Below are 72,089 nucleotides of genomic sequence, written 5' to 3'. Positions count from 1 at the left end.
TAGACAATGTACACACTGGCAAAGAAAGACAGAAAACACAAATATTACTTCATAACTAACAAATCTTTAAGTACACATACATGCTTGTTGGATCTGGCAGAGGTTGAGTGTAGGTTCAGTGTGTAAAATTGTATTAACAAGAGATCTCACAAAAAGGAAATGCACTGTTAATAATTAAAAGGTTAAAAACCTGAACCAATGACTCACAGCTCGTGAACTGTAAAGCCACGGCAAGGCACCAACCTCTTTACAGGCCATTTACACACCTTTAATATGTGACACCCACAACATCATTCACACCGCCAGCCACGAGCCCAGCACATTACAACATTCACATCAACAGACAGCGCCAGTCCATTCACAATGCCATGCCAAACGCCAGTCCACGCACACCGCCATCATTTTTTTTTTAACAAGAGAGAAAACACAAACCAATTAGAACTAGATACAAGACTATAACTACAAACACAACAGCGGTAACTAAATACATCATACTAATGCCAACAGTGAAACAGAACTACAAATATAAAATAATACAGGCCAGGCAGTTCACTATTAGACTCACGGTTCCTCCCAAAAACTCTTTTGAATGTGATACAATATGAAACATGTGGGCACACACAGTCCAGGATTAGAAGGACAATCAGCACAGTGCATATGAGTCTCCTTCCGCATACCTCTTCGCAAACGGACTTTACATCTCTTACAGGGATTGTTTTTTGGGGGGCTTGGGAGGAATTCAATCGGGAATGTGTTGATCTTTCAAACTATCTACGTCCTCCACCACTCCAACTCTAGAAACACTTGCCTGTTCCACTACAACATGGCTGCCTATCCTAAAACTGAACAAAAGTCGTCCTTGACGCTGGAGAACACTCCTTAAACACAACAAAAGCATTTAAAATTGTTAAGTTGAAGAGATGGATGGCCAACTTCTTATACCAGAAGTAAGCCTTACGAAGAGCAGTGTAAGGTTCCAACCTCTGATCTACTCTATCTACACCACCCATTTGCTTATTGTAGTGTACAATGTACACAGGTTTGTGCACTTCAGCAACCTGACCCTAAACAGTCTCAGGTGAAGTACTTTCATAATCGATGATAGTCAGCATGTAGACATCCCTCCTGTCCACAGATTTCACAGCTAGCAGTTTATCACTGTGCAAGGCATTGCATTGTTCCCTCTGAAGCTTTCTGCAAACAAGCTCTTTTGGGTAACCTTTATGGTTAGAGTGGATTGGGTCACAAGCAAGAGTGTCCACTTTAAACAGTTCCTCAAACAATTGCTCAGCAGTGTAGACGTTATCTAGGTGCAAATGGTGACCTTTTTAAAAAGTCCTCGACCAAGTTCCCACACAATTTTCTCTGAAACTCCAAAAGTGGAAGGACAACCAAGGGGGTTAATAGTGGAATCCCTACCCCGAAATTATAAACATAACCTCTCCTACTCTCAGACAATATATACATCTTAATTCATAATGTGTCCCCTTGCTAGGAATGTACTGCCTAAAAACCAAACGGCCCTTGAACAGGACCAAAGACTCACCAACAGCTATTTCTTTCCCTGGAGCATAGATCTCTAAAAATCGATCTACAAAGTGATCAAGGACAGGCCAAATTTTAAAAAGATTGTCACAATCAGGGTGATCTTGTCTCAACGCCTAAGCATTATCAACAACATGCTGCATCCAAAGCAAAAGTAAATACCGATCACAATAGATAATTGCAGGACATTTGGCCATTGCCATCAAGGGAATGGTAGACCAATATGAAGACAGGGACGGCTTCCTTCTCAAGTCCATCAAACAGGTTAAACCCAAAAACATCTTCATCTCTCCAGATTTGTGGGAGTCCACCGGGTAGCTCTAGGGCGTGGCCTAAGTCTGGCACTGTTGTCTCTCAAATACTGTTCAGCATACAAATTAGTCTGCTCAACAATCATAGCCAAAAAATCCATCATCCATAAACAACAGAAAAAACTGTGTAGGCATTGGGTGGTGAACTACGCTTCTACCGCAGAGTTTGAAAAGTTTCCCCCACTCCGTAGAGCAAGCTGAGTTTTTTTCCACGTTTGTGCTCCCTAACATCAAGTTGGCGAGCGCAAGCGTGGAAAATTCACCTTCCGCGAGATTTCTCAACGCGGGCGGTCGATTTCTCAATGCGGCAGGTTGCAACCGCTCGCTTTGAGAAAGCTTCTGTTTGTGTTGAAAAAGTTGCTGCTCAAGTAGAAAATCTACTCGAGCCGCAGAAAAGAAGCAGCATCCTTTTGCTCTGTGCATGATGCCATTTTCATTGATTTTCCAGCGCAGGGCAAACACCCGGCGCTGAAAATCAACGCGAACATGAATTCCCTAGAGCACTCTGCCGCTCGCAGAACTCCGCATAGCCCGGCAGATTTATTTGGTCACTTCACGGCGTTCCGTGTAGCAGAACTCGTTGATCTCCGCCCAGGCTTACTCTACATCCTGCATCACTACTAAAGGCAGGCAACACCGGCTGTGCCATGTTTGGAACAACCCAGAGTCCAGCACTTCCAATGGGAAGTATCTAGATGCCTCTCACTGCACTATCAACACATCAGTGTCCCCCTCTAAAACAGTCCCTTCATCCGCACTGAGGGTAGCTTCACCATCAGATGATTCCTCGTGGACAGAAAACTCACTGGCAGAATATTGCACTTCCTCCTGTACCTCAGATGCACTGTCAATCTCATATTCATGGTCCGAGAAAGATTCAAATAGCATACCAGCCACCTGCTCTACAGTAATCCTGCGGCTAGCCATAATCCTTACTAATAAAGCCAACTTGACAAACAAGCCAACAACAAACACTTTGCAAAATAAGTAATGAACAAAATGTGGCTTTATCACAAAGACTATATACTCTAAAACAATACCACTCACTTGCCAGAAACAGCTAGACTCACCACCACTACTCTGCACAAACACAGCAAGGACCAACCATATCCCACTAAAAAAGAAAAGAAAATTGCACACAAGACAGCGCAATACACCTCGTGCACAAATCCCAAAAGAATTTCACACTCAAAACATAAACTAAATATGCTGCTAGTATGACACTACTTACAAAAAATGAATTCATGCATGACAAAAATACTCATTTGGAGTAAATGTAGGAAAGTAGGATCTGCTTCTTATGGTTACCCCTACTTTTTGCTTGATGTTGCATTGTTTTTTACCAGTCTGACTGGGATACTGCTAATCAGGACCCCAGTCTATCTGCTTTATTCTTTAAATTGTTACACATATACTTTGGTACACTCCAGATAGGATACTTATAAGTCCCTAGTATTTGGTACCCATGTACCCAGGGCATAAGTACCTCAGAGGTCTCCAATGGGCTGAAGCATGTATTATGCCACCCATGAGAGGCTATGCAAAATGGAACTACAGGTCTGCTACTGCAACCTGTGTATGATGGTGCTTGTACCACTTACTTTAGATATTGGTTCACTATATCTATAGATCACTACACTTAAAACTTATAAGTCACCCCTATAGCAGGCATTATCAATCCTGAAGGCAGGGTGCTGGGTTTTTAGTGAGAGGGTGCCCCTGCATGAGCAGAGCCTCTCTGCAGCCTTCGGAGACCATTCTTCCGGGTTGTCTGTGACTAAGCCGGACATATAGGTAGAGGTGCATTATAACCTCACGGTAAAATGCTATCTCGAAAACGGCTGCATAGAAACATATCGTGTTTGGTATCAAACACCTTTGAATCATACCTCTACACCGGTGTTCCACCCTTCTGAAGCGAGCTTCGTGGGGTCACTGGTCTATCCTGTGCCATCCTTCTCGAACCCGTCAGCACAAAATGGATGCTGCCGACCAGAGACACATTTCTGCGCTCCTACCTCTGAGCCAAGCTCAAGCAGAGGAAGGCAGCATAATAGGCATCCTGTCACAGGGAATGTGTGACCACCTCCCAGACAGGATTTAGTGTATTAGGGCTGGGTGGGTGCACTCTGAGAGTGCCTGAAAGTCTGCACTTGGGGCACATTTGCTGCCCCAAGTTCTGAGAGCCACTGGCTCCTGCTCTGGCGCAAAACTGGACAAAGGACATGAGTGTAACCACCCCTCTGTCCTGACCCTCCCCTAGGAGGGTCCCCCGAATCTGTCCAATCCCCTCCAGTGGGTACAAAAGGGCTTTCATGGCTGGAAGACTTTAGATTTTACGTGGACAAGAGTCTAGAAGATGAAACTACTGACCTTCGACAGTCTGGACACTCTGGACTTCGCTGGACCTCGACTGGGCTCAACTTTGCCCCCCTTTCCAGCCGAAGCTTTGTCTGTGCCCTTGCTCCATACAGGCCCTGTGCAGGACCTGCGGTGCACTAAGGACAACTGAAGAATCTCCCTTGGAGTGAAGGAGTCACTCCCCTGCCCTAGCAAGCACCTGAACGCAATTGACCGGTGTTCTGCTTCCAAGCTCCTGCGGACTCTGAAGATTTCAGCAACACAGGAGATGGGTGTTTGAAGGTCCCTGAGGTTGATCTGCCCTCTCAGCAAGTTTAAGGCCAGTATCCCTTGTGGGGACTGCATGACCCGAACCCCTGTGCACCGCGTCCATTTGCAGTTGCATGTGTTTGTTGATGATTCCCGAGCTTGTGCATTGGACTCCGTGTAGTCCTGACACTAAGCAGTATTTGCACCAAAGAACTCCGGCCTCCACGCACCGAGTGCTCCGTGGGCTGGTACTTTGCAATCTTGCTTGAGGTCCCCTTGCGACTCCTGGTTATTTAGCCTGTGGCTCCTCCTGAGGGTCATCGTGATTTCTGTTGGGCTTTCCTGGTTGCTCCAGACATGCCCTGACTCCCCATTGTTTGGTGAGTCCCCTGGACCTTGCCGGTCCACACCGTAACCTGCTTGATCTTCTTGCGTGGGTTGCTTTTGCCAAGGCTTGCTGGTGTTCCAGCCGTACACCGACCCCTCAGCACTTGACATCCTTTGTGGGACAGCTCGCATCTGGCTCCTGGTTGCCCTCGACGCATCCTGCTCCTCGTGGCTGCGGAGTCAAGCATCCCTTCTTCGAACCTGAAGCATCCGACATTCGTCTTCATGAGCCCCTGGTCACTCTGAAGTGACCCAGACTCTCTCCCCTCTGCTTTCAGGTTCCTTCCTTCCAGAATCCAGGCTTGGATTCCACCGGATCATTTTCACCTTCACGGCAGCAGTACTTCTTCACAACCCTCCATTGAGCACGACTGCGGTTTCCGATACCATTCCAGACCTATGCACCCGGCGCCTCTGGGATAAGTAACTCAGGTTATCCAGTATTGGGGTATCTTTCATAGATTCACATGCCTGAATCATTCCCCGTCGCCGAGGCGGGAGTCCCCGGTAAATAAAAAAGTAGTGCCAAAATGTTAGTAGTAGTAGGCCCAAAGAAAAGGCCAAAAGCCTATATCTTAGCAGCCTATCTACCTCCTTATGCAAAAGGAACCAAGAATTTGGTAACAACCAATCAGACACCAGCACCCTTCTAGAACCCTCTCAGCAGAGCCAGTTCTCCTCAGATTTTCACCGCACGTCGTGTGGAAGGTAGTCTCCCTGAGTGCCACTCAGTTTTGTTTCAACTTGCTTCAGCATGTCAGACAACAAGGCTTTGTTTAAGTCCTGCAAGACCTGCGCCAAGAAGAAAGTCCATGTTGATGATCAACATGTGGACTGCATCTACTGCCTCTACCCTAAACATGAGGCAAGAGATTGCAAGATGTGCCGCACCTTCCCTACAAAAACTCTTAGGGATAGGGAGGCGAGAGTGCTTTTGTGGCTTAAATCCTCTTCGGCTGAGGAGGATGACAGAGCCTCTACTTCTAGCAAGAGAGCTAGATCGCAGGACAGCTCTTCCAGTGAGGGGAAGAAGCGTCAGAAATCTCATCATTCTACTTCTGAAGCGCACTCTCCTCAGGATTCTGCAGTCAAGGCTACGACACAAACTGTGAGTAAAAGCCTTTCAAAATCTCTGTCTTTCTCTCAATCTTCGGTTTCTGTCACCTCGTCTGCTTCCTCAATGACGGACACCATCACGACGACGGCAATGACCTCTCCTATTCTGTCTACGAGGATTACTATCCTCACAAAAAAGCCCGTCGTCGAGGTGTCGTCGACGAAGTCCTCGTCGACGAAGGCAGCAGTACCGTCGACGACGATTCCGCCACTTAAAAGCCTGTCGACGTCGAGCTCGTCGACGAAGAGCTCGTCGACGAAGATTCCATCGTCAAAGATCCCGTCAACGTCGAGCCCGTCGACGAAGAGCTCGTCGATGAAGATTCCATCGTCGAAGACCCCGTCGACATCGAGCTCGTCGACGAAGACCCCGTCGACGACGGCTCCGTCGACGACGAAGACATCGTCGACGACGAAGACATCGTCGACGACGAAGATCCCGTCGACGATCCCGTCGACGATCCTGTCTACCACAGCCCCGTCGACGACGACCTCGTCGACGATGGACTCTACAAGCCTAATCACATCAAAGGAAATGGCGCCCGCTCATTCCACTCCAATTTCCACCACGACTTTTCAACTAAAGTCTTTTCAGAGGCAGGAATGTAGTGACATATCACCGCTTACTCCCTCGCATCTCCTGGAAACATATGTGCAGTGTGAGGATGAAGATTATGAGGATGACGAGGACGAAGGGCCCTTTGGGATTGCTCGCCATCCTTCGGAACTGCACATCAAATGTCAGGAGGACGATGATGATGAGGAAGAAGATAATTATCAAGGGCATTACTATCAGGAAGACATAGTCGTTCCGCATCATAGACCTTGCTACAAACAACCTCGTCGGAGCGAGATGTCACATCTGCCTCCTACGTTAATTCAAGACCTGCAAGCCATGCTTGCAGATTATAAGCAGCGTTTTCCACCGCAGCCAATCGTTCCACAGGTTCCGCAGACTGCGCCACAGCCGGACCCATTGCCTTTGCCTGAGGATCCAGCCCCAATGCCTCAACTGCCTGATCCTCCACAGGACCCGCGTCAAGGTCAAGATTCAACCTCGGAGGAGGAATTCGAAGAGGGCGAGCTGCCAGACCCAGCAGACCCTTGGGATTCTTATATAATCCCTATGCCTTCGCCACCTACCCCTCTACCATCTGATTCGCCCCCGGAAGATATAGGGGGGTTCAATAACCTTATGCAGCGCGCTGCGACCAGGTTCCACTTGCCGGTAACCATTGAGCAGTCTGACTGTTTTCTGCATGACTTTAAAGAAGAGTCAAGAAAGGTTACGAGAGCTATCCTTATCATTGACTATATTTGGAAGGAAGGAGTTAAAATCATGAAAAACCCAGCATCAGTGCCAGCGGTGCTTCCACGGATTGACAAAAAATACCGTGCTCCAGCCAACAGTCCCTCCTGTCTCATTGGCCAACCGCGTCCAGACTCGGTTATATCTCAGGCAGCCCAACAAAAGTCTAAGAATCCGGCAGCACCGGTCACTACACCACCGGATAGGGAAGGACGCCGACTGGATCTAATTGGGAAAAAAATTTCAACTATAGCAGCTGCTTCCATCAGGGCAGCCAACTCCCTAGCGGTAATAGGGCGTTATGAACGCCAAATGTGGTCAGAAATGGCAAGCTTTATCGACCTCATCCCAGAGGACAACAGACAAGATGCTCGAAAGATTTTGTTGGAGGGTGAGCGTGCAGCCTCAGAGACTATCGACTGCGCTCTGGATATTGTGAATACTATATTTCGCCAGTTGGCTGGGGCTGCGGTTCTCAGGCGCCAGGGTTGGCTTAAGGCTACCACGTTCAGACCAGAAGTCCAGACAAAAATATTGGACATGGCCTATGATGGCGAATCATTGTTTGGAAAACATATAGATGACGCACTCCAAGCAATTAAAACCGATACTGATACTGCAAGATCATTGGGCTCCTTGCAATACAAAAGAGGTACCTTCAGAGGAGCAAGAGGCCGTGGCCGTGGATTTTCATCCAGAGGGAATTATCATACCCAACAGAATAGGTACCAGCCTCAGTATCGACAATCTTATCAGTCTTCCTACAGACAGACCAACACGTCTGGTTTCTCTCGTCAAGGTGGACGAAAAAGATCGCAGAATCAGGGAAGAGACACCTCACGGAAGCAATGATTTCTGCAGGGCGCCTTCCACTCCTATTCCCCTCCCTGTGGGTGCGAAAATTTCAACTTTTGTGAGCAAGTGGCAAGAAATTACGTCGGACCAGTGGGTTCTGGACCTGGTTCACAACGGTCATACCTTAGAGTTTGTCACCAAGCCACCCAACACACCACCCAAGGGACCCCCTCCCCCTCGTCTTCACTTACTATTCAAAGAAGCTTTAATGATGCTCCTCAAGAACGCAATCGAGAAGGTTCCTGCACTTCAAAAGGGGACGGGTTTCTATTCCTGCTTCTTTCTCATCAAGAAGAAATCAGGGGAGTGGCGCCCAATCTTAGACCTTCGCAATCTGAACAGATTCCTCAAGAATCAGGGGTTTCGCATGGTCACTCTGGCAGAAATTCTAGGTTGCCTCAACAAGGGAGATTTTCTAGCTTCTTTAGATATGGAAGACGCTTACTTTCACATCCCAATACATCCGAAGCATCGCAAGTATCTTCGCTTCACAGTGGCTGGCGCCCATTACCAGTTCAAAGTGCTCCCGTTTGGGTTAAAATCTGCCCCAAGGATCTTTACGAAGTGCCTAGCTCCAGTGGCAGCAGTGTTGCGTTCCCAAGGAATCCAAGTCTTCCCGTATTTAGACGACTGGTTAATAAAGGGTCCTTCGGAAAGATCAGTCAAGACTGCCGTGACAACATCTCTTCGTCTGTTCCACTCTCTGGGGCTTACGATCAACAGGAGCAAATCTCAATTACACCCAAGGCAGATCCTTCCTTTTCTAGGAGCTCTGTTAGATACCGTCCGCTGCAAGGCATTCTTATCTCACGAACGGCAGGTTCGTCTGCAAAATTTAGCAATTCGGATTTCCAAAAGAAAGTCAGTTTCTGTCCGGATGTTCGCGTCGCTCCTAGGAATGTGCTCCTCTGCAATACACCTCGTCCCTCTGGCGCGGCTCCGGATGCGACCCTTGCAGGAGGAGTTACACCTTCAGTGGCAGCAGGCGATGGGCTCTTTCGACGACATCATCAGAGTCACTTCAGGCATGAAGAGCGCTCTAAGTTGGTGGTCCCACATTCCCAACTTATCAGAAGGGCTCACTTTCATTCATAAGATTCCAGACTTTGTCCTCACTACCGATGCTTCCATGGAAGGATGGGGAGGTCATCTCCAAGAGTTACAGATACAGGGGAAGTGGTCTCCAGAGTACAAAAACAAACACATCAACAGTCTGGAATTGCGAGCAATTTTCCTGTCTCTGCAAGCTTTCCTTCCAAGGATTGCAGGTTCTTCGGTTCTGATTCGAACCGACAATACCACCAGCATGTTCTACGTGAACAAACAAGGAGGAACAAGATCAGCAACTCTGTCCACGGAAGCTCAGGAGTTGTGGGAATGGGTCACACTCCACAACATAACCCTCAGAGCAGAACATGTCAGAGGTCTCTGCAATACATTAGCGGACACGCTCAGCAGATCCCAATCAGATTGCCACGAATGGGAGCTAGAGCAGGCTCAAGTGCTCAGAGTATTCAGAGCTTGGGGAACACCACAGCTGGATTTGTTCGCCACAAAGGAGAACAAGAAATGCCGCTTCTATGCCAGCAGATACCCTCAACAGGGCTCAAGGGGGAATGCCCTGTCCATGCGAGGGTCAGGGATTTGTGCTTACGCTTTTCCCCCGATACCCCTAATACCGAAGGTCATACGCAAGATGAAGTTGGAGGGCTGTCGTCTCATCATGATTGCACCCAGATGGCCACGCCAATACTGGTTTCAGGAGCTCCTATTGCTATCACAGGACCAGCCGATCCGTCTTCTCCCGACGCCCGCAATGCTGTCAAGGAACAGAGGTCAGGTTCTCCACCCGGACCCTCAGTCCCTACATTTACACGCATGGCTCCTGACTTCTTAGAGTTTAAGGACTTGGATATCCCTCAAGACTGTAGGGATATATTAACGAAATCACGAGCCCACAGCACGATAAAAACTTACCGTCTAAAATGGAAACGGTTTTGCTGTTGGTGTGAAGCAAACCAGGTGCACCCGGTGGATGCTCCTGCAGAACAGATCCTCCCTTATTTGTTACACCTGGCAAGATCTGGACTTTCTTTCCCTTCAGTCAAAGTCCACTTAGCTGCACTTTCCAGATTCAGAAGGGGTGCTCATGGCCCTTCTCTTTGTACATCCTCTTTAATTAAGCAGTTTATGAAAGGACTATTCCGAGAGTTTCCTCCGGTCAGACTTCCGCCACCGGAATGGGAACTCAACACAGTCTTAATGCAATTAATGAAGCATCCATTCGAACCCATTCACAAGGCTGACCTCAAATTCCTTACCTGGAAGGTTGCTTTACTTCTGGCTTTAACATCAGCTCGACGAGTGAGTGAAATTCAGGCGTTTACTGTAAAGGAAACTTTTCTACACTTCACTCAAGACTACGTGCACCTCCGAACTAATCCAACATTTATCCCTAAGGTGCCTTCACAGTTTCATCTTAATGAACCAGTGACGTTAAAAACTTTCTTTCCTAATCCATCTACTCCAGTGGAACGAGCCTTACATTCTCTCGATATCAAGAGATTTCTTAATATCTATCTTCTAAAAACAAAGAACCTTAGAAAGTCCGATCAATTGTTTGTGGCTTATGGCCAGACTACCCTGGGAAAGGTGGTTACAAAGTCCACCATTGCCAGATGGATAGCATCTACAATACTTTTCTGCCATGACAAGGCTCGCAGGCCTTTGTTGAGGAAACCCAAGGCCCATTCCACGAGAACAGTAGCAGCGTCTACAGCATTGTTTGCTGGTGTGACTCTAGAAAATATCTGCCGTGCTGCGACATGGAAAAATGTCCACACTTTTACAAGACATTACTGCCTCCAATCTACACATCGTGATGATGCAGCAGTTGGGCAAGCTGTACTACGACATCTGTTTCTTTGAGATATCTTCAGGTACCCTTTTCATATTTTAATATGTAAGATGTGGATATCTTTGGTATAACAATGCAATGTGTTACAATAATGATTTGCTTTCATTTTCAATGTTATTGCATTACATGCTGTTTCCTCTTTATGGCTTGCATGTTTCGAATTTGAAGATTCTTTCTTATACCTCTTATTAATAAGCTGTGGATGCAACTTGGGAGTATCAGCACTAGTCTCCCACTATCCGCAAACGACTGTATACTTGGTATACTGCTCGCTATTCTGATTCAGGCATGTGAATCTATGAAAGATACCCCAATACTGGATAAGAAAACAAGTTACTTACCTGTAACTACAGTTATCCAGTATTGGTATCTTTCATAGATTCACATGCACCCACCCTCCTCCCCGTAGAGTCAGTTCTACATAATTTGGGACGTTCACTTCCCACTTGTGCTACGAAAATCTGAGGAGAACTGGCTCTGCTGAGAGGGTTCTAGAAGGGTGCTGGTGTCTGATTGGTTGTTACCAAATTCTTGGTTCCTTTTGCATAAGGAGGTAGATAGGCTGCTAAGATATAGGCTTTTGGCCTTTTCTTTGGGCCTACTACTACTACTAACATTTTGGCACTACTTTTTTATTTACCGGGGACTCCCGCCTCGGCGACGGGGAATGATTCAGGCATGTGAATCTATGAAAGATACCAATACTGGATAACTGTAGTTGCAGGTAAGTAACTTGTTTTCTACTGCGGTATCCATGGATGGGGTGGCTCTCCAACCTCTTAAGTTCCGACGGGTTTGCTCGAAGTCCTCCTAGAAGGGTCCTTAAACTTTAAAATTGCAACCACGACTTCCCCATAGAATTGTACGGAGCACGCGGTCATGTTAGCACAGTGCACCTGTCCTACTTGTGGTCCCTATCTACTCACCTGGGGTGGTTCCTTAGGGTCCCACCTATTCTACATGCTCCAGACCTTGTCTTGACTCAAGTCGTGTTTGCTATCCCACTATTTTAGTATATGGTTTGGTCTCCCCTTGGAGCCCACTGTGTATTGTGCTACTTGCAATTGTTCTATTGATCTCGTATTGTGTGCTTTGTGTTCTATCCTCGTGTAGAGGCTATTAGAGAGTGTTATGTTAATAAATACATATTTATATATAACTATTGTGTGGTTCTCCTTTCATTTAGTCAATATAGGAGGTGATATTCTGGTAAAACAAGCTGCTTTACATTCCTTCAAGATTAAGCCTGACGGCTGCTCTCCACAGCTACCACTAGGATAGCTTTCTAAAGGTTATATTTTACCTCATACATTCTTTGGACTGGTGCAAGATGCCCAATTTAATTAGTAGACAGCATATACCAGGCCAACTTCTCACAGCAAACACAACAAAAATGTTTTTCTCACCAAACACATGCAACTACGCAAACTGCACATCAACCACTGCTGAAACCCCAAACAGGAATGAAAGGTTTTGCACTGGAATAAAAAGGAGAAAAAAAACATTACAATTACATATGCAATAATGCATCAGTCCAAACACAATCCATCAGCCAAGCTGGGGGGCAGGTGGGCCTTAAAGCATAAGGCCGAATGGCCAGAATATTCACTTCATAAAGGTGTGCATCCCTTGCCCAAGGGGCCGTTCCCCAACAACATTGAAAAATACCCTGGTGTCTTGTGGCTTTTGCTCTCTTGGGGGAAGATCAGCGTAATAACATTAGGCCAATCTGCAGAATCAGCCAACATAATTGCTCCCCAAAGGGAAGCGACCCTTCCCCAAGGGGAAGCTCCCCACATTGGTGAAATTGATCATAAAAAATCCCTGGTGTCTAGTTGCTTCTGGGCCTAAAAACGTAAGGCCGATATGCCCCCAAGGCGGGCAGAAATAGCCAAATAATCACCCCCATAAAGGGGAGCGACCTTTGCACAAGGGGCCGCTCCCCAACATAAAAAAACATATAATAATCCCTGGTGGCCTAGTGGGTAATAAAAAAATATAACACACTGGTCTGCCCCAAAGGGGCAGAAACAGCCAAAATCCTCAAGGGGCCGCTCCCCGACAATAAGGAAACTGACCAAAAAAAATAACCCTGGTGTCTAGTGGGCATTCGTGCTGCACGATCAAGGCTCCATGTACGATCGTGCAGCAGGAATGCTCCAAAGAGACATCAGACGAAAGAAAAACCCTTTCCTTTCCACCGATGTCTTTTTGATTTGAAAAATACCCCTCCCCAGGGAGAAACTTACCCATCCCCCCCGACGTGCTAGAAGCAAATGGCTTCCAGCGTGTCCGACTACATCTAATGACGTTGGTGTGCGGTGCGCGCTTATGTCATTAGATGACGTGGGAGGGTAGGGGCAGGGCAGCGGAAGGGCTTCTGCTGCCATCCTTTGTGGGGGCAACCAGAAGGGCGGCCCACTGGAGTTCGCCGCGCTAGGCATGCACTCTATGAAGTTCATTGAAGAACATGGATTGACACTTGCACCACCGTTGTTTTGTGTCTCATGGTTGCTGTAAATTACTCTTGACTCTGTAGCGGTTTAGAAGCATCCCATATGTATACCTTCGTGTTTGACAGAGTAAGGCGTGGCACAGGAGATAAGCTGTTAAACTTGCCTACTGGCATGATATTAATAGTCACACCACAGTCTATAATGAAGGTTTTGGGGCAACCGTTCAGCTTTAGTGTACTTCTCGGACACCGTACAAATGAGTAGCACTTTGTTTGGTGATTCTTCTCTGACTTTTGATGTTATTTGCAAGCAGCTAATCCTATATGTGCATGTCGTTTCTTAGTCGACATCATCAGTGCACATCTGTCTTCTTCACCAGAGCTTGATAATGACATTGAAGAGCCTTTATATGATAAACTTGAAGATGAACAACTGTGCTTGGTTTATACTTGCCGCAACTGATGTTGTCTTTTGACCTTGTGGCGCTGCGAGAATGTTTCTGGAACCTTATGGCATCCATTTTCTTATCTCGCTGTGATATACATGCTTTCTTTTTGCACTTTGCCAACAATTATGAAGTGGTTTTCTTTCCCATAGCTTTGCATATTTGTCTGATGGCTGGACATTTACCTTCATGGGGAAATGAAAACCCCATCGGAAGCACAACCTTTTCATCTTCGAAGACGTCGACCTGGGTGCATCTGTTTTGTGCTTCTACTTGCTTTTTATTATCAACGATGATTCATTACGCTCTGTTCCTGCTTCCATATCAGAAGCTTGTCGCTCTGCTTGTTAACATTTTCTCTAGATTGAATGGCTCTCTCAACATGCGTCTCCTGAAGAAGTCTGAATGACAACCAACAATGACTCTGAGGCTCATGGCTTATTCATCGCTAAAGTAACAGAACTTGCAGTGTTTGATGAGTGCATCAAGTCTCTCAATAAACTAATCCATCATGTCACCAGGCTGTTGTCGTGCTTGATTGAATATGTACCTCTCACAATGAATATGTACCTCTCACAATCAGCATTCGGTATCAGATTGAACTTGGCTTCCAACACCTTTTTTATTGTTCGGTGCGACTTTGCATCAGGTTGTGAGAATAGCTTTATCAGTTCACTCTCTCCCTTGCCTGCAAGGTTTTTCAAATATGTAATTATTTTCTTATCATCTTTTTCCCCTAGCACATCTATGAAGTATTCGTGTCTAGATCCATGCAGCCCACCTGGCACTAACGTTCTGTTTTTTAGATGTGCTGAAAGGCAGTGATGGTTTCAAGAACATGGCTGCATTGTATTTCGCACTCTCTTCTGCCACCATCGAGAGCACAAGCTCTTCAGACAGCTTTCGCTGTATATAACGGCTTGTCCAACTTTTGCAAGCACTACTCTTGCATTTGTATTTGGGTTGCCACACCTGATTCGAGGTTGTGTGGTGCTTCAATCTACTGTGCTGATAAGTGTGTTTTTACCTGGTCCTCACTGCCTTTAGTTTTTACTTCGTATGGGTGATGGCTCTGTGTTATGCCGCAGCACAGTATCTCTTCTTTTAGCCTTACCAGCGGATTCTCACAGGCTTTCCGAACGTGCTCCTCTGTCAGGTCTTCAACTTCTTTGATGGCTGTGTATGAGCTGGACCAGGGCTTTGACTCAGCATACGCAACCCACAGAGTGCTTTGCATCGATTCAGGGTGCACGTAGCACGCATGAGCAGTCCGCTTTATCTGTACAAACTCTCAGGGAGAGCAGCCTTGTTTCTTCGGGGCACGTATCTCCTACATGTCACCAGTTGTAGAGTCCTCGCCAGCCTGGGGGCATGCAAATGAAATACGCCACGCAAGGAACTCTGAAACAGATGTCTTTATTCTCCAGCATACGATCACACACTGCCTGCATTGCATCATAACTTTTTATAACCACACCTTAACACCTCCCATCAGATTACGTAATTCCTGTTTGGAGTCTGCCCAGAACCTCAAGGGCCCTGGCGCATATATTATCCAAGACACTACACCATTCATGTACGCACGCACATCCATCCTTCCATTCACGTATGTGCCATTCACACTCCTGCATCCATCCACCCGTGTCTGCATTTGTTCCTTTGAGTTTGTTCTTTTTGACAGTATGGATGCTGCCTGTGTGTATATGTGTGCACCATATGTGTTGTCAGCATGTACCTGTGTGACTACATGTATGATGTTTGTGTATAAATAGGTGTGTTTATGATTTCCTACAGTTGTGTTGGTTTGTCGGTACGATTACTTACATGTGTGCTGTACATAAGCCTATTTGTTGCATGATTAGGCTAAATACAAAAGCCAAACTTATTGTTTTGTTAATGCTTGTAAGTGATTGTGTTACCTGTAAGATAATTAGAAGGAAATGTATACTCAAACTATTTATAGACTCTTGTGATAGAGTTTGTCATACTGCTTTGGATTATTTAGTATGGTGTCATCTGTTAATTAAACAGATTGCCATTGGTCAATTTAAACAGACTTCCTGGACACGGAGCCAGTGTTCTCTGTTGAGGTACACTTTAATTTAACAAGAATGACAAAAGTAATTGCACTTTAAATTATGCAGGCGCATGTGGCTGCCTAGATGAGGACAGATGTAAGAACTGGGTCTATTTTAAGATGAGATCAAAAACAGCATTTTATGATTTAGATTTCATGTGGAGGATGTGTCTGTGTTTTGAGTTGTGCGTCTTTACACTTACCCTGCCTCTTGTGCTGTGTACTGTTATGGTCTGGTTATGGAGCCAAGCAGGACTTCTAGTACTATCACTGCAATGACATCAACGCAACATAACAGGGTGGGAGGTTCTTCTTGTGGTCTTTCCACCTCATGACAAGATGCAAGCCCCCCCTAGAATGGACCCAGCAAGGCTGGGAAGGAATTTAGAGATGGAGACTCAAATCCCTAAAAAAGTAAGCATTCATTTACAAAACATGCCAGGAAATTCACACAAGTCCACTCAAAAATGTAGGTAGTGCACTGGTCACTCAGACACTTTGTGGGGCAGCAGCAAGGGAAGAGGGTGGTGACAGCTCACGATAGATCCGGATAGTTTTCTCATTCTTTGTAAAATAAATCAATGCAATTGAACACACATAACTGTACTGGTTTTTCTACATTGGTAAAAATGTTTAAAGTTTGTATTTAATCCACATTTTGAGACTGACATTCATACTATTAGTGAGTAGATATTATCCCAAGAAAGAGTTCACACAACAGCCTTCTTCAGTGAAACTAAGCTCTATGTACTCTTTGGGAGCTGGGCTAGGGTGACCCTCATTTGTTGAAACGGATCTCAAAGCTAGCGTTTATTGGCAGGCCCTGCACGAGCATTCCCCTGTACCCGACTCGACACAATTTGTGCCTTATGCATGACTCTGCGGCCTATTCACAAACTGCATTTTCTAGTGCTTTAGTAGTACTACATGAGTACTAATAAAGTGCTACGCATTGCTTTTAACAAACCTACCAGCAGTGTAATCTCCACCACCACCTCGCCTATATTTTCTTTGTGGGTAACCTCACACAAGCAAGTTCACGACGTAGTAGTAATTACGGAAGAAGCCAGGTCAGTGGCTGAAGAGTAATGCTTACTAATGAACGGGAAGGTTTAGGGAGGGCTGAGGAGGCGTTTAGAGCAGGGCAGACAACAAGAGTATCCCAATTGCTATTCACAAACTGCACTTCTAAAGATATTGCAGGCAACCAGGAACCCAAAAAAATAGTAAATGACTGAATCTATGAAAGACACCCCAATACTGGAGAAGAACAAAAAGTTATTTACCTGTAAACTATGGTTCTCCAGTATTGTTGTCTTTCATACATTCACATGCGACCCACTCACCTCCCCTCTGTGGCTCTCCTCGTTTACTTGACTATTACGTCACTCTCGTGCTAGAAAATCTGAGGTTCTGAGTCTCTGGGGAGAGGGTTCTAGAGGGTGCTGACGCTTGATTGGCCTATATCTAATGACTTGTACGAGCTAATCAAGTGACAGCTTTTTTCCTATTGATTGCTATGTTACAATACTTCCTTTTTTTAGCTATGCTATTGCTATACTATGTATATATAAATTGCTATTTTATGTACCGTGGGACTTCCACTTCGACACCGGGAAATGATTCAAGCATGTGAATCTATGAAAGACACCAATACTGGAGAACCACAGTTTACAGGTAAGTAACTTTTGTTCGTACAGAAGGACAATCTGGAAAAATAGAGAAGACACACAGACCCCCCCACCCTAACCCTGAGACGGGAAGAAAGAGGAAGAAAAAAAGGAGTGAAGTAGTGCTCTCGCCCCTCCCCACCCTCCACCACTCTCGGAGCACCTGTATGTAGGTGGTGCACTGGCATTGGGAAAGTAACCTTCGAGGTGTTCGATGTTGTGAGACGCAGCAGGTGCAGGTAGGTAGGGCAGGTCAGTTCCCTGAAGTCCTGAGCCAGAAGGACCAGGAAAGGCTGCCATAGTTCGCTGAATCCCGAACCTTTACCAGCCATGGTAAGCGAGATATTTTCCATACCCAATATGTGCCACAAGCGGCGAAGCCACCCTATATGTGTTGGGATACGGGTGGATTTCCAATGTATGAGAATGTTTTGTGTGGCGGTACCGAGTGCAAGCGCGATCTGTTTCCCCATTCTGGATTTCAAGGGTTAGGTGAGCGGATTAGGAATCCCCTAAAGCACATACTCCGGGAGCCAAGGACGCTCCGTATCCAGATACTCGTCAACCTCATCGAGAACCTGAGTCCAATAAGAGGTCAGGTGGTCACACTCCCATAGTAGATGGACAAGCGTTCCCACTTTCCCGCACCCTCTCCAGCAATACGGGCTATGTGTTCTATCGATTTGCTGCAGTCGCTCGGGCGTGTAGTACCAATAATATGCTAGCTTAGTAAAGGTTTCGGTGAGACCTACGTAAGTCGCAGTGTGCCGTGCCCTATAACAAATCCCTTCCCATTCCTTACTAGTAAAATTTCGGCCTATGTCTCTCTCCCATCTGGCTCGACCTGCGTGGAAGGTGTGAGTGTAGCGGGACAGGAGCATTTTGTACAAGTCTGAAATCAGCTTCTTGTCCGATGAGCACGTGATCAACCATCTCTCGTACTGAGTGAGTTGCCTATGGGCCTGCGTTCTATTGTCAGGGTTCGAGGTCCAGTGTCTTAAGTGCAAATAGTGCAAGCACTCAGATTCAGGAAGACCGTAATCGGTGCAAAGCTGTGTGAAGGGCCCTACACCATCCGCATCATAGAGGGTACCCAACGCGCAGCAGCCAGTGGTTCTCCACAGAGGGAAAGATGTCTCTCCCATCCCAGGGCCAAAGTCAGAGTTGCCAAAGAGGGGAGTGAGCGAGGAAGGGAAGGTCGTCAGCCCATGTCGTCTGTTTGTTTGATCCCAAGCCAAAAGAGTAGAACGAGTCACGTGGGAAGTGTACAGGTTGGGGGGACGTTGACGCTTCTGAAGGAAGGGGGTCTTCATCAAAGAGGTACCTGCTATCGCCCAATCTTGGAAAAGCCAGTGTTTTTCTGACTCAGCCTGGCTCCATTCTACTAAATGTCATAGTTGTGCAACTTTAAAATAAAGCGCGAGATCAGGAATCCCCAGGCCCCCTTCATTTGGAGGAAAGAAACTGACCAGCCACTTCATTCTTGGCTTGCGGCCTTGCCAGATAAATTGGGAGAGCTCCAACTGTACCGGCGGAAGCCAACCAGTGGAAGGCTGTTAAGGGAGTGTTTGAAAAAGGTAAAGGAGTTTGGGGAGGATCGTCATTTTGACACCCGCGATGCGCCCCCAACCAAGAGATAAGGTAATGTTTCCAGCGCTGCAGATCTGTACGTATGTGGGAATGCAAGATTTTGCAATTGACTGACCTCATTGCCTGTAAGGTAGGAGCTAGTTTGATTCCCAGATAGGGAACCATGTCAGCAGACCACTGTATGGGATGGTGGGCTTGAAGTTCCGCCAGCAGCTGAGGCAGTAAGGAGAGATTCAGGGCTGTGGACTTTGTGACGTTAACTTTGAACCCAGACGCTCTCTCAAAGGAGTCCAGTTCCTCCAGGAAAGTGCCCAGAGCCCTAGCGGGATCCGACAGGGTGACTAGGACATCATCTGCATGCAAAGTAATAGTATGGATGTCACTACCAAAGCGTACACCCGTGATCCGCGGATGTTCCTGAACGTTTTGCGCCAGAGGCTCCATATATAAGGCAAAGAGCAGGGGCGACAGTGGACACCCGGCGGAGGGGTCACGATAACAATTGAGGATGTGGCTCCTCATCTTCTCTCCGAGGCCGAAACGGATTAGCACCTGTTCTAAATAGGGCCAGTGTACGCGATCGAATGCCTTTTCGGCGTCAATGGCAAGGAGCATGTAGTCTCCTGGGATGGGAGAGGCCTTTTCAATGAGGTGAAGGACCCTCTTTGTATTGTTGCTGGTTTGACGTTGAGGTATAAACCCCGCCTGGTCGGGGTCGATTATACCAGGCATATAGGGAGTCAGGCGAGCCGCCAGGATACTGGTATAAAGCTTCAGGTCAATATTTAAAAGGGAGATGGGTCTGTAAGCTCCGCAGAGTGTCTTATACTTGGCCGCCTTGTGGATGACCACTATAGCCGCCTCTAGCATAGAAGGAGGAATGGCCCCCAAAGCGGAAAAGAAGTTAAAAAGGCGAGTGAGAAGAGGTGTAAGCATGGGACAGAATTGCGTATAGAAATCCGCAGTGTAGCCGTCCGAGCCAGGGGAATTAGCTAATTTCAAACGGGAAATGGCAGAGACAACTCCTTCGGGCAGATCTCCCTCTATATGTGTTCAGCTTGGGCCTGAGACAGGCTGGGAAGAGTAACCTGGCATAAGTAGGCATCTATAGCCTGCAGCTCTAAGTGCTGCTCATCATACAATTGCACATAAAAATCGTGAAACGCCTCAGCCATGTCGAAGTCCTCTGTACATTAACGGCTGTCCTGATCATTGATTTCCTGGACCCCCTCATGCAGGCGAGTTTCCCTCAGTTTATGCGCTAGCAGCCGACCGCACTTGTCCCCAACAACATAAAAAGAGTGGCGCAGGAATAGCACCGCATATTCAGCTTTATCACGGTCTGTGGCAGCCAGCTGCAGCCGAACTGCCTTCAGTTGACGCCAGACATGCGGAGCCCCCGTGAATCAATTCTAGCTCACAAATTCTCTGGGTAAGGTCCTCCCTCTTACGCTTGTGTTCTAAATTTTCCGCGGAGGAGATGGCAATAAATTACCCCCTAACCACTGCATTTAGCAATTCCCACAGAACAGAAATAGGCGTGTCAGCATTATCATTGTGGGAGAGGTAGTCATCAGTTGTGCATTGAATCTGGGCAACGATTTCAGCACGATGCAGGAGTGTATCGCAAAGGCGCCACCGCTGGGTCGGGGGCAGAGTCAGTGTAATCACTACTGGGGTGTGATCTGATAAGGATGTCATTTCCCTTAGAGGTTTAGTGCCTAAGAAATAATGCAGCCTAGCGTAAATCTTGTAAGCGCCCGAGTAGTAGGAATATTCCCTGGATTGCGGGTGATAATATCTCCACAAGTCTATCATGCCAAGGTCTTCTAATCCAGCGAGCCCGGAATGAGAAAGGGCGCCCACTTGGCCAAAGCGCAGCACCGACCTATCCAAATCATTATTAAGGACTAGATTAAGGTCCCCCCAGGAGAAGCTTGCGTTCAGGAGTGGCCGTGGCCTCATTTAAAGCTTCATGTATAAACCGCTCCTGCCCTTCATTAGGGGTATAGATGGTCCCTATTATTAACGTGTGTCCCCCAATCTTGAACTGGTAGGTAAGTAGTCTACCTTTGATTTCAGCCTCCTTCTGTACCACTTTCCCCCGTGAAAGCCTTGGAGAGCAGTATGGCTACGCCTGCAGATTTAGATGGTCCAGAGGAAAGAAATTGTGTTGGGAAGGCGCAAGACCGAAGCCTGTGGCAGTCTTGAACCAACAGATGTGTTTCTTGCAATAAGCATATGTCAGCCCCTGAGCTCTCCAAATAGGCCAAGATCGCGCTGCGCTTTATTAAGTCTCCTCAAATTGAGTGTGAGGACTTTAAAACTATGAGGTGGCATCTACTGCGGGGAAGATCGCGTATGGGAAGGTATACGCAGCTGAGGACAGAACACAATGCTCAGAGCCGGAGGACCAAAGGGAGTGCATTGCCAGCTCAGGAGGCCATTCCCAGAGAAGCAGGGAGACTGATGGAGAGCACAGAAAGAGGAAAGAAGAAAGACAGCCCCTGAAAAAGGAAAAATAAACCCCGGCACAACAGGTGCCAAAACAAGTCCAAAGTCCTGGATATAGTCCGTCTTCCACGGAAGATCAGGTCAGACATTAGTATGGGGATTGTGTGGCCCATTGCATCCCTGTTCCCCACCCCCCACCCCAGAGCAGCCCAAGGTATAGAGGAGATAGGAGACAAGATACAAAGGAACATACATGGCCCAGGCCTGTTCACGAGGACTGTGACTTAGCGAGGGCTTCTGGCAGCCCCTCCAATGCCTCCTGCTGTCCCTTTGTGATCTCGGCAGCGTCAGGGCGCCGCGGACGGTTGGAGCAGCTTCGACGTCTCTGCTGCCTCCATCGCAAATTGCTGGGCCCTCCTTCTCGTGTGTAACTACCATCGTCCTCATCCGGTAATTCAATTCCCAGCAGTCTGCTGGCTTCCGTCAGGGAACGTAGTTGGTAAAGTTTGCCATCATAGCGGAAGATGAGACGGAATGGGTGGCCCCAGGAGTATGCAATGTTGCATTGGCATAGAGCCGTGGTGACGGCACGGAAAGACTTGCGTTTTTGGAGTGTGAGGGCGGCAAGGTCCTGATATAGGACTGGTGCTTGGTCCCTGAATGTGATCGGGTGCTGTGACTTGGCCTTGCGGAGTATTTCCTCTTTGGTGCGGAAATCGTGGACACAGACTAAGATGTCCACTGGTGGAGCATTAGCGAGACAGGGAGGACCCACAAGGTGTGCCCTATAGGTCTTGATCTCAGTGTCCAAGGGGTTACCCAGGATGTGATTGAAAAGTTACTGCACAAATGTGAATATGTTGCCAGCTTCTTCATTGGGTCGCACTCCCCGGATCAGTATGTTGTGACGTCTGGAGCGGTTCTCCAGATCCTCTGGGTGAGTCTGAAGATCCACCTGCTGATCGTGTATGTGGATAATTTCCTGCTGTAAGAAAGAGACCTCATCATTCCATGCATCACTTTTGTCCTCCAAAGCTACCACGCGTTCCCCTATGCCATCCATGTCTTTGCGAACGACTTTAAGTTCCGCAGTGAGGTCTCGCATCACAGTATGTAAGTCATCACAGAGGGCTGAGAACAAAGATTCCAGGAAGGCCCGCGTTACTGGTTTCTCCTTAGGGCCCCCCAATGATGTCGAAGAGGGGTCACACTGTTTTGCAGGGTCCGATGTCGCCCCCCCTGTGGGTGCGCGAAGAGCTCTTGAAGAGACTTGCTTTTCTTCCCCCGCGTGGAGGATATGGTGCTGGCCAAGGCGGGAAGATGCTGGAAGTCTGGAGTAAGTTGTGTGTCCCTTTGCTGTTCCGCCCAGGCACCTTGAGAGAAGCGCTTGTGTCGCTAGAGAGAGTTCTCATGATGGGGTTGCGCCAGTAGGCGAAGACACCATAGCAGACAGACCTGAAGTGACCACTCGGCCCAGAGCAGCGCAGAAAAGATAGGAAGTGGCCACTCTCGGACCAGGGTCGCCCAGTGTCAGCCAAAGTAGGGGGCCACTCAAGCCCCAGCGCAATGGGAACACTAGGATGGGCCAGCCGGGCAACCCACCGCAGGGCTCAATCTGTAGAATGAGCAAATTGCCAAGCCTCCCCTCCTGCCCAGGGTTGCTGCCACCGATCTCGACTAGGTCCTGCTGTGCCCCGAGCAAGGGTAGGACGATTGTTAGTTGACTGTCTACACCTCGAACCGGAGCAATGACGTGCTCTGGCCATCCCTGTCAGCCTTAGACGTTGTGACTAGGGGTCTACAGAACTCCACAGTACAAGTCTACTAGGGCATTCCTACAGCATCTGGTAATTTATGTCACTGAATTTGAATAACAGACTGTAGTGCACTACTACACTTTTCTTTTTCGGTCCTGATGAAGTGCCATTTGACCCATTAGGGGCAGACCGAGCATGAAACATGTTGACCATCCACACTTAGATAGCCCTTGAGGAATATTATTTCTACACAGGTGCACACGCACAGTTTTTAATCAGGTTAGAGCTACCTAATACATTAAAATTTGATCTAGTAGGACTGCTCCAGACCTATTTTATTTATTTCACTCCCTTGTGCACTACCCAGTCCTCACACCCGCATGCACCGAACGGCTTCTTCTTCAAAAGATCCCTGACAAAGAGCCCTGGTTCCGGGAGCCCATCAGGCATTGCAGCGCCGGCCTGATGAGGGGCAAATGCCAAATGATGAAGCATGACACCTCTCGGGGTGTGTGAGGACATCAGGAAGAAAGACCTGTCTTTCCCCCACGTCCAGACGGGAACTGCACACTCCCTTTAGACTCCTGCTGTGCAAGGTCACCTCACCGCCAGTGGGGCTCGGAGTCCGGCACATTCCCACCCCGTCCCCGAAGTCAGTGTCACGTCCACGGGCGCTAGTCCCCCTCGTGCAAGATGTTGCAGTGTCCAACCAGAAGAAGTTGAGCGGAGGGCCACTAGCCCATCCCAGGCTCCACCCGGGCCTGGCTGGGCCGCCTCTGTGGTGGGACGGGCCCCGCCCTCTGCGGCTGCCTCTACCGGCAGCTGCACTCGTACCCCTCCAATCCAGCCGCGGCTTCAGGGTTCGTCCGGACGGCCTCCCCCAGATACATGGGGCACCAGTCAACAGTCCACCACCAGGTGATTTAAGTAGGCAGCAAGCCCCACCAGCTGCAAGGGAAGGCCCCACAAGGCTCACTGCACAGGGTTGTCACAGGCGTCCGCAGCAGCAGTCACGGAGCTCTCAGGCCCCTGTGCGGGCCCCACAATGCTCCAGGCAAACAGGCCCCCGGGGCAGGCCTCCTTAGCTACATGCGGGTGTACAGAAGAGAGCGGCACCGGGTCGTGACCCACCTGGTGCGGCTGCCAGGAGGTGGGGGAACCACAGCGAGGCGGCTGCGCGGCCCTCAAGCACGGCCACCACCGATCGTGTTCCCTTGCACCAGTTGCTACAGTAGAGATGTGGCGATGTAATTGCCCCCCATCGAGGATGCGTGTCAGGGCAGCCAACCAGGCCCCTCCAGCCTCCGGCTCCCAGCACCGCCGCACAGGTCCGGTGTAGGCCTCAACTCCAGGCCTCGGCCGCAGGCCCGCCCCTCGCTGTGTGCGGCGTCTTACGGTCCTCGCCGCTGCCCTCGGAGCTTTCACGGGCAGGTCGCCGGCCTCCAGTGATCAGTGTGCAGCCCCAGACCGGATTTTAGCCCAATGTAGGCTGAGGAAGGCCGGGGCCTAGCTTTTCCTCGGACGGCTGGAGGGAAAGACAGGAAGACACGTCTCATCTCGCCGCCATCTTGGCCACGGCCCTAATTTTTCAATTTAAAAAAGGTTGGTAAAATAATTTTATGGTTAAATAATAAATATTTTTATTTCTGTATTTGTTTAACATTACATTATATATATTTTTTAAACTATTGGCTTCGTCATCGATGGTGACGGCTACAACTGCATCCATGGATCTGGTACCATTGAAGGCTTCAAGCTCTTTGCTTCAACGGTGACATTCCTCTTTGGATACCCTACTGCCAATTCAAACTCCTTCTCAACCTCCAGCTGAATTATTTTCTTCTGACGATGAGGAATCGGAGGATGACGACAGATTTCGGGCTGCTCGCAGTCCCTTCTGAACTTCTTATAAAATGTCAGGACTCTGATGATGATGATGATGACTTACAAGAAGAGGATTTTTCTACTTGTAACACACAGCCTGCGCCCGAACTTCCTATGGCATAGATACCTTTAACTCTTATTTCCAACCTCCAGTTCATGTTGGATGATTACTACCGCCGTTTTCCACGTTCAGTGCAGGCTTCTCCAACGCTGCAAGCGCCTCTACAACCTCTTCCTACTAGAGAATCAGTTGCCACACCTTCTACGTCGGCGACCAGAAATCAACATCACGATGGTCCTCAAGTCATAGAGGAGGACAATGACGATGATAATGATGATGAAGGTGACAGGGAAGAAGGTGAGCTGGATGACAGATCCCTTCTTTCTGAATGGGACAACTATCAGATTCAAACACCATCTCCCACTGCTCCAGCTCCTCTGGATTCTCCACCAGTCGTCATAGGTGGTTTTCATTTACAAATGGAAAGAGCGGCAAAAAGATTCCACCTTCCTATGACCACCAGAGAGGAAGATTGTTTCCTATATGATTTTAAAGATCAGCCTCAAAAACAAGTTCGTTCTATTCCATTCATTGATTTTATTTGGCAAGAAGGCCTCAAGCTCATGCAAAATCCAAATTCAATTCCGGCTGTTCTACCGAGGCTGGATAAGAAATACAAAGCCCCTGCAAATTCACCTGCTTGTCTCATTTCACAACCAAAGCCTGATTCCATTATTACTCAGGCAGCACAGCGTCGGGCCAGAAATCCATCATCTCTATTATCTGCACCGCCAGACCGAGAGGGTAGACGCCTTGATGGTATTGGCAAGAAGTTTTCCACTATGGCGGCAACTACAGTTCGTGCGGCCAATTCTCTAGCTATCTTGGGCCGTTACGACTGCCAAATGTGGTCTGACATATCATCACTTGTAGATTTAATACCAGAGGCGTCTAAAGCAGAGGCATTAAAAATTCTTCAAGAAGGAGAAAGAATTTCTTCAGAAATTATTGATTGTGCTGTTGATGTGTCTTCCACTGGTTTCCGTCTTTTGGCTGGTGCAGCAGTCCTCAGGCGACAGGGCTGGTTAAAGGCCACGTCTTTCCGTCAAGAGGTACAGACAAAAATATTGGACATGCCTTACGACGGTGAATCATTGTTTGGCCAACATATTGACGATGCCCTTCAAACAATAAAAAAGAACACCGACACTGCCCGTGCTCTCTGAACTCTACAGTTTAAAAAGCAGCCTGTTCGAGGCACAAGAGGACGTGGCTCCTCTTCTTACTTTCGAGGAAACTCCAATCAATATAGACAAGGACAACAATGCTACTCCTCCCAGAATCAGCAATCGTATAGACAACAGCATTCTTCGTCCTACAGACATTACAGAGGTAAATCCACTCACAGAGGAAAGGATTCCTCCAAAAAACAATGATTTTCACCATTCACCGTCCCAGATTCCTCCCGCTTTTTCAAGGGTTGGAGGTCGAATCTCCCACTTCTACTCCAAATGGTCACTGATTACTACCGATCAATGGGTTCTGGATATTGTGCTCAGGGGACACACTCATGGAATTTGTAAAGATTCCTCTCAGTTCTCCACCAAAAGGTCCCCCTCCTGCTCACCTAAAGGAACTTTTAAATCAACTCACAATTTTATTAAGAAAAGGCGCGATCGAAGTGGTACCAAAACTACAGAAGGGCAGATAATTTTATTCAAGGTTCTTCCTCATACAGAAAAAGTCGGGAAAATGGCGCCCCATCCAGGACTTACGTGCCCTCAACAAATACATCAAAAAACAAACTTTTCGCATGTTGTCCCTTCAGGAGGTACTTCCTTTTCTATCCCAAGGAGAGTATATGACAACTTTGGATCTTCAAGATGCTTATTTTCATCTTCCCATTCTGCCGAGGCACAGAAAATTTCTCCGATACAGAGTGGCCGGAAAAGACTTTCAATTCAAAGTTCTTCCATTCGACCTTCGTTCCGCTCCCCGAGTGTTTACAAACGTCCTTGCACCGGTGGCAGCTTACCTTCGCCTACATGGAGTGCACGTTTTTCCATACTTAGACGACTGCCTGCTGAAGGCACGGTCGAATTTCGAACAGAGGTCCCTCTTTCAATCCCTGGGCCTTACATTCAACATGGACAAGTCTCAATTTCTCCCTGCTCAAAACAGACTGTTCTTGGGAGCCATCCCAGACACCAAGCAAGCAAAAGCTTTTGTGGCGCAGGAAAGACGTCTATGACTTCGCAATCTAGCAGCCTCCATCTGTCTGAAAGAGTCCGTTTCTGTCCGACAGTTGAAATCTTTCCTAGGGATGTTGTCCTCCTGCATTCCTCTAGTCCCTCACTGCCGCCTAAAAATGAGACCTATCCAGGAGGAATTGGACAGGCAATGGGCTCAAGTCTCAGGATCCTTCAACGATATAGTGAGGTCACATCTCGAATGAAAAGAGCTCTATTGTGGTGGACTCTCGAGGAAAATGTCTCTTCAGGTCGTCCATTCCTGATGGAGACTCCAAATTTCACTCTCACGACAGATGCATCTCTCGAGGGTTGGGGCGCGCACTTGCAGGGACAGGAAAGTGGAACATTCAACAAAAGAGCTGGCACATCAACCTACTGGAGTTACTGGCCATTTTTCTGGCTCTGAAAGCTTTTCGCAGCATCATACGAGGAGCCTCGGTGTTGAGCTGGACGGACAACACAACGTGCATGCACTACATCAACCAACAAGGGGGCACAAGGTCCATCTTGCTGTCCCTTCAGGCTCAACAAATTTGAGATTGGGCGATTCAACATCACATCAGTGCATGTTCCGGCAACGTCAAACAATCTTGCGGATTCCCTGAGCAGGTCATCCACGACCAATCACGAGTGGGAATTACATCAACCCACTCTGGATCACATTTTTAGGTTATGGGGTCCCCCGAATCTGGATCTGTTCGCAACACATCTGAACTGCAAATGCCTGTTCTACGCAAGTTGGCTTCCCCAACCAAAGTCATGCGGGAATGCTTTTTTGATGAACTGGTCGAAAATATATGTCTACGCTTTTCCACCGATACCTCTAGTCCCCAAAGTTCTGCGAAAAATGAGGAAGGAACCCTGTCACATTATTCTAATAGCCCCCCGGTGGCCTCGACAAATCTGGTTTACGGAACTCCTTCTCCTGTCACAGTGCAACCCGATCATTCTTCGCCCTCTTCCGAAACTTCTGACCATGGAACAAAGCCAAATTTGTCATCCCGATCCAGCATCTCTACGTTTAGCAGCTTGGAACCTGAGCACTATGAATTTGTAAATTTGGACATTCCTTTAGACTGTAGAGAGGTCTTGGCTAAGGCTAGAGCAGCTTCAACTGTGAAAACATATAAACTCAACTGGAAAAGATTCTGTCTATGGTGCAATGAAGCTCAAGTACATCCTATTCATTCCAAGCCAGAACAACTCTTGCCTTTCTTTTTACACCTGGCAAAATCAGGCCTCTCGTACTCTACCCTTAAAGTTTTTATAGCAGCAATCTCACGGTTTCGTCAAGATGGCTCCAACTCTCTTTACTCTTCAAGAGTAATTCAATAATTTTTCAGGGATCTTTTTCGAATGTTTCCACCAATTTGGCAACCACCTCCTCCTTGGCATTTGAACATTGTATTAGCACAGCTCATGAAACCCCCGTTTGAGCCAATCCATAACGTCGATCTCAAATACATTACTTGGAAGGCTTCTCTACTTCTGGCTCTCACTTCCTGTAGCCGAGTCAGTGACTTGCAGGTGTTTACTACTAAACCGCCTTTTCTTCAATTTACCAAGGACTCTGTCTTGCTCCGCACCAATCTGGCCTTTATCCCCAAGTTGCCATCAGATTTCCGCCTCAATGAACCAGTTGTTTTAAAAACGTTTTTCCCTAATCCTCAAACTCCTGCAGAGAAGACACTTCATTCTTTAGATGTCAAGAGATGTCTCAAATTTTACCTTAAATAAACGGCTACAATTCGTAAGAATGACCAACTTTTTGTGGCCTACGGACGGATGCGAAAGGGACATCCGGTCACCAAACAAACAATTGCACGCTGGAGATCTACTGCAATTGCCTTTTGCCATCAACAAGCTGGAAAACCACTTACGGCAATTGTTCGAGCACATTCTACCAGAAAGGTTTCCTCTTCCACTGCGCTATTTGCTGGGGTGCCTCTTCAACACATCTGCAGAGCTGCAACATGGTCCAGCAGACACAACTTTACAAGACGTTACTGTCTGGATGCTGCTGACAACACGGACACAGCAGTGGGACAAGCAGTCCTTCGTAATCTTTTTAAGTAAGGTGAGCCTCTGATGCTTCCCTCCTCCTATATACAAGGTACTATTATTGTATATATATATATATATATATATATATATATATATATATATATATATATATATATATATATATATATATACATATATCCCGCTCACTCTCTGTCTTGCTTCTCTTGCACTCACGATCGGGTGCTTTCATGCGCGGTGACGGACACCGCGCTGGATTTTCGTCCACAGACCTGATGAACTCCTGAGGCGGAAGCCGGGAGGTATTGTTTTAAAAATCTGTAGTCATTTCTTTGTTTTACTTCGTCTGCTTTTAGCATTGTGCTCATTACGCTTGCACCAGTTAGACTCACCTCACCTCAACGCTAATCCTCTGTTACCGCTGCAGTCCGGATCCACATCGCTCCCTACTAGTGCGGTGTAGGAGGAATCTGCATTTGGGACTTGGCAGACATCATGGGAGGGGGGCGTGGACAGCGCTCTAGTCGCTGCAAACCCGGGGATATAAAATACATGCCAGCGCGAGCGCGCAGCACCTGATGAACTCCTGAGGCGGAAGCCGGGAGGTATTGTTTTAAAAATCTGTAGTCATTTCTTTGTTTTACTTCGCCTGCTTTTAGCATTGTGCTCATTACGCTTGCACCAGTTAGACTCACCTCACCTCAACGCTAATCCTCTGTTACCGCTGCAGTCCGGATCCACATCGCTCCCTACTAGTGCGGTGTAGGAGGACTCTGCATTTGGGACTTGGCAGACATCTTGGGAGGGGGGCGTGGACAGCGCTCTAGTCGCTGCAAACCCGGGGATATAAAATACATGCCAGCGCGAGCGCGCAGCACCTGATGAACTCCTGAGGCGGAAGCCGGGAGGTATTGTTTTAAAAATCTGTAGTCATTTGTTTGTTTTACTTCGCCTGCTTTTAGCATTGTGCTCATTACGCTTGCACCAGTTAGACTCACCTCACCTCAACGCTAATCCTCTGTTACCGCTGCAGTCCGGATCCACATCGCTCCCTACTAGTGCGGTGTAGGAGGACTCTGCATTTGGGACTTGGCAGACATCTTGGGAGGGGGGCGTGGACAGCGCTCTAGTCGCTGCAAACCCGGGGATATAGAATACATGCCAGCGCGAGCGCGCAGCACCTGATGAACTCCTGAGGCGGAGGCCGTGAGCTTTTGTTTTAAAAATCTGTAGTCATTTGTTTGTTTTACTTCGCCTGCTTTTAGCATTGTGCTCATTACGCTTGCACCAGTTAGACTCACCTCACCTCAACGCTAATCCTCTGTTACCGCTGCAGCCCGGATCCACATCGCTCCCTACTAGTGCGGTGTAGGAGGACTCTGCATTTGGGACTTGGCAGACATCTTGGGTGGGGGGCGTGGACAGCGCTCTAGTCGCTGCAAACCCGGGGATATAAAACACATTCCAGCGCGAGCGCGCAGCGGGCGAGCGCAGCGGGCGTGCCGCCAGCGCGACGAAGGCGCGTTAAAGGCAAGCCCGTCTGCGCCCGTCCGCGACTCTTCGGGACCGGGGGCCATAATCCCTGTATCTTTGCCTCAGCATATAAGATATTACAGTTCCGACTACCTACTCAGTATGCGCTCCACCAGGGAAATGGATTGTCTGCACTTATTCCATGCGCTGGATTTGCCTGTGGTCTGCCCTTCGTGCAAACACAAGCTCAATACTTCCCAGTAATATGACAATAAACAGGTTTATAACATACTGCTTTTAAATTGTAGATCCCTACCCAAGCACAGGACGGAAGTCGCTCTCATGTTGGAGGAGCGTAGGCCAGATGTGGTCTTCCTAACAGAAACTTGGCTGACGCCAGACTCCGATCCTGATATTGTATCAGCTTTGCTCCCGGGCTTCCAAATTATGCGGAAGGACCGGGCTGTTGGGAGAGGAGGTGGCCTGGCAATAGTTTTTAAAGAACAGCTCCTTTGTCGATGCACTTCCGATTCAATTCCGGACTGCGAAAATCTCGCATTTAGCATCGAATTCTCCTCTAATAATTGCTTCTCAGGCACCCTGATATATCCACCTCCGGGCCCCCCTAAGCAGTTTCACAAGACTCTTCCTTCGACCTTGGCCGAATCAGTTACAACGCTCTCGAACTACACACTGCTAGGTGATCTTAATCTCCATTTTGATGCCGCCTGTGACCATACCCCCACTGAGCTAGTGAATGATTTAGCGGCTTTACAATTGGAGCAGCTGGTCGATTCAGCTACCCATATCAAGGGCCATCTTTTTGGACCCCGTGTTTAGCAATTGTCCTGAGCTTAAAGCCAGGTGACCTATTTGTCTTCCGTGGACTGACCGTTCTCTCGTTCCCCTTACATGGTCTATTCGCAAGGCACCTCACTCAACCCCAATTGTAAAGAACGCCAGAAATTGGGCTAGACTCCCGGTGGAGTCTTGGTCCAACAGCCTCATCACCTCCCATCCTCCAACCAACGCGGATCCCAGTGCCGCTAATCAGGACTATGTAGAGTGGATCTCGAACTCTCTAGAGGCCACACTCCCCTACCGTAAAATTACCATGAAGCGTCCACAAAAAACTGCCCCCTGGTTTTCTAAGGAACTCAGGGAAAAAAAACGGCTTTGCAGGAAATTAGAAAGACGGTGGCGCTTAGACTTCTCCTTGGACGATAAAATCCTTTACCGAAAGGCGATTAGAGCCTACAAAGATGAGGTAAAAGTTGCCCAGGCAACTTACTTTTCTACACAAATCATGAGGGCAAAATCAAAACCCAAAGAAATTTTCCAAATATTAAAAAGCCTCACCAAACCGCCACCACCCTCTACGCTCCCATGTAAAACGTTAACTCACTGCAACGACCTGGCAGAATTTTTCCATACAAAAGTTCTCCAAATCTACTCTTCTTTTTCGGTCATAGAATCTCACCCCACTACTCATACATGGCTCCCCGTCAACCCGCGTCTATCTTGGCACACTTTCCCTTGTTGGATCAGGACTCCCTGGAATCTCTAGCGCGGCAAGTATAATCAGGGTCACCATGTGACCCAGCCCCCCCAGAGGCAATGATTTCGGTAATCCAGGTGGTCCTCCCCACTATCAGGAACCTCCTCAACGCCTCTATTACTTCTGGTATAGTTCCGCTTCCCTGGAAGCAGGCCATGGTGCGTGCTTTACTGAAGAAACCCAACCTTGATCCGGGCAACTTTAGTAACTACCGCCCCATTTCCCTGCTCCCCTGGGTGAGCAAAATTCTATAGAAGCACATCTACACACATCTGACGGACTTTTTGGAGAACAACCAGTTGCTGGATGATTCCCAAACGGGTTTTCGACCTAGACATGGGACAGAGACTGCCCTACTAGCGGTCACCGAGGAAACCAGAAGGATCTTGGATCGAGGCGGATCAGTGGCAGTGGTCCTCCTCGATTTGAGCGCAGCCTTTGACACGGTTAGCCACGACGTGCTGCTGTGTCGCCTTTCTGAAGTTGGAATCTCAGGCAGGGCACTACTCTGGCTCAAATCCTTTCTGAGCAACAGGTCCTTTCAGATTTTTGAGGGAAACACAATCTCCTCTAGAAAACCCCTGAGTTGTGGGGTCCCGCAGGGCTCTTCGTTAAGCCCTGCGCTATTTAACATCTACATGAGACCACTGGCTGAGGTTGTTCGTCCGTTTGGCATTAAGATCATTTCTTATGCGGAAGACACTCAGCTGGTGGTCTCCTTGGCACAGGAGGCCGGTTGATCGGCTCAAATGGGACTAAGGCAATGTTTGGAGAAGTGAAAGGCTGGATGACGAGATCCTCCCTTAAACTTAATGGGGATAAAACTGAGCTGATGATCCTGGGCTCCGCTGCTCCAACGTTTTTTGACTCCCTCTGGCCTCCATGCCTAGGCACGCCACCTGCACCTAAGGACAACATAAAAAGCCTGGGAGTATGGCTGGACAAAGCCTTAACCTTTGACACCCAGGCCATCAGGTTGTCTGCGACCTGTTTTGGCCTCCTCAGGATGCTGAGAAAAGTGCTCCCACTCCTACCCATGGAGGCCAGGCAAGTTGCTGTTCTAAGCCTGATCCAGTCTCGACTGGACTTTAGCAACTCCCTGTATCTCGGTGCTCCTGACTACACACTTCGTAAGTTGCAGATTGTCCAAAACTGCGCTGCTCGCACATTGCTCCAGCTGCCACGGAGGCTATCAGCTGAACCTGGGCTGGGGAGCCTGCACTGGCTGCCGGTCCGGCAAAGAATCATCTTTAAGGCTATGTGTGTCTCCCATCAAGCCTTCAGGCACAAAGGACCGGCAATCAGCCGTGAACTAATTACACAGCACCACCCTAGAAAACACCTTCGCTCCGGCCATGCTTTCATAGCAACTGTTCCCAGAATCAGGAGAGCGAGAGCTGGTGGCAGGATGTTCTCCTACAACGCCGCCAAGCTGTGGAACCTCCTCCCTCTTCATCTTAGATCTAACCCTAACCTGCTTTCCTTTCGCAAGCACCTAAAGACCTTCCTTTTTAATTCCCATAATTAACCCCCGGCTGACTGCCTCTGACAAACGACCATACTTCTCAGGTAGCGCTTGGACGCCTCAGGGCAGCAATTCGCGCTTTATAAATCTACGTTTCATTTCACAGCTCACGGTATTCAAAATACCAGCACTCGTAATCAGAAAAAATGTATACACAATTAGACGCGTTTCGGCTTGCCGCCTTTGTCAATAGAGGCCGGCGCCGACAAGCCACAGATTTAAATACAGCGATAATAGTTGACATAAACAGAGGACACCTCAACTTACTTCAGTCAGAGTGTCGGCCATTGCTAAATAGGTAACTTAGTATTGGTTACATTCAAAATTATTCAAACTCAAATAAACTGTCTTATTTAGAGTCCTACATCATAAACTTTCATGGCATACATTATTGTTTGCCCTGAATGAGCTTAAATAAAACTTTAATTAATACATGAGTTTTATACCTTTTCTTATATGCCAATAAGACTGGAGGTACTGGACATTAAATCAATCTCGCCCTAGATGGGCTTGTCCTCTTTCTACAGCCTCTAAAATGCAGGGTGTGTTGCCTCCCTCATATTTGAGTACCTCAATAGCTTCCCCATCATTTAATTGTCACAATACCGCACAAATTTATAGAATCACATTAATACAGAGAACATTATAAATGCACAGCCATTTCTTCCCCACTGTTGAGACCACCTGGCCTCTTGGTCTGATTGTCAATGATATATCGTGACTTCAGTCTGCGTAACTGTAATTGCCTGTTGCCCCCTCTAACATTCATGGGCACTTGGTCCATACAGAAGAAACTCAAAAGATCTCTATTACTTTGATGGAACACCTCAAAATGCCTCGCCACCGGATAGGTGGAATCCTTATTCTGTATGGCTCTGAGGTGTTCCAAAATTCTGATCTTGGTGAGATGGATAGCACTTCCAATGTAGCGCAACCCACACGGACACACCAGACAGTACACCGTGTGGGTGGTGTTACAGTTCATCAAGCTATTTATCTTTCTGGGTTCTCTCATTCCCGGTACTTTGTATTCCAGTACTTTCTTACTATTTCTGCAAGCCCTATCTGCCATCCATATCCCATAAGTTTGCCAAACGGTGAGACTTTACTGTCATTTTCACAATGGCTCTGAACCAATGTAGTTCGTAGGGATTTAGCTCTTCTAAACGTAAGTAATGGTGCCTTTAGCAGGTCCTTCCCTATCACTGGGTCGGATCTTAAAATTTGCCAATTTTTTGCAAAGATTTGCCTGATTGCTGCCGCATCCCCTGAATAGTCTGTGATCATCCTTAGACTATTAGTTTTGGTGTCTTTTATCATTTCTTTCTCTTGCATACTCACTGTACTGTCAACTAGCAAGTCTTTTCTGGATTTCTTTTCTGCTTTTGACATGGCTTCCTCTAAAGTCTCCATACGATAGCCTCTCACTTTGAATCTGCTCATACTCTCCTTAGCTGCTATTTTATAGTCATAGGGGCGTGTACAATTTCTTTTAATTCTTAGTAGTTTGCCATACGGGATGCTAGTTATTGTTTTTACCGGATGGCAACTGCCTGCATGTAATACGGAGTTCCCTGCAGTCGGTTTCCTGTGCAACACCGTGCACAGCCTTCCGCCCGCAGGGAACACCTTGAGATCCAAAAACAGCCTCCATGCTCACCTCACCTGTGAACTTAAGATTGAGATCGTTCATATTCAAAACCTCAATGTATTCTTTAGCTGATTGTTCTGTGCCTCTATAGATGATAAATAGATCATCTATATATCTATTCCAGCTTAGAACCCTATGGGTCCACTGTGTATTGCCCACTGCTGCCCAGGCCACCTGCTCCTCCCACCAGACCATGAAAAGATTTGCGTAACTGGGGGCGAAGCAGGTGCCCATCGCAGTACCGCATATCTGTTTAAAAAGTTGGTCCTGGAAGAGGAAAATGTTATTCCACAGACAAAATTCCACAAATTCTATGATCATGTTATTGTGTCCAGCTAGATTCATACGTTTCCTTCCTAGAAACCATCTCACTGCCTCTAGTCCTTGGAGATGGTCAATACTCGTATAGAGGCTTGAGATGTCAAGTGTTATCATGACCATGCCATCATCCCAGATCAAATTTTCAATCTTAGTTAAAAAAATGTTAGTGTCTCTTGTATATGAGGCAAGTTCTTTGACAAAATCAAACATAAAATAATCCACGAACCTTGTCATATGTTCCGTCAGGCTCCCTATCGACGAGACAATTGGACGGCCTGGTGGACACATCACATTTTTATGCAGTTTAGGAAGATGGTAGAAGGTAGGTACCCGGGGGTGTTTACATAGCAAATTCTTCCTTGTTCAACATCCTGACACTTTCCTCAAACACCCTCCTTGTCACTCGTATATAGCTTGTCCCATCATTCAGTTGTGCCATAGCTTCTTTGATATAATAATCTTTAGTCATTAGAACCACATTCCCGCCCTTGTCGGACAGTTTGCAAACAATAGTTTCATCTTGTTATAAGTCTGCAATCGCTTTCCTATGTAGTCCTGTGATGTTTCCCCCGCCTTTCCTTCTACTATTCAAATTGCGGAGTTTGAGAAGATCTCTCGTTATCACATCTGTAAATACGTCAATCGAGTCAGCTGGCATAAGCGGGCAGAATCTAGATTTCGGCTTGAAGGGACTCCCTGGATTAATTTGCACTCCTCCTGTCTGATTCATGTTTCTCATAGATGATGAGATCAAAGATACAGGGTTTCCTTCATTCGCCAAATCCTCTAGAACTGCTAAAGTTTACACGTCACTTGCTGTCAAATTATCTTCTCTATGTATGTCATGCTTGACTTGTTTCAGAGCGACACGTTCTTTGCCTTTGAAAAACTTTAACAGTTTCACTTTTCTACAGAATTTAAATAAGTCGATTCTTGTTTGTGTATATTCCGATGTTTTCGTTGGGCAGAAGCTTAAGCCTAGTTGTAGTACTTCCTCTTCTGCCTTGTTCAATTTTCTTGATGTTAGATTAACGACTGTAAGTATTTCTGTATTTACCTCTTGTTCCACTGTTTTCTGCTCCGAGTCACCCTCGGCGAGGCGTTGTTGCTGCTTGTGCCACCCGCCTCTCCTCGTCCGACATTTACTTTCTTTTGTCTTGATTGTGACCTATCGGGTGGTTTCCCTCTTACTCCTTTGCCCCACGTTTCCTTGATAACTTGGAACTCCTCCAAAAAAGGGGCCGGTGCGGGGGCAGCAATTTGTGTCAGTTTTGAAACTCTGTTTTCTCCTTCGTCCTCGCTTTGATCAATATCGGTGACTTCTGCCTCGGAAGTTTCTCTGTGCTCCACAATAAGTTTACTTTTATCGCTTAGAAGCTGTTTCCTAGATTGATCATATCTTTTCGCAAATGTTAAAATGCGACCTTGTGAATAGTCTCTCTCGTCCCTTTCAAACTTATCTTGTTTGCGTTGTTTGATCTTTTGTTCGTAAATTTTCAAGCGTTTTTTCATTTCTTCACGCAATTCATCCTGTTTGTTTTTGTCATTGTTTTCGGTAATTCGCTTCTCCAATCCATCAACTTCCAACAATATTTGTTCTCTGTCACACCATGCAAATTTAATGAGAATGACTAGCATCCCCTTTGAGGATGTCGCCGTGTGTTCCGCCCATTCCTCAAGTAGTCGTGGATTGGGATTCTCATACGCGGGGACCGTATAGATTCTTAGTCCCCGCGGTATCCTTCCAACCTCAATGTAATTTTGGAGGGAGGTTGCCTCCCACCATTTGCGGATTTCACGTTCGTACAATCTCTCTAATTGGAAGAATTGGTCTTTAAGCAGATTGCTGCCACCGGCTGATGCGCGGTTATCTCCGCTATGTTTTCCGTTATTTTGTGAATCCTTGCTCTTTTTAAAGATCTCTGTGGCTGCCTCGCATCGTGCCTCTTCATCAAACATTTTATTTTCAAGCGTGTTGCTTCTTACGCGTGCATAGCGCGTTCCTTCGATCTGTCAAGAGCTTCATTCAAAGACGCTCAGCCGAGCGTTACTTTGTATCGATTTCACCACGCGCTTTGCTTTTAACTCACTTTTGAAGCACCCGCTGCTCCCTGGTGATACAATGTTGCATTGGCTTCTCTTCTCGACGGTGAAGGGAAATGAACACCCCGCTCACTCTCTGTCTTGTTTCCCTTGCACTCACGATCGGGTGCTTTCATGCGCGGTGACGGACACCGCGCTGGATTTTCGTCCACAGCTCACGGTATTCAAAATACCAGCACTCGCAGGAACGTATTAATTCCAAAGTTTAATCGGAAAAAATGTATACATGTTTATATTTATATACCTATAGTCTTTTCGAACTGGGTATTGTGGTTGCATTGATTCTTATGTACCTTGTATTGTTCTGATACCACTGCTCACTACTCTTATTCAAGCATGTGAATCTATGAAAGACACCCCAATACTGGAGAAGAACAAACGTTACTTACCTGTAAACTGTGGTTCTCCAGTGTTGGTGTCTTTCATAGATTCACATGAGACCCACCCTCCTCCCCTCAGAGGCTCTCTTTTTTACTTGGCTCTATATTACTCTTGTGCTACGAAAATCTGAGGGCCTGAGCCTCTGAGGAGAACATTCACAGAGGGTGCAGACGCCTGATTGGCTGGAATTTGAACTAAAACATATTGACAGTAATATGTTATAGAAGTGACAAGTTGTCTATCTATAAAAACTCTATGGTTTTACTTTCTTATATGTATATATTGGTGTAGGAGAGTAGGGTCTGCTATCCTATGGTCACCCCAAATTTTTGCTTTTTGCTTCACTGGTTTTTGACATATTGAGGCTGTGGGCCTGCCAATCAGACCCCCAGCCTGCTGTTCTCTCTACTAAATTACAACTATGCACCCTAGGTGCATAACCAATTGGAAGTGGATCACCCTGTCAGCCCCTGTACCAGTGTACACTAGGTACCCAGGGCATTGGTGTACCCAAGGCCTGCCAGGGGCTGAAGCATGTATTATGCCACCCCAGGCTTGGCCTAACAATCTGACACAACTGGCTGATCACTCAGCTGGGGTAAGTTGGTGTAATCACCTCTTACTTAGGTGTAGTATACCTATACCTAACCTTAAATGGGACACCTGGTAACCTATAAGTCACTCCTATGGCAGGCCTTAACAATCCTGAAGGCAGAGTGCTTGGTTCCATGTGAGATGGTGCTCCGGCATGAGCTGAGCCTGTCTGCAGTGGTCGGAACAACTTCCTTCTACTGTTTCCAGATATCGTCATACCATATACTCTTAAGTGCATTATGGACCTCGCGGTTAAATGCTAACTTTGGTTTGGCTTTATCAAAACATGTCGAGTAAGGTGTCATACGAATTGGAATACTAACCCCTCGCCAATTCTGGCGACGGGGTTAGCATTCCACCCTTCTAGAGGGACACGACATGTACAGTGCCTGAAACCCGGGTAAAATCAGACATAGCCTCAGCTCCACAAAATGGACGCTGCCACCACAGACACAAGTCTGCCCTCCTGCTGCTGGGAGTCCTTCCAGCTTGGGAGGTGTGGACAAAGGGTTTCCTGCCAGGGGAGGTGCGTGCACCACCCCAGACAGGATTTTGTGTATTGGTCAGGTAGGGCTTGAAAGAAACCAGACATGCCTGTGGCTCACAAGGAGCCTCGGCGCATATGCCAGTTCAAACCGGTCCTGGGGCACACCAGTCCCGGGCCTGGGGCGAGCTGGACAAAGGATTGGGGGTGTAACCACCCCCCTTCCTGGTCCCACCCTTAGGGAGGGACCTAGCAGGTAGTCCGGCCCCTAGAATCCGCTTAAAGGTAGGAGCTGTGTCCTAAGACTTCAGACATCCTGGAATCAACTTGAAACTAAGAAGAAGACGGGAACTTCGACATTCTGCTGCACAGAAGACTGAAGAAAATCTCCCCTGTGGTCAGGGAGTGACCACCTTGCTAACGCAAGCACCATCCAGCGAATCACCGTCTGCTTTGCCGCCGCCTCCCGCCGGAGCCCGAGCCCAGAGACTGACAAGACCTGGACCTCCAGACCTCTCACCGCCCGATCCACAGTCCCTGAAAAGAGGAGACCCGTGGAGGCACCGAGACACGTGGAGCCAGCCATCTTGGAACGACTACGACAAGCTGACAAGTGCAACAACCGAGGCTCCCTCCAAGTTGTGCTTTGGGATCTGAGAAGCCCAACCCCCGAGCAGCATCTGCACCAAAGGTGAGCCCTCCAGCATCTCCACGATCTGCGTGGGGCCCTTCTGCATCTTGCCACTCGACGCGCCTAACCGGTTGCTGGCCCGCTGGCTAGTGGCCATCTTGGCGACGAACTCTACAAAATACACTGCTGGTCTGGTTGCTCCAGACTGGCCCTTGCTCCCCTCCAAAGGAGCAATCCCTCTGACCTTGCTGGTCAGAACCAACAGCTGATTTCCGAATCCTCCTTCAATTGCTTTTGCCAAGGCTTGTTTACTTCGATCAAGTCGCCGACACTGCCGACAGCGAGAGCCTGCGTGGGACAGCTCGTGAGCCGACTCCTGGACGTCGTCAACCTTCAGGGACCACGTGGCTGTGGAGACAAGCTACCCCTCATCACCTGTTTGCACCCGACATCGCCTGGTACCCACCTGGTGCCACGCTGGTCACTGGCTAGTGACTGTGAACACTGTCCCCTCTGCTTACAGGTCTTCAACATCTCCGATCCACTCTTGGATCCACTGCATCTCTCCCGGACCGACCGCCTGCAGCATCTTTGTCTTCAAGCTCCACGGAACAGATAGAAGAAACCCGACGCACTTCGAGGCCTATGCACCCGCTTCCTGTGGGTGAGGTAAAGCTGGCACACCTGTGCCCAAGTGTAGTATTACATCTCTAGTGCCTGTGTTCCAAATCTTGAGTTCCTAGTCCATCCGGAAGATCCTCTTTGCAGTAACTTTGTACTTTTTACGCACCCATTGAAACCTATGGGAGCACGCGTGTGACTATTTGCTCTGCACACGCCACCCGTGGACCTCCTGGTCACTAACTGACGTTAGCTCCTTGTAGGCCCAGCGATTCTAGAGGCCCTAGGCCTTTTCCCTTTTCTGTTCGTGGTACTTATACCACTATTTTAGTATATGGTTTGAGTGGCCACCAGGGCCTATCCATATAACGTGCAACTTCTGTGTATTCTGTGATAATCTTGTTTGACGATTTGTGCTCCTGTGCTCATAAAGAGACTAGGGGTTACTTTGAGAAATAAATACATATATATTTTGAATATATATCTGTGTGATCTGTGTGGTGTCCTTTCATTGGTATAAAAGGGGGTTGCATTTGGTAAAACAGCTGGCTTAACACGCTTCACGAGTTTAGCCTCAAAGACTGCTTAGCCTACGCTACCACTAGGGCAGCTAGTCCGAAAAGGTTGACTTACAACCACACCATAAGGGTTGCTTGGCATGGTACAAGGTGATCACTTTAACTAGTGAGCATCATACACCAGGCCAACTTCTCACATTGGTGAGCAGCGGTTGGATTTGAGCTTGCTGTGTTTTACCATTGTAATCTCTTGGTTACCAATTGAAAGATCACATAGGTACCTGTAGGTACATATAAAACAAGATTAGATATACATAAGTTCTACTGAACTTAGTTGTTGTAGAGCAAAGGGAGTAGCACACCCTGACTACAACTACTAGATAGGTTTAGTAGGTAAACCCAAGTGTAGGTAGATTGCAACACATCCACCCACACTTAAGAGCAATGGCTGGGGCAGAGGGGTCCACTGTACCCATCTCTGTTGAGAGTGACCCCCAGAGGGCAACATCCAGCTTTGCTACCCTTAATCAGAATGAGCTCAGGCATTTGGCAACTCTTAGAGGCCTTAAACAGCCCAAGAACCCAAACTCTGCTGAGCTCAGAGAGCTCTTACAGAATGATGAGAATCAGAGAGCACTCAAGAAAGCTTCCCAGTTAGCCCCCTTAGGGTCAGGAACAGGAGGCCCCCCTTCTGAAGATACTACAGAGGTACCCAGTTCCAATAGCCATCCCTTAGATGAGAACCATACTACAGGGGAGGAAAGTGGTGAGGATACAGAAAGTAGTGATGATGAAGGGAGAACTAGCCCAGTGCCAAGTATTATACTTGGCCCAGCTAAACTAAGGCTATTGGGGACTGACAATGGGTTCACCCCATTGGATCTCCCCAGTGGACTTAACACAGGGCTTGGGAGGCAAAGGAATCGCTCAGGTGACTCCAATGCTTCTCATGGCTCTAGAGGCTCTCAAGGTCACTCCAGGAAAAGGATGACCACCCCTCAGAGGAGGGAACATGAGGCCAGAATGCAGGAAGCCCAGCTGAGGATCAGGAAGCAGGAGCTAGAAGTAGCCCTGATGGAAGAAAAACTGAACAAGGCTAGGCAACCTAGAGAGAGTGGGTCTATACCCACTGGTGGCAGCATTGTCCCTAAGGACAAAGATAGGGTCTTTGATAATAGGAACCTGTCTAAGGTTGTGCCCCCCTACAAAAGTGGGGATGACATCCACAAATGGATAACTGCTCTTGAGAGAGCCTGCAAAGTACAGCAGGTTCCTGAAGACCAGTGGGCAGCAATCCTCTGGCTCTCCTTTGAAGGAAGAGGCAGAGACAGACTCCTCACTGTTAGAGAAGAGGATGTCAGAAATTACAGAGTCCTGAAGAGTGTTCTAGTTGATGGGTTAGGCTTAACCACTGAACAGTACAGGTTAATGTTCAGAGACACCCAAAAGACACAGACTCAGGACTGGTCTGAATACATTGAATGTGCCACTAAGGCTTTGGAGGGTTGGTTGCTGGGAAGTAAGGTATCTGATTTTACAGGATTGTATAATTTGATGATGAGAGAACAGATTTTAAATAACTGTCAAAACCAGCAACTGCATCAACACTTGGTTGACTCTGATCTGACCTCTCCCCAAGAATTGGGAAAGAAGGCAGACAAATGGGTCAGAACCAGGGTTAAGCAAAAGAACCAGAACCAGGGCCAAGGGGGTGATCAGAAGAAAACAGACCAAAAGGGTGGAGATCAGAAACCTAAAGACCAGAAGTCTTCAACAGGGCCCCAAACTACTGCTAAGGAGGGTGGGTCCCAACAGTCCAAGAAGAAGAAAGAAGGTCAGAAGAAACCCTGGTGCAATCATTGTAAAAATACAACTCACTGGACTAGTGATTGCAAAAAGGGTGGAGCCCCCAACACTGTTGCCCCTAAGGCACCTGCTCCCAGTACTACTGTTAGCAGTGTTGGTCCCCAGACAAAGGGTGTAGTGGGAATCACTATGGGAACTGAAGGAGATTCTGACTTAGACAGAACCCTTACACAGGCAGTCTTGATCTGTGATGGGGACATTGATTTGTCCCTGACTGTGAGCCCCAGTAACCTGGGCAAGTACAGACAGACTCCTTTAATTAATGACAAAGTGGCTCAAGCCTACAGGGACACATGTGCCAGTGTCACTATGGTGACACCAGGCTTTGTGGACCCTGGACAGTACATACCAGGTGAAAACTACCTGGTGACCAATGCCAGCAATGCCACTACTTCCCACAGTGTGGCAGTTGTTAACTTCTCATGGGGAGGGGTAACTGGCCTCAAAAGGGTTGTGGTTAGTGCAGACCTCCCAGTAGAATGTTTGTTGGGCAATGACCTAGAGAGTTCTCTATGGTCAGAAGTGGAGTACAGGACTCATGCAGAGATGTTAGGTATCTCATCACATGTCCTTGCTGTGACCAGGTCACAGGCCAAAAAGTGCCTCACTGAACCTCAGGTCTTGGATCCTGGAACAATGGACCAAGCACCTACCAAGAAGAAGAACAGGAGGGTCAAGGCTGTGCCTTCCCCCCTGCCTCAGAGTGATGATCAGCCTTCCCAGGAAGCTGATCTAGAGGACCCTGAAGGAACTGTCCCTGAAGAGCTTGAACCTGATCAGGTTGAGTTTCTGGGGACAGGGGGACCTTCAAGGGCTGACTTGAGGCAGGCTCAGTTATCCTGTCCCTCTCTTGAACCCCTCAGACAGCTGGCTGCTGCTGAGGCTGCTGGGAATGCTCAAGGTACCCATAAAGTGTATTGGGATGAAGGGCTCCTTTATTCAGAGGCTAGAGACCCCAAGCCTGGTGCTACCAGGAGGTTGGTCATACCTCTGCAATTTAGGGGCTTCCTTCTTACCTTGGCCCATGACATTCCTTTAGCAGGACACTTAGGCCAGAACAAGACTTGGGACAGGCTTGTCCCTCACTTTCACTGGCCTCATATGAATGAAGATACAAAGGAGTTTTGTCGCTCCTGTGTTACCTGCCAAGCCAGTGGCAAATCAGGTGGCACAACAAAGGCCCCCCTAATACCACTACCTGTGGTGGGGGTCCCCTTTGAAAGAGTGGGAATAGACATAGTGGGTCCCATGGATCCTCCCACTGCATCTGGGCACAGATTTATACTGGTGGTAGTGGATCATGCCACCAGGTATCCAGAGGCAAGTCCCCTTAGGACCACTACAGCACCTGTTGTGGCCAGGGCCCTGCTGGGAGTATTCTCCAGAGTGGGGTTTCCTAAGGAGGTAGTATCTGACAGAGGTACCAACTTTATGTCAGGATACTTGACAGCTATGTGGAAGGAATGTGGTGTCAACTACAAGTTCACCACCCCTTATCACCCACAATGCAATGGGCTTGTTGAGAGATTCAACAAGACCCTAAAGGGTATGATCAAAGGATTACCTGAAAAGCTCAGGCGAAGATGGGACATCCTTCTACCCTGCCTTCTGTTTGCTTACAGAGAGGTCCCACAAAAAGGAGTTGGCTACAGCCCCTTTGAATTGTTGTTTGGGCACCCTGTGAGAGGCCCACTGTGTTTGGTGAAGGAAGGATGGGAGTTACCTCTCAAAAAGCCTAAGCTAGACATAGTGGACTATGTACTTGGTCTCCGCTCCAGGATGGCTGAGTATATGGAGAAGGCATCCAAAAACCTTGAGGCAAGCCAGGCCTTACAGAAAGCTTGGCATGACCAAAAGGCTGTCTTGGTTGAGTATCAGCCAGGACAGAAGGTATGGGTGTTGGAGCCAGTGGCCCCAGCAGCACTCCAAGACAAATGGTCTGGACCCCATACAATCCTGGAAAAGAAGGGAGAGGTCACCTACTTGGTGGACCTAGGAACTCCCAGGAGTCCCCACAGGGTACTCCATGTTAACAGGCTTAAAGCATATGTTGACAGGGCAGACATGGGCTTGCTCATGGCTACAGATGAGGGACAGGAGGAAGAGAGTGACCCTCTCCCAGACCTGTTGTCTCAGAACCCTGAAGATGGCTCAGTTGAAGGAGTGACCCTTGGAGGCAACCTCACTGCCCATCAGCAGACTGAATGTAGACAGGTTCCACAATCATTTTCACATATGTTTTCCTTGATACCTAGTCAAACTGACTGGTGTACCCATGTTGTGGACACTGGTGACAGTCTGCCTGTAAAGAACAAACTTTACAGACAACCTGACCACGTCAGGGACTGTATAAAGGCTGAGGTACATAAAATGCTGGAATTAGGTGTCATTGAACCCTCAGAGAGCCCCTGGGCTAGCCCAGTGGTTCTGGTCCCCAAACCTCACACCAAAGATGGCAAGAGAGAGATGAGGTTCTGTGTGGATTACAGAGGACTCAATGCTGTCACCAGGACAGATGCACACCCTATTCCAAGGGCAGATGAGCTCATAGACAAACTAGCTTCTGCAAAGTTTTTGAGCACATTTGACTTGACAGCTGGCTATTGGCAAATCAGATTAGCTGAGGAGTCTAAGGCCAAAACAGCATTCTCAACCCCAGGTGGGCATTATCAGTTTGTGGTGATGCCCTTTGGTCTGAAGAATGCACCTGCCACCTTCCAAAGGCTGGTGAACCAAGTCCTTACTGGGTTGGATGACTTTTGCGCAGCATGTCTTGATGACATTGCTGTCTTTAGTTCCACCTGGGAGGATCACCTGATCCACCTGAAGAAGGCTCTTGAGGCTCTGCAAAGGGCAGGCCTCACTATCAAGGCTACTAAGTGCCAGATAGGGCAGAGTAAGGTTGTGTATTTGGGCCACCTTGTAGGTGGGGGCCAAGTTCAACCACTGGAGAGTAAGATACAGTCCATCAAGGATTGGTCCCCTCCAACCACCCAGACTCAAGTTCGAGCTTTCTTGGGCTTGACTGGGTATTACAGGAAGTTTGTTAAGAACTATGGGTCCATTGTGACTCCTCTTAATGATCTGACATCCAAGAAGATGCCCAAAAAGGTTCAGTGGACAGTAAGCTGTCAAAAGGCATTTGATGACCTGAAGGAGGCCATGTGCTCTGCACCTATCCTGAAAAGTCCTGACTACTCCAAAGAGTTTATTGTCCAAACAGATGCTTCTGAGTTGGGTGTGGGAGCTGTGCTGTCACAACTTAATGTAGATGGTCAAGACCAACCCATTGCTTTTATTAGCAGAAGGTTGACCCCCAGAGAGAAGAATTGGTCAGCTATTGAGAGGGAGGCCTTTGCTGTGGTGTGGGCCCTGAAGAAGCTGAGGCCATACTTGTTTGGCACTCACTTCAAGATTCAGACCGACCATAAGCCCCTCTTGTGGCTAAATCAGATGAAGGGTGAAAACCCCAAACTGCTTAGGTGGTCCATTTCCCTACAGGGGATGGACTTTACAGTGGAGCACCGGCCAGGTACTGACCATGGGAATGCAGATGGTCTCTCCAGGTACTTCCACTTAGGACATGAAGACGAGACTGGTCAAGGCTAGTTTAATGTCCCAGCGTTTGGGGGGGGGGTTGTGTAGGAGAGTAGGGTCTGCTATCCTATGGTCACCCCAAATTTTTGCTTTTTGCTTCACTGGTTTTTGACATATTGAGGCTGTGGGCCTGCCAATCAGACCCCCAGCCTGCTGTTCTCTCTACTAAATTACAACTATGCACCCTAGGTGCATAACCAATTGGAAGTGGATCACCCTGTCAGCCCCTGTACCAGTGTACACTAGGTACCCAGGGCATTGGTGTACCCAAGGCCTGCCAGGGGCTGAAGCATGTATTATGCCACCCCAGGCTTGGCCTAACAATCTGACACAACTGGCTGATCACTCAGCTGGGGTAAGTTGGTGTAATCACCTCTTACTTAGGTGTAGTATACCTATACCTAACCTTAAATGGGACACCTGGTAACCTATAAGTCACTCCTATGGCAGGCCTTAACAATCCTGAAGGCAGAGTGCTTGGTTCCATGTGAGATGGTGCTCCGGCATGAGCTGAGCCTGTCTGCAGTGGTCGGAACAACTTCCTTCTACTGTTTCCAGATATCGTCATACCATATACTCTTAAGTGCATTATGGACCTCGCGGTTAAATGCTAACTTTGGTTTGGCTTTATCAAAACATGTCGAGTAAGGTGTCATACGAATTGGAATACTAACCCCTCGCCAATTCTGGCGACGGGGTTAGCATTCCACCCTTCTAGAGGGACACGACATGTACAGTGCCTGAAACCCGGGTAAAATCAGACATAGCTTCAGCTCCACAAAATGGACGCTGCCACCACAGACACAAGTCTGCCCTCCTGCTGCTGGGAGTCCTTCCAGCTTGGGAGGTGTGGACAAAGGGTTTCCTGCCAGGGGAGGTGCGTGCACCACCCCAGACAGGATTTTGTGTATTGGTCAGGTAGGGCTTGAAAGAAACCAGACATGCCTGTGGCTCACAAGGAGCCTCGGCGCATATGCCAGTTCAAACCGGTCCTGGGGCACACCAGTCCCGGGCCTGGGGCGAGCTGGACAAAGGATTGGGGGTGTAACCACCCCCCTTCCTGGTCCCACCCTTAGGGAGGGACCTAGCAGGTAGTCCGGCCCCTAGAATCCGCTTAAAGGTAGGAGCTGTGTCCTAAGACTTCAGACATCCTGGAATCAACTTGAAACTAAGAAGAAGACGGGAACTTCGACATTCTGCTGCACAGAAGACTGAAGAAAATCTCCCCTGTGGTCAGGGAGTGACCACCTTGCTAACGCAAGCACCATCCAGCGAATCACCGTCTGCTTTGCCGCCGCCTCCCGCCGGAGCCCGAGCCCAGAGACTGACAAGACCTGGACCTCCAGACCTCTCACCGCCCGATCCACAGTCCCTGAAAAGACGAGACCCGTGGAGGCACCGAGACACGTGGAGCCAGCCATCTTGGAACGACTACGACAAGCTGACAAGTGCAACAACCGAGGCTCCCTCCAAGTTGTGCTTTGGGATCTGAGAAGCCCAACCCCCGAGCAGCATCTGCACCAAAGGTGAGCCCTCCAGCATCTCCACGATCTGCGTGGGGCCCTTCTGCATCTTGCCACTCGACGCGCCTAACCGGTTGCTGGCCCGCTGGCTAGTGGCCATCTTGGCGACGAACTCTACGAAATACACTGCTGGTCTGGTTGCTCCAGACTGGCCCTTGCTCCCCTCCAAAGGAGCAATCCCTCTGACCTTGCTGGTCAGAACCAACAGCTGATTTCCGAATCCTCCTTCAATTGCTTTTGCCAAGGCTTGTTTGCTTCGATCAAGTCGCCGACACCGCCGACAGCGAGAGCCTGCGTGGGACAGCTCGTGAGCCGACTCCTGGACGTCGTCGACCTTCAGGGACCACGTGGCTGCGGAGACAAGCTACCCCTCATCACCTGTTTGCACCCGACATCGCCTGGTACCCACCTGGTGCCATGCTGGTCACTGGCTAGTGACTGTGAACACTGTCCCCTCTGCTTACAGGTCTTCAACATCTCCGATCCACTCTTGGATCCACTGCATCTCTCCCGGACCGACCGCCTGCAGCATCTTTGTCTTCAAGCTCCACGGAACAGATAGAAGAAACCCGACGCACTTCGAGGCCTATGCACCCGCTTCCTGTGGGTGAGGTAAAGCTGGCACACCTGTGCCCAAGTGTAGTATTACATCTCTAGTGCCTGTGTTCCAAATCTTGAGTTCCTAGTCCATCCGGAAGATCCTCTTTGCAGTAACTTTGTACTTTTTACGCACCCATTGAAACCTATGGGAGCACGCGTGTGACTATTTGCTCTGCACACGCCACCCGTGGACCTCCTGGTCACTAACTGACGTTAGCTCCTTGTAGGCCCAGCGATTCTAGAGGCCCTAGGCCTTTTCCCTTTTCTGTTCGTGGTACTTATACCACTATTTTAGTATATGGTTTGAGTGGCCACCAGGGCCTATCCATATAACGTGCAACTTCTGTGTATTCTGTGATAATCTTGTTTGACGATTTGTGCTCCTGTGCTCATAAAGAGACTAGGGGTTACTTTGAGAAATAAATACATATATATTTTGAATATATATCTGTGTGGTGTCCTTTCATTGGTATAAAAGGGGGTTGCATTTGGTAAAACAGCTGGCTTAACACGCTTCACGAGTTTAGCCTCAAAGACTGCTTAGCCTACGCTACCACTAGGGCAGCTAGTCCGAAAAGGTTGACTTACAACCACACCATAAGGGTTGCTTGGCATGGTACAAGGTGATCACTTTAACTAGTGAGCATCATACACCAGGCCAACTTCTCACAATTGGCTTATGTTATTACTACATTGCTATCTTATGTACCGTGGGACTCCCACTTCGAGGACGGGGAATTTTCAAGCATGTGAATCTAAGCATGTGAATCTATGAAAGACACCAATACTGGAGAACCACAGTTTACAGGTAAGTAACTTTTGTTATTTTATTTAATATTGGAAGACTCCAAATAACGGTAACGCGAGGAAAATTAAAGCACAAATGGTGCTATATCTATCCGATTTACAACAGAGGAGTTGCTTCATAAAACACCAGAATAGAAAGAAAAACCAGCTATGAGCTAACAACAAAAGTTTTTGGCTGGTGCAAGTGGTAAATAGTTGGTCTTGAATGAATACTAAGTCATATGCATATTGCTTGATGAGCAGCAACAAGTGACGGATTTGCATTTAGAGCTGTTTGAAGACTCTCTCTAGTTTGGGTATTGCGGTAAGGGTGTACGTTATGCGCGGGGACGTGTCTGTGTACCATGCGCGTTTGTGTGCTTACGTATTTCGCACTTCTGAGGCATCCTGCGTGCGTGTGTGTGTGTGTTACTAATGTTATGTTAAATCCTTTTATAACACACAATAGCTACTCCAAAGAGGGTCCCAATCATCTGTCCGTGACACATTTACTGCCTACAGTGCTTGTTTTAACTTTAATGAGCGCGGCGCCGTCTTCACAGACACCGCGCTCTGCAATGCAATTGGTGTTGCTTTTGGTATTGTACATGACAATGCCTTTTCATTTTTTTAAAGGCATTGCCATTTACAATGCCAATAGCCCCAAAACTTGCAGTTGCAAGACCTATTGCATTGTAAATGCTTGTTTTTTTAACGCAACAAGCAGATTAGTACTTACACTTCTCTATATTTAGAGAAAGCTAAATATTGTGCAGCGCTTTCAACTCCTGTGTTTATATTCCACTTCTTTTAATGTTAAAAAGAAGCCGGGTACAACCATTAAAACATAGCTTCAGTTTGCAAATGCTCAACATTTTTCTGGTGAAAAGCGCCAAAAGGATATACTGACACATGCACTGAAGGGGAAAAACCCCTTCTGGCAGTGTTTTGAAGTAGTCTGCTTTGAGTGAATGAAGTAAATGAGTGTATCTAAAAGATAGTAATCACAGAGGCAAACAGCATTAGCATATGTTATCAACAGGGTGATCTACAGTTAATTACTATAAATGCCACGATGTTAAACCACCTACAGAGACAGGACTCAGGGACCAAAGATTCAAAGTCAGATGCAGTAACTATTTCGCCACATCTGCTTTTTGTTTTTCTTGTATACCCTTTAATTTTAAAAACTTAACAAACAGTTTCTTGGCAATATAAAGCACATTTGCAACTAAGGAGCAGGCATGTTTATCCTCCTTAAAGTATTTTAACAATTCACCTTGTTCCATGTTGGCACTATGGTATCCGTGTTGAACTTTCGCTTGACATCTTAATGCTTTCTGGGAACTACTTTAATTAAGCTACTTGGATGAACTCATTTTAGAAAACAAAGGATTTATAACCGAAAAGCTAAGGGCTAGAGAGTATAGTGTTTTGTAAAAGTGCATAGAGTTAGCAACTCTATAGTACTTACACAGCTGCTAAATGACCGAGGCAACCCCTGACCCATTAGCCGAACGGCACTTTAAAGCCTGCATTTTTTAATACTTTTTCCAGTGTTAGAAGAGAAACTCCAAATCTCAGAGGGAAATTTACCACTGGCTAAAAACACAGAAATAGACGTAGATGTTTCACAAGATATTAGCCTTTTGACAGTTGAGCAGTTGGCTGCATAGTAAGTAGGTTGAGCCCCTACTTCAATGAAGTATGTAAAATGTGCAGGGAGTGGTGAGAATTCGGCCTTTGTGGGTTTTTCTCAGATTGTTTTGTCCAGCTTTTTAATGCATTTTTTGTACTTAATACAAATTCTATTCAGTTTGTGTAAACTCAACTGTTTATCCTTTTCAGGTCGGTTAACTGATTGCTCTTTAGTTGGATGGTAACATTCACTGCTGTTCTACACCATAGCTTAAACACATTACCAAAACCAATAGCTCTGGCTAAACACTTAGAAAAGTCAAAAAAAGCAAGACCTATGGGCTATGCCATTGCTTGTTTTTCAAGTCCCTACCTCCATTATTTTCTGTGAGAGGGTGTTGCAGTATCAGTGGTTGGCTATGTGTGGTGCTGGATGTACCACTGCTTTTTTTGTGGCAGGAGTAACGTACACTTGCACATTTAGGTCCAACCCCTATTCATTAGGATGTGGAAGTCTAAACATTTGAGTATCTTTACACTCTGATTTTGTGAAATACCACACGTAGTAAACTTACTCAAATGTATAAGCTTAACCTTAAATGTGTGTCAGGTGGAGCAGATCTATAGGCAGGAAGAGGTACCAGAGGACTTACCTGAGCTACGCTGCTGGTTTCCTGACTGCAGCTTCATCTGCAACAAAAACAAAATACTGACTTTTAATTTTGCAGGAACCCGGAGAGGAACCAGAAATAGAGAAAGTAAAAAGAGAAGTACAAAAAGAGGCATTGAAAGTTAGAACTGACAATGGGAGAAGTGAACGCACTTACCTCAACGAGTAACATGGGAGGAGGAATTCCTACACCGAAGTTTTCATCGTAACCTGGGAAAGAACTTCAGGTCAGCGGAGACGGGGACGAAAGCATATTCGACAGGAGTAGAGGAACAGAGGGTGACTCCCCACGGGCACCAGACACCGACATCCAGAATCCAGCAAACTGCAGAACACCCTGCTGGCTTCATGGAAGGGACTCGAGAGTTAAGACCACCTTTATTTACTCACTACAAAATAGTCCTACTAAAGATAAGCGAAGAAAGTACTGAATATCCGATATTTATTTCTCCAGAATTTAAGTTCTTTTATATTCTAATTATTTTATTTTTTCATTGGTTTTCTTTCCCAAGAGTGTGTGTATATATATGTATATATGTATGTATATTTATAATCAGGCAAGGAAGCTTAAAAAGGGTGAACGTTTTCTTGCAAGACCGCAGATACACATTGTAGGAGAGTAGGATCTGCTTCACATGGGTACCCCCACTTTTTGCTGGTGTTTCACTGTTTTTCGACCTTAGTCTGGCTGTGGCCCTGCTAATCAGGACCCCAGCCTAGCTGCTACATTAGGTACATATCTAATTGGATTCTGGAGTCCCTTATAAGCCCCTAGTATATGGTATACTATGTACCTAGGGCATAGGTACCTCAGGGGCTGCAGCATGTATTATGCCACCCCTGGGAAGCACTCCAAAATGACATCCCTTACTGTGGTAAAGGCTACCTATATCACTACCTTATACAGACACATATAAACCTATAAGCCACTCCTATGGCAGGCCTTGACAATCCTGAAGGCAGAGTGCTTGGTTTTATGTGAGAGGGTGCCCAAGCATGAGCTGAGCCCCTCTGCAGGTTTCGGGAATACTTCCTTATGGCTGTTCTGTGATACAGCCATACCATATACTCTTAAGTGCATTATAACCACGCGGTAAATGCTAACTTTGGAATGGCTGCATCAAAACATGTCGTGTTTGGTGTCAAATGCTTTGGAATACTACCCCCGCCAGTCCTGGCGGCGGGGGTAGCATCCACCTTTCTAGAGGGAGAGACATGTTCGCACTGGCTAAACCTGGTTAAAACTTTCCAAAGCCCTGGCATCACAAAATGGATGCCACTGCCACAGACACGGGTCTGGCCTCCTGCTGCTGACCGAAACTCCGGCAGGGGAGGCCTGGACAATAGGTTTCCTGTCGAGGGGAGGTGTAACCACCTCCCCAGACAGGCAGATGTGTATTGGGGCAGGGTGGGTGCATTCAGAGAATGCTTTTGAGACACCGCCTAGGGCACACAAGGTGTCCCTGTGCATAGATCAGTTCAAACCGGTTGCAGGGGCACTCAGCCCCTGCTCTGGCACGAAAATGGACAAAAGGGAAGGGGTGTAACCACCCCCACCCCAGGTCCACCCATAGGTGGGGCCTTAGAGTTAGTCCATCCCCTAAACTTAGTATAAGTATAGGAATCCAGTCCCTAGGACTTTAGATTACCCTGGACGAAACTCTGCAACATATATTCTGGACCTTCAATGTTCTATCCTGACTAGAAGATTGAAGAAATCTCCCTTGGGGTCAAGGTGTGACTCCCCTGCTTGGCAGGCACCAAAGAAGCAACTGACCGGTCTGTAATTCTGAAGCTCCCGCCGGACGCCGAAGTCTCTGCATCCCCAGAGGTGGATTTCCAGACTTCCCCGAGGCTACCCTGAGTCCACAGCAAAGCTGAGGCCTGTGGCTATCGTGGGTGACGTGGAACCGTGACTCCTGGACACCGTGAACTTTTGCAGCAACACTATCTTCCTGGACATCCTCGAAGTTGTGCTTTGGGCTCCGAGTAGCCTCAGCCTTGAGCACCTCCTGCACCGAAGATTGTTGGCCTCCACTCCACGAGTGACCCGTGGGCCACCTTCAAGTGCGATCACTAGCCCGTTGGCTAGCAGTTCCCCACGGAGGCAACTCCTCTTCTGCTTGGGCTTTCCTGGTTGCTCCAGACATGCCCTTACTTACCCTCGCTGGGTGAGTCCATCAGACCTTGCTGGTCTGCACCGCAGTGCTTTCTCTGCATTCCTGTGACTTGCCTTTGCCAAGGCTTGTTGGGTCCTTTCTGGTCGCCGACACCGCAGCACTCGACAGACTTCGTGGGACAGCTCGAATCCGGCTTGTGGACTTCGTCGACGCCTCATGGACCTCGTGGCTGAAGATTCAAGACACCCATCAACTCACCTGAAGCACCCGACATCTGTGGGCATTGGTCCATCCTGCCCTAGGTCACTGGCTAGTGACCCAGACTCTGTCCCCTCTGCTTTCAGGTTCCTTACATCCCAGATCCAGGCTTGGATCTCTCCGGACACTTCTCCTCTTTACGGCAGCAGCAGTTCTTTGCAGGCTTCCATTGGAATCGATGACGTGATCCAGACACTAAAAGACACCTATGCACCCGGCTTCCCTGGATGAGGTAACTCGAGTACTCCGGTGCTCTCGTGGGTGCTAGCCCTAGAACTGCCTAAGTCCAAAAGGGTTTGGTCTTGACTCGATTAGAAGTGTCCCTAATCTTTAAAATTCCAACTGCGACATTCCCCATAGAAGATAATAGGAACCCGCGGTTGTGTTTTCACACTGCATACGGCTCCCGTGGGTCCCCTGTGTCACTACCTTGGGTGGTTCCTTGGGGCCCCAGCGATTCTAGAGGCAATAGGTCTAGTGCCTATTCCAGTCGTGGTTCTTATACCACTATTTTAGTATATGGTTTGGTACGCCCCTAGGGCCCAAACGTGTATTTGTGCTTTTACTGATGCTTAAACACTTGTAACTAAAGTACTTCGAACTCCAGTCTCATAAAGAGACTAGAGGGGTGTGTTTAATCTTAAATACATATATTTTAAATATATACCTGGTGTGGTTGTCTTTTCATTTGATAATTCAAGAGATTATAGACTGGTAAAACAAGCTGCTTTACATTCCTTCAAGACTTAGCCTGAAGGCTGCTCTCCATAGCTACCACTAGGATAGCTTTCAATAAAGGTTGTCTTTAACCTATCACCATAAGGGGTTGTTTGGACTGATACAAGATGCCCACTAGAACTAGTGAACAGCATATATCAGGCCACCTTCTCACACACATAATTAGAAAGAAAAAGACCAGACAGGAAAAGATTATAGAAAGACAAGACAGAAAGCACAAGGACATGTAATACAGCCAGAGGAGATCAAAATAGTGTTAAAATAATAAAAGAAAGGAAACCCAAAGATAGAAATGTATCTATGGTTTCTTCTTTCCGGGGGCACTGAAAAGGAGAATCAGAGGAGCCCTATATGGAAGGAAAGAAACAAACAAGAACCAACATTAACATCATAACGGGGAACACTATACCATTCCAAAATACACACTAATTAAGACCAGGACTTTCATTTTCACCATCCTCTGTTTTTCTATCTTAAGAAATGAAATAAGTCATTTGCTTTAAACAAATTCTGTGGAGCTATTAACCCTTGTTATACCAAGCAACAACGTGTAAATTACTCACAAGTGTAAGCTACCTTTGTGAATAGTGCTGTGAATTTCATGCCAACACGCAGCGCTTTCGATGTGAAATTCTGGAAGCCACATCAAATGCAGTCTAATCCACAAGATAAGAAGCAGACCCAAGTTTTAAGTGCTTTCCTAAAAGTTAATAATTATGCACAGGAATGAACAGAGGAGGGAAACATGTTCCAAAACTACGCAGTCTCAGCGGAAAAGAGGCCCCTGCTAGTATGTGCCCTCTTAAATTTGGGTACAGTGAGTATATTGACATTGGTGAAGTGCAACACATGATTTGGAATGTAACGCTTGAATTCTGCCTATAAGAATGAGGCCCAAACTGATGTATAGCTTTCTGAACGATACATCGAGATTTGAACATGACCCAAGTGGGCACCAGTAGTCAAAGTGATTAATCCAAGGCGTCAGAAGAGGAGTTCTCTTCCAGGGGATCCTCATCAATAGTCATAAGCATTAGAATATTCCCGCCCATGTGCGGGATCCCGGAAACAGTATATTATATGTGCCCCACATATATATATCCATACATATATACCTATATGTATACACAAGCAATTGCAGCCCATAAACCCTAGAGCTGAACCATGCTGTAAGTAATTTCCACTACACATAAGAAAATAGCATTATAAACATGAGAAACAACATTATAACTTGTTTGGAAACTGTTTTAATGCTTAGAAAACAGCAGAAATTCTTAGAAAACACTGAAAGCATAGGAAGCTCCCAGGCTGCATTGCAAATACCCAGTCTAAAAAGACTGAAAAGCTAACTCATGGCTGCATAGCAAAAAACTGACACCGTGCCTTTAAGGCACACCTGACCCCCACCTTCCCATCATGCCTCAGGGGTGGCAGTTAGGTCAGTTGTTCTTTCCGGCTCCTTCTGGAAGGATCCTGGCAACAGAGCTCCACTTTTTTCTGAGTTTGTCAGAAAATATTGTCTATTTTTCAACTGTTTTTTCCCTTACTTCGACGTTTTACATCTAAGTCAGTAAGAGGCTGTCTTTTTTAGGCATTTTTGGGCATTTTTTCTTTTCCAACTTAAAATGCCTTCTCTTTTCGATCCTTGCCCTGCTTGTGGCAAGAAGAAGGCCAGGACTGACTCTCATAGGGTCTGTATCCTGTGTCTACCGGAGGATCATGATTCCAAGACATGTACTCACTGCCAGAGCCTGTCCAAAAGAACTTTAAAGGACAGAGAGCGAATTCGCATTTATGGCCTGGCACAACCATCCAGAGGCCGATCTCCGGTGAGGAAGGGCTCCAAGAGGCCTAGAGATTCATCTAGGAGCAAGTCCTCTCGTCCTTCCGCCTCAGCGTCGGGCTCGGCGCTGAGAAAAGATGTTCCGGTAGGTCGTGTTTCCAAGAAGAGACTTTCGACAGCGGGCTCGCCGTCGAGAGCAGGTACGTCGTCGACGTCGAAGTCCAGACCGCTATCGTCAACTCGGCGACGATCGGCATCGAGATCTAGAGCCTCTCCGCCGTCGTCAACCCGGCGACGTTCGGCGTCGAGAGACACCACCCCTCCGCCGTCGTCAACCTGGCGACGATCGGCGTCGAGGAGCAGGGAACCTCCGCCGTCGTCAACCAGGCGACGATCGGCGTCGAGGAGCAGAGAACCTCCGCCGTCGCCAACCCAGCGGCGATCGGCGTCGAGGAGCAGGGAACCTCCGCCGTCGTCATCTCAACGACGATCGGCGTCGAGGAGCATGGACCCTCCGCCGTCGTCAACCAGGCGACGACCGGCGTCGAGGAGTGTCACCCCTCCGTCGTCGAGGGCACGATCCCCTCCGTCGTCGAGGCTCCATCAGCGTTCGACGTCGAGACAGCAGGATCCTCCGCTGTCGTCATCCAAGCGGCGTTCGGCGTCAAGGTTGGCATCCGCGTCGACGTCGAGAGTGGCAGCATCTCCGCCGGCGTCCCCGCGGCATTCGGCGTCGAGGGAGAGAGGGCCTCCGTCGTCGGCTTCACATCGCCGTTCGACGTCGAGGCGGCATTCTTCGCCCACTGAACATGGCCGCCGGTCCGCATCGAGGCGTCGTTCGACGTTGAGAGAAGAGTCCCGGCGAGAAAGGAGACGACGCCACGGATCGACGTCAAGACCACGCTCGACGTCGAGACAGGCCTCGGACAGGTCGGTGGTCCTGGTGACAGAGTCGGCGTCGCGCCATTCCTCCTCTCACTCAGGGGCATCTCCACGACCTGCAATTCCACGAGAACCTGCAGGCCAACCCCGTAGGTCCTCTCCTCAGACTCAAGGGACAATTAATCTGTCGCCCAGATGGCTGCTGCCAGCACGTCATTGGCAGGACTCAGGGGCTACAAGGAGGCTGCGGGAATACGTCAGTCCAGTGCATGACTCTCCGCTGCAACAGCTGGTGGTGGCTGTGGACAGAGCTAGTCCCCCCAGGCCAACACGTCAGAAGTCTCCAGACGACAGGCGACGCAGATCGCGCTCCCCCAGACGGGAGGGGCGTTCATCTGGATCACGGGCTCGTGATCATCGCCGGAAGCGGAGGACTCCATCATCGTCCTCTTCCTCCACCAGGTCCTCCATCAGGGACTATTCACCCACGCTATCGGGCAGCCCAGTGTCCAGGGTCTCGCCCATTGACGACATCAACACCTACCAGGAGGTGTTGCAGCGGGGAGCGCAGAAGCTGGGGATTGAGATGTCTGTCCCCCAAGTCCCCACGTCGGTGATTTTTGAAACACTTCACCAGAAGTCTGCCTCTCGTCCACTGCTGCCTTTGGTCCCAGGAATCATGGAACCAGTCATGGACACCTTTCTCACCCCGGCGACCGTCAAAGCGGTTCCGGCTCGTATCCTCAAAAAATACAAGCCAGCTACCTCTGACCCCGTCTTTGTGAAGATGGACCCGCCTGCGGACTCCGTCATAGTGGCAGCTGCAAGAAAGGGTCAGACGGCGTCGGCCTCCTCTTCCGTTCCTCCAGATAAGGAGAGCAGAACCCAGGACTCCTGGGGACGCAGGGCCTGCTCTTCCGCGGCGGCGTCCCTCAAAATCTCCAGCGCGGCGGCGCTTCTGGGCAGATACGATAGGGCTCTCTGGGACTCGATGGAGCGATTCAAGTCCAAGCTCCCCAAGGAGGACCAAAAGGACTTTGAGGAGATTGTTACTGAAGGGGCTCTGGTGGCTAATCAGTCGATTAGCACAGCGGCGGATGGTGCGCTACTCTCAGCCCACTCTTACACACACGGCGTGTGCGCCAGGAGGTCGTCCTGGTTGCGGCTGACAGGGCTCAAGCCAGACGCACAGCAACGGATTTTAAATCTCCCGTTCTCTGGCAACTCCCTCTTCGGCACTCACACGGATGAGGAGATGGGGCGCATGAAAACTGAGCTAGACACCCTCAAAGCTGTGGGCTTGGAGAAGAAAAAGGAATTCAAGCGCCGTTTTCGACCCACCCAACGCAAGGGGCCTCAACAGAGGGTTCAAACCCCTCAGTGGTCTCAGAGCAAACCCCAAGGAAAATCGCAGTTTCGAGGCGGAAAGTCCGGCAGGGGCAGAGGTGGACACCAGCAACAGTCCTCCACTACCACAAGAGGAGGAAAGTCATGAGCTGTGGCTTCCTCTCCGGCCGTTGCCCACTCCAGTGGGAGGAAGTGCGTCACAACATCTAGCAGAGTGGGACAGCATCACAAAAGATCGCTGGGTGCTGAATATACTGCGTCATGGATATGCGCTACGTTTTTGAGCGCGTCCCAGAGACATCCCGCCAAAGAGGTCCCGTCCTCACCACTTAAAACTACTCCAACAGGAGGTGAGGACCCTTCTGCAAAAACAGGCCATAGAAAAAGTTCCTCCTTCGCAGGTCGGAAAAGGAGTGTACTCCCGGTACTTCCTTGTGCCCAAAAAAGATCAAGAGCACAAGTTTCGGCCGATTCTGGACCTTCGTCTCCTAAACAAAGTCATCGTCAAGGACAAGTTCCGTATGTTGGCGCTTCACCAAATATGTCCACATCTGCAAGTCGGGGATTGGATGTGTTCGGTGGACCTCCAAGATGCGTACTTTCACATTGCAATAGCGAAACATCACCGCAGGTACCTGCGGTTTGTGGTTGGAAGCAAGCATTACCAGTACAAAGTCCTTCCATTCGGACTCAAGTCGGCTCCGCGAGTCTTCACCAAATGTATGGCAGTGGTGGCGGCCTGCCTACACAAGCAGGGTATCTTCGTCTACCCGTACCTAGACGACTGGTTGCTGAAGGCTCCATCCCAGCAGCAGGTGAAGAAAGACTTCCAAATCTGTCTGAGACAGTTGCACGCTCTCGGCCTTCACGTCAGCATGGCAAAGTCCGTGCAGCAGCCCACTCAGTCCATCCACTACCTTGGCTCCGTTCTGGATACAAGCGTGGGAAGAGCGTATCCTTCGGGGGAGAGACTGTCTTCAATGAAGAGGAAATGCAGGCTTATGCAGCAGATGCGGAGGCCGTCAGCCCGGCAGGTAGCATCTCTGCTGGGATCCATGGCGTCCTGCATTTTTCTCATTCCCAACGCCAGACTGCGAATGAGACCTTTGCAGCAAGCCCTGGAGGACCAATGGGATCAGTCCACAGGCCGTTGGGGAGATCGAATCTCTCTCTCCCAGGTGGCGAAATCTTCCCTAGCATGGTGGACTCGTCAGGACAATCTGTTGGTGGGAGTCCCGTTTCACCAGCCACTTCCGGTGCAATCGGTGGTGACAGATGCATCGCTTCAAGGTTGGGGGGCCCACATGCGGTGCCTCCAAATACAAGGTCGGTGGTCTGCAAAAGAACAGGGCTACCACATAAATATGCTAGAGCTTCGGGCAGTCCACCTTGCTCTAAAGGCGTTCCTCCCAGCAATCAAGACCGACTCAGTCCTGGTGCAGACCGACAACACCACGACCATGTTTTACCTGAACAAACAGGGCGGGACTCGGTCACGCCCCCTCTCCCTGGAGGCGCAGGCGATCTGGCACTGGCTGCTCGCCCGGAACCTCTCGGTAGTGGCAGTGCACCTTCCAGGGGAGTTGAATATCAAGGCAGACGCACTCAGCAGGCACTTCGAAGATCAGCCCGACTGGGTGCTGCACGACGACGTGGTGGCAGACCTGTTCCGTTGTTGGGGTCGTCCAGACATCGATCTGTTTGCAGACGACGAAAATTCAAAATGCCACGCCTTCGCGTCCAGATTCCACCGTCCAGGGACCAGGGGGAATGCTCTTTTGATGGATTGGTCCGGGACATTTGCCTACGCCTTTCCGCCCCTGCCTCTGATTCCGAAGGTGGTATCCAAGCTGCTCAGATCCGACATGAAGATGATCCTCATACTCCGGACTGGCCGCGCCAGTGGTGGTACCCGGACCTTCTTCATCTCTCAGTTCGACCTCACAGGCGACTGCCTTGCAGGCCGGACCTGCTGTCCAAGATGGGCGGGAGGATTCTGCATCCCAACCTTCCCTCACTGAACTTAACAGCATGGCTCCTGAGGTCCTGCAATACGGACATTTAGGTCTACCACCTGACTGCATGCATATTCTCAAGGAAGCGAAGCGACCCTCCACAAGAGCGTCTTATGCGTTTAAGTGGAAGAGGTTCTTCATTTGGTGTAGGGAGAATCACCTTGATCCTACAAAGGGGCAGGAGGACGTCATCCTTCCGTACCTCCTTCACTTAGCTAGATCAGGCTTGAAGTATGCATCCATCAGGGTCCATTTGTCTGCCATTACAGCTTACAGGAGGTCTCCCAGTCAACCTTCCTTTTTCCAGATGCAGGTGGTCAAGGACTTCTTGCAGGGGTTGAAAAAAGTTTATCCCCCTGTTCGAAACCCTTCTCCTCCGTGGGAGTTGAACTTAGTGTTATCCAAGTTGATGGGCCCTCCTTTTGAGCCGATCCACAAAGCTTCTTTACAGCATCTGTCGTGGAAGGCCGCTTTTCTGGTAGCCATTACATCGGCACGCAGAGTAAGCGAAATCCAGGCTCTGTGTACTAAAGAGCCGTACACAGTTTTTCACCAGCACAAAGTGGTCTTAAGGGCACATCCATCTTTTCTCCCTAAGGTAGTGTCTGATTTTCATATTAATCAGTCCATTTCTCTGCCATCCTTCTTCCCGAATCCAGCGACCCCGGCTGAGCGGTCGCTCCACTCCTTAGACCTCAAGAGGGTACTTAAATTCTACCTGGCAAGTACCAGAGGCATTAGGAAGACGGATCAGCTGTTTGTCAACTATGGCGCCATGAGAACAGGCTTCCCAGCAGCTAAACGATCCATTTCCAGATGGATTGTTTCCTGCATTACCCTAGCCTACCAGCTGGCGAAAAGGCCCTTACCTTTGGCCCCTAAGGCTCATTCTACTAGGGGGAAAGCGGCCACAGTAGCTTTCTTGCATGACGTTCCAATGGCAGAGATCTGCAAGGCGGCCACTTGGAAATCGGTTCACACCTTTACCAGGCACTACTGCCTCGAATCCGATTCCAGGGCGGATGCCCAAGTAGGCCAAGCTTCCTTGAGGAACCTGTTTGGGTAGCCGGGTCTATCTAAGCATACTGTTCCTTCTCTGTTTTTTCTTTCCTTTGCCCGCAGGGGGATGAGGTGAGGCTCGCTATTCTATTCTAATGCTTATGACTATTGATGAGGATCCCCTGGAAGAGAAGGATTAGTTACTTACCTGTAATCCTAGTTCTCTTCCAGGGGTATCCTCATCAAAGTCATAAGCAACCCTCCCGCCTCCCCGGGCAAAGGTGTGATAGGTTTCAGAGGTTATTATTTCTTTGTGCCATGACTTTTCAGTCTCCGCAAAGAACAACTGACCTAACTGCCACCCCTGAGGCATGATGGGAAGGTGGGGGTCAGGTGTGCCTTAAAGGCACGGTGTCAGTTTTTTGCTATGCAGCTATGAGTTAGCTTTTCAGTCTTTTTAGACTGGGTATTTGCAATGCAGCCTGGGAGCTTCCTATGCTTTCAGTGTTTTCTAAGAATTTCTGCTGTTTTCTAAGCATTAAAACAGTTTCCAAACAAGTTATAATGTTGTTTCTCATGTTTATAATGCTATTTTCTTATGTGTAGTGAAAATTACTTACAGCATGGTTCAGCTCTAGGGTTTATGGGCTGCAATTGCTTGTGTATACATATAGGTATATATGTATGGATATATATATGTGGGGCACATATAATATACTGTTTCCGGGATCCCGCACATGGGCGGGAATATTCTAATGCTTATGACTTTGATGAGGATACCCCTGGAAGAGAACTAGGATTACAGGTAAGTAACTAATCCTTATAGTGGGGACAAGAAAAGGATATTCTAGCTTCCACTTCTTGCATGCGAGTAACCCTGGGCGTAGTTTGCGTAGTCGCGCTACGCGAAGCAACGCAAAGATGTTATTGAACTACGCGAGCTACGCGTAGCTATGCGAGTGTGCGTAGTTGCTTGGGGCGCCCGTTCGCGATGCGTTTTTCTTGTTCGGGAGTGCGTTGTGCGTGTTCGGGGACCTGTTTGCGTGCTCGGGGGATAATATCTCGCGATCTTACCCTGCCGGTCGCCTATGGGCACGGCCATCTTGATTCTCAATTGTCCCACCCACTCGCAATGCCTTATTTCCTGTTCCGGGTCGCGTATAGCGTGTTTGCGATACACATGTCATGTTCAGGAGCACGTTTTTCTTGTTCACAACGATTATTGCGTGTTCGCGACAAATATCGCGCGAACCTACCCACGCGGTCACGAATGGGCGCAGCCATCTTGTTATTCACTCAATGCTATGGTTCTGGGCCTACTTTTCTATCCTCCCTTAATCTTTGCAATCCTTTCTTTTTTACACAGTTTTTCTGACTTTTTATATTTATCATCTATCTCTCTCTGTCCCTAAGTTTATATTTTGCATTTTATTTGTACTTTTACTGTGTTTTTTGTACTTTATATTACTTCTTTCTTTAAGCTACTACTTCTTCCCCCTAACTTTCTTTTTTCCCTTCTAACTTTTCTTTTCCGCCTCCCATCCACCCCAGAACAATGGCCAAGGGCACTAACGGCTCAAAGGGCAAGGCGCCTGCGCCCCAGAGCCGCCTGCCTTGCGGCAGAATGTGCCCTGCAGGTGTGCAGGCCCGGCAGCTTTCTGGCGAGGCGGAGGTGGCCGCCCTTGTGTTTTTTTATCCAGCGCCACCTCCCCTTGACCTTGGCAGCAGGCGGCAGCCCCGGCTCCGAGTACCCTACCCAGGAGTGTCACCTTCGGTGGGCGAAGGTGCGCCGGGCAGTGTTTCGCTGCTCAGGGGACCGGCGCACCCATAACCAGCTGGCCCACCGGTGGTCAGACATCCTGGACCGAGAGCAGGACCTGTTGGACCTGCCAGGTGTCGAGGTCGTGGGGCTTGGTGAGTAGCTAATATATAGTAGTATAAGTATTGTTGTGTATAAATGTTTGTCGAATAACAAGATTACTGCTGCTAACATTGCTGGTAAATTACGTTTCAAAATCTTCTGTGATTGTAGGACACAGGTGCCCGGCGCTACTCTTACTTGTTTGCAACTTTGCGCTAGCTTGGGCTGATTAATGTAAGAGTTTACTTTAGAAAACTGAAGTTAGGTAATGCTATTGCTAGAGAGACTCTAGTCCTCCCATTGTCCTCCTGTGAAATAGTGGTGGATGGATACTAGGTTTAGTTAGTATTAGTTCATAATTTTTTTACGGTCTGCGTGACGTCTCCTCTGTCACTGAGTGCTGCATACCCCAGTCCTCCGTAGAACCTTTTGTAGTTTGTTTAGTGAGTGGTAGGCTTAGCCGTGTCAGTCAGTAGCAGAACAAGATCAGACACAACCAACCCACAATTTGGTGTATGCACAAATTTATGCATGTGTCCTCCATCTCATCTATACATTTTTGATGACTAAAAAAAATGGAAATGCAGACTTAGTGAACAATTGGCCCGTCTGGAATAGGTGGTCGAGGTCAGGTGGTACTTAGGCTTTGTTAGTATTCTGGAATCAGAATGATTATGGAACACTGGAGTGTTCATAAATAAGTAGACGATCCGTGAATCCAGCAAGCAGCCCAGAAGTCGATCCATCTGATTAGATAGGTCAATTTTATTGCAATTGTTGTTTCCTAAAATGTTTTTTTACTTTTTTTTAATGATTTATTTGTTTCACAGCACCCCTTAATGTTTGTCTCTTTCTTTATTATATCTTACATGATCTTCAGCACCACCCAGGGGCAAGAAGATGGGGTCCGAGTTGGAGGGACAACAACCAGAGAACCGCTCCTCTACCGAGGCCCCTGCTGCTGGCCCCAGTAAGTCCTCCAGTGGTTAATATTAACAATTCTATTTCCCTAACTTTTACTGCACCTTTTTTTCCGAACTATTAAATTATGGTTCCACTTCCTAATTCTATTTTTTACAAAAAGCTTCTTTGACCTTGACTATCTGTTTCCAAATTTTGGTTATCCCTGCCTATAAGTTCCTTCTAACTGCCTCTGCTATGACTCTCTGTACTACTACTACTACTATTAGTCTGTCTGTAGCTAAGCTTGCCCAGTTGGCCATTGTGAGAAGTTGGCCTGATATGTAGTGCTCACTATTCTAGTGATCACTGTGTATCATTCCAAACGACCCTTATTGATGATTGGTTGTAAGTCAACCTTTTAGACCAGCTATCCTAGTAGCGTGGATACGAGCAGTCTTTAGGCTAAACTCTAGAGGGCGTGTTAAGCCAGCTGTTTACCATCACATATACCCCTTGAACGTCAAGTGAAAGGACACCACACAAGTTGTTATGAAAATAAAAGATATTTATTTATAACAAGACTACCCTGGCTCTTTATGAGTCAGGGAGCTAAGCACACTACAAAACTCTTAGAAAATACTTCAGTTGCACAATTTACACAAATGCCCGAAGGGCACGAGAAACCATCTACGCTAACAGTGAAATGCGAGTGGTTAGAGTCTGGAGTTACTGATTCCGGAGTGATCCGATCAGTGGGACTAAACGAAAAAGGAACTGGATACTTGTAGAGCAAACCTGCGATGGAGCACCGAAATGCTCGAGTTACCTAGCCCAGAGGCTGCGGCTGCGTGAGGTTCGGCAAGATGTCGGGAGTCCTCGTTGTAGTCTCAGGAGCCTGAAAGAAGAAGTTGCTGGCAGGCGACCAGTGTCGATGTTTCAGCGAGATCCAAGCCTGGATCGGTGTTGAAGGAAACCTGAAAGCAGAGGGGACTCAGTTCTCAACCGCTAGCCGGCGATCGTGTGGGCACCAGGAGGGTACCGGCTGAAGTCACCTCGACCAGGTGAGTGGATGACGTCGGTCTCGGCTGTTCCTCGGACCAGGAGGCGCGGCGGCGACCAGGATGGAGGGCGAGCTGTCCCACGAAGGTGTCTGCTGTTGATGGTGCTGGGCCCAGGAGTGGGGCAGCAGGTCTTGGCAGTGGCAAGCCCACGTGGGGGAGTCAAGATGACGTCTGGAGTGGACCAGGAGGCCAATCTGGAGCAACCAGACCAGTGATGAAAACAAACTATCGTGGTGCGTCGTGAAGATGGCCACAAGCCGGTCGGCGAGTGGTCGGACAACGCGGTGAACAGCAAGGAGCAGAAGGGCCCCCACGCAGATCTCGTGGATGCTGGGGAGGCAGACTTCGGTGCTGGAGCTGCTCAGGGTTAGGGCTTCTCAAACCCTAGGTGCACTCACTCGAGGGTCCCTCGGTGGGCGTGCTAGATAAGCGTTGTGCAGGTTCTGAAGATGGCCGGTCCCGCAGGTCTCGTCGCACCTACGAATCTCAGCTGGGCTGATGATGTAGGTAGAGGTCAGAGATGGCAGGGAACCCGGGTCTCGTCGAGCTGGGCAGTCTTGATCCGTGGGAGAGACGTACAGCAAACCGCAAGCGCTTAGGTGGTGCCTGCTGGTGCAGGGTGGCTACTCCTTAGCCACAAGGGAGAGTCTTCAGAAATAGTCAAGAGTTCCTTTCGTGGAAAGTAGTTCAAGATTCAGAATTATCCAATTTGGGAAGGGGACTCGCTCCTACCTTTATTCTAAGAAAAGGGGCTGGCCCGTGACTAGGTCCTACCTATGGGTGGGGCCAGGAGGGGGGTGGTTACACCCCTATCCTTTGTCCGGCTTCGCCCCAGCTCAGGGGCAGGGTTGCCCCCGAAACTGGTTTGAGCCGGGCTATGCACAGTGAGCACCGGGGTGCCACTTGCAATCACCTTCCTTTCAGCCCTGCCTACCTGGGATACACAAACCCTGTCTGGGATGGTGCTAACACCGCCCTCGACAGGAAACCCTTTGTCCAAGCTCCCTCCGCTGGAAGGTCTCCCAGCAGCAGGAGGTCAGACTTGTGTCTGGTGGCAGCATCCATTTTGTGATGCTGAGGCTTGAGTCAACTTTAACCTGGGTTCGAGGTTACTTCCATGTCGTGCCCCTCTAAAAGGGGGGAATGCTAACCCCGTCGCCAGAACTGGCGAGGGGTTCGTATTCCAACTCGTATGACACCTTACTCGACATGTGTAGGTGATGCGATGCCAAAGTTAGCAAATAACCGCAAGGATTATAATGCACTTAAAAGTAGTTGGCCCGCGTCACCGTGGAACGGCTATTAGGACTTGGTTCCGCAAGCCGTCGACGGGCTCAGCTCGCGCCAGAGCACCGTCCCACATGATTCCCCGCACTCTGCCTTCAGGACTGATAAGGCCTGCCATAGGAGTGACTGATAGGAATCCATGTGTCCACTTTAGGGTTAGGTGTAGGAATACTACACCTACAGCAACGGGTGATTACACCACTTTGCCCCAGCTGTCGTGCAGCCAGTTGTGTCAGAGTTGGGCGGCCATCCAGGGGTGGCATAATACATGTTGCCCCTGGTAGGCTCTGGGTACACCGATGCCCTGGATACCTGTGGTATGCTGATACAGGGACTGATAAGGCGGCCCAGTTCCAATTAGTGGATGCACCTAATGTACATGTGTGTTCATTTCGAGAGAGAACAGCTAGGCTGTGGGTCTGATTGGCAGGCCCGCAGCCGGGGAAAGTCGTAAACCAATGAAGCAAAAGCAAAAAATCTGGGTGATCATAGGATTGCAGACCCTACTCTCCTACAGCCATTCTTTATTGAAGGTTTTCTTTGGAATAAAACTCAGATTGACCAATAGCTCTAGCCACTGTGTCCTGTACTTTGGGTTGTCCTCTTCTAGTCTTCTTAATCTTGAGGCTTTGACAATTCCCACCAACAAAATGCCCAACCAGATATTTGACTAGTATTTTGGATAGGATAGTATATACTACTACTGTTGTAGGGATTCTGCAAAGCCACATACAGAACTATGCACAAGAAAATAGGATGTTGGTGATGGGAGGTTGGACCATATTCACACCTCAGTCAGAAGAACCCACAATCCCCTGACCGACTAGCTATAGTGTCTCATTAGGTCCCGACCCCCCACACGAAGATACCCAATGATTATGACACAACCCTGAACATAACACCCTTTTGCTCACTCACTTGTGTAAGTCCACCCCACCACACCAAATACCACAGAGTCCATGTGTAAGTTAAAAAGGTTTATTTTCAAATAAGTAACAAGCTCTGTACGTCGTTCTATGAAATTATTACTACAGCCAGCTCCAACAGCAAAAAGCATAAGATTAAAACAGTAAACATTTAGAAGTGCATGATAGAGGACAAAAGATCTGTGTGAATTCTGGAAGACCCCTCACCGTAGAACGTAGACATACTGGTTACATGCATCATACGCTCTGCAAATCTCTGGTTTGTAGAAGGGAATCTTCCGCCTATTATGAGAAAAAGAGTGCGCGTTAGATAGTATAATGCAATTATGCAAGCATTTCGCAGTCATGCCAAAAAGTGTAACATGTAAATGCGATGGCTAAGCAATACGGACTAACCGAACTCCATAACAAAGTGGCTTGTTTTTCGACCTCTTCACTTGTACGCAACACTCATGTGGCCTCAAAGGCGTCTACTGCACAACAAGCTGTGCGGTAATATGCGCAAAAGAGTAGACATGATGAATCTAAAATGGTTACATGGCTCAGGCTAACTTTCCAAAGAGTAGAGTAGGACTAGATGACCCTAGGGACCATAATAACACTACTAGTGTAGTGTCTGTCTACTGACTCTACTCTAGTACCCGATTTGGACTAGTGATGATGTATGTTGTATTAACTTTTTTTTTCAATCTTCCTAGTGAAAACTAATAAAATAGGGGGAGGTGTACAGGCATCTAAAAATGTGTAATGGGTTTTTGTAGGCATACTACCAACCACCAGTGCCGGCGGGGCCAGCGGCGATGGCGATGCGGCCATTTTGGAGGGGGCAGGAGAACAGGTGGCACCTGCAGGAGCTAAAGGGGGGGAGCCAGCAGCAGTGGTGGGCAGTGGTAAGTTATATTCATTACTTATTGACATTACTACTAGCTGGAAGGGTGTTCACTTCACTCACTGTACTGTGAGACTTATTAAGTTGTAGTGAACATTATACAACGGTTGAAGAAGACACCCTTTACTTAGCATTAGCAATGCATTAGCAATAGCATTAGCAGCGTGAGTTGAGTAACCAATGGCCTCTACTTCTATCTGACTCCAACTCAGCTGTGAAGGTTTTATGGAGAAGACTAAAACTCAGATCAGATGACCTTGATGGATGTGTGGAACAAAGAGGGAAAGACGGGTGGAAGGAGGAAGGACGGGCGAGATGTAATATGACTGGCAGAGAAGGATATGTTGGAAGCATGCATAGGTGGCTGATAGGAATCAGATCAGATGCATGGGTTGTTGAAGGATGGGTGGAAGGTGAAAGAAGATGCCTGCCTGGGTGGGTGACACAGTATGGGTGGATACTAGATAGCAAGAATCATCAGAGGTGTTTGGGTCAAACTCAAAGCCAAGGCAAGCAAGGAAGGAGCGGACGCATGGGTGGTTGTTGGTGAAACCAACTAAGGTTTGTTAAGAGATATATAAAAAAGAATGATAGACATTTACTTTTAATGGATGGATGCCTGGATATACTATCTTCATAGACAGCATAGGTGGAGACTGTCACTGGAGAGTCTTACTTTGAAGAGAATGCAAAAGAAACTGTAGCAGAGTAGCAAAGCGGAGGTGAATATAAGTAGTATTTTCAGAATACAGTTGACTCACAGTAGTTTGCAAGCACATCATATATATATTTATATTATCAAGCAACTTCCTCCAACTCCGAGGACCACTCCCTACCTATGTTAATGTATTTTCGATTGTGTTTGTCAGCCTGCAAAGCGTGGCCTATCTGTTGGTTACACAATCAATGAAAACAAAGTACCTATGCAGTAGCCGTCTGTGGTGAGAGTGCTGGCGGGCGGTGACGTGGGGAGGGGCAAGGTGGGGGGTAGTAAACTATGTATTACGGGCAAATACAGGTAAGTAAACATTAAAATAAATAAAACGACTTTCATTGTGCGCGTTGCACCGCCAAATGCGATGCAGTGCGTGCAACAAAATTGGTTTTATTTATATGTATTGTTTACTTACCTGTAATTGTCCGTAATCCATAGTTTACTACCCCCCACCCTGCCCCTCCCCACGTCACCGCCCGGCAGCACTCCCACCACCGACCGCTACTGACCTTATGTTGTGTTCCCATCTATAATATAAGCAATGATCATTGGATCAGATAAATAATCTGCCTTTTTGTAGTACCCAGGGCAGGGTGAAAGTGAAATTGAGCAATTGCTCTCATGTAACAGAGAGAGTATGGCCAGTGCCACCCGTAATACAAAAATATGAGCTTCCCCACCTGCAGACAGTAGTAGTAAATAAAACTAATGTGAGTCTGCATCATGTTACTCGTATCTGTTTCTCTTGGGTGCAAGCTTAGCTGACTGAGCTGGCATGCCGGCTACAACAAGGTTATGTCATTTCGCTGAACTAGAGATAAGAACAAGACGACTGATGTGTACTGGAGTCCATAGTGCTAGTATAATGCCTGAAACTCCCACAAATGTTAGAGTCCGAGGAAGTAGGAGGATAGATACTTACCACAAATGTTATGTACTGTGCTTGCTAGTGATACTGTACCACTATGTGTTGAATAGATTTTGTGTTACTGTTTTGCTAAGAGTATTGGTTACAATATTCTTTTTCTTTATTGATATAGATCCTCCTTCCCAACCAAAACCCACACGGAAGGAGTTGGCAGCCAGGGCCCGGCGCTGTAAACTGGAGGCCATTTGTGAAGAATACCGGCGGCTGGTGGCTCAGGTGGAGGAGGAGGAGGGGCTGCAGCTGCAGCCTCCTCCAATGCCCCGGGCCCCAGCCAGGCCCCGCCTCTAGTTTTATGGCGTCGTGGTCAGGCAGCCGCCTGCCGCCGTGCTTCAATAACATCAAGCACTGCTGCCCCCCACGCTGGATGTAACTGCAGGGCATTTCGCCGCCAGATGCTTCTCCGGATGGCACGCTTGGAGGAGCACCTAGAGGAGAGGGGGAAGATCCTGGTCGATAAACATCTGAAAACCCGCCGATTTTAGGACCTCGTTGAATTGCCCCTTTTTTAATTCCTTTTGTTGGTGGGTGGGTTTTGGGCGTTGGGGTTTATGGACATTTGGGACTTTTGGACATTGGTTGGGGTTAGGGAGAGGGGTGGGTCAGGTCAGAGTGGGATAGTTTATTTTTGTTAGGGTAATAAATTATATTTACTTAAATATACGATGTTAATGTTTTGTGGGTGGGTTACTGTTTTACGAATTTACGTCACATGGTTTCCTTGCTGCTGCAGGCCCGCAGCCAGTGTTTGATTTAAAATATCTGCCGATTTTGTAACACACAAACAGATAGATGCGGTACCCCTCACTGAGTTATTTTATTGTTCCTACTAGTACTGTCAGTCTCTCCTCCTAGTCCATTATACCTCCCACCAAACTTATCTTACCTGTGATTGATGATGATTAAGTTCGGCACAGCGATGGCTGCATAGTTTCCCAAGAGAATGGAGAAGATGCCATAGTTGTGGTGGTAGTAGTAGACACTGGCACTAGCATTTGAAAAACAAAAAAAGAGACAATCACTTGCCTGAGAGAGACTGTGGGAAGAGTAGTAGAACGAAGTAAAGTACAGCATGGGTGGGCAAGCAGAAGAAGATCCTTGCCCTGCCTTGAAATTGAATTACTGTTGCTTTCACCACATCTGTCCCAGCAAACATGTGATCAATTGTTGGTGTACAGTTAA

The sequence above is a fragment of the Triturus cristatus genome, chromosome 4_1 (genome assembly GCF_964204655.1).
Source record: "Triturus cristatus chromosome 4_1, aTriCri1.1, whole genome shotgun sequence".
Taxonomy (NCBI): Eukaryota; Metazoa; Chordata; class Amphibia; order Caudata; family Salamandridae; genus Triturus; species Triturus cristatus.
This window is presented reverse-complemented; position numbering follows the sequence as displayed.